This window comes from Sitophilus oryzae, unplaced genomic scaffold (genome assembly GCF_002938485.1).
Source record: "Sitophilus oryzae breed Bouriz unplaced genomic scaffold, Soryzae_2.0 scaffold_944_pilon_pilon, whole genome shotgun sequence".
NCBI lineage: Eukaryota > Metazoa > Arthropoda > Insecta > Coleoptera > Curculionidae > Sitophilus > Sitophilus oryzae.
The window spans coordinates 594,472-666,560 of record NW_022147577.1 but is presented as its reverse complement, the minus strand read 5'-3'; the positions used below and the strand labels follow the sequence as shown (position 1 = coordinate 666,560).

Genomic DNA, 72,089 nt, shown 5'->3' with positions numbered 1-72,089 from the left:
TAATTTTTTCCTTTCAAGCCTTCCCAAATACCCACGATTTTTTCTGCATATTTGTCATGTCATTTTTCATAAACTCTTTACACTAACGTTTGTTATTTTGTTTGTGTTGCATATCAAATGACGTTTTTAAATGTAATAATTATTTGAATATTATTTTTGTCATATACGGAGTGTTGAAACACCTACTCCACTGGTAATATTTTACTACATTTTTTTTATCATTTGTCAAATTTTTAACTAGACTAGGCAGTGGCGAATCAAACTGTACGAGACAAAGTGCGTGCATGTTAATTTTACAAACAAAAAAGATCAACATATTCCTATTAGCATAAACAATACCCAAGTCCCATATGCTAATACGGCGAAATATTTAGGAACGAATTGGATGCAAAGCTGCCTTGGAAAAGCCACATCAAAAAGAAAAACGAAGAACTAAAAATTAAATTTAAAAAAGTGTACTGGCTTCTTGGGCCAAATTCAACGTTATCAATACATAATAAGATTACTACTTTACCAACAGGTTCTCAAACTTGTATGGACATATGGCATACAATTGTGGGGTTGTGCTAGTAAAAGTAATCAAGAAATTATTCAGCGATTCCAAAACAAAGTACTAAGGAGCATTGTCAACGCCCCCTGGTATTTCCGAAACAGTGATCTCCACAGGGACTTGGAAGTGGACACAGTTACCCAAACTATTACCTCATTCGCCAAGAGACAGGAAGAACGACTTCACCACCATATCAACTAACCTTGGAACTAGTTAATATGTGTTAGGGGAAAGGCAAATAGTGCTTGTGTACGCGATAGTAACAGCGACAACCAAAAAGTAAAGAGGCAACAAAGCAATGAGATTTTTGAATGTCCGGAGTGCGGTAGGCAGATAACATCACGTATCGGGCTTTTCAGCCACAGAAAAGCTCATGAAAGAAAACGCCTTGCGTGACCATCTTCTTTATGTGTGTCGAATACCCGTCAGCGAGTAACGGCTGTATGTATCTCACCGGACACTTTACGACATCGTCTGTTGAAATAGAAGGAGTTTTGCTTGCCGTCGGTGAGAACCAGCCCCTGACAGCCCACCTGATGAAGGGTAGGCCCAGAAACCGGTTGTGTGAGTGGAGCTTGGTTCCCCCCTTTACGACAAGCAAAACAATTTTCTTTTTACTTTTTATTTTTATATTTTTTCTCTACTTTCGATTTTTCGAAATTAGAAAAAATACACAGCTAAAGACAAGAAAATATTATTTATTAGTAATATGGAGACATGATATGACACTGTTTAAGTGCTAAACATGTCTGCATACAATAAGATTGGCATATACAGAGTGTCCCATTTCAGTTACAAATGTGCGTTAAGTCACTTGTTAGTAAAAACAGAACATAGCGGTTATTTGAAAATGTTGAAATTGAAAATGTTCAATTCATGATTTTACCAATGCTTATTCAAGATCATGTTTTTTACACAAGTTTTATTTTTTATCTCAAAAACTATTCGAGATAGGTATAGGTTAGTATAATAGAAAAATTATGAAAATCTAAAGTAGTTTCCAAAAATGTAATAATATATCGGGTGTTCCAGTTAAAGTAATATGCTACCATTTTTCAAATAATGCGGCAAAATTGTAAAGCTAAAAATATTTTAAATAGATTTTTTTTTTTTTTTTGTAAAAAAAACAAATTTTCAAAAAAAATCTATCACCGGTTCTCTAAAAACTATATATAACGTATAACGTACCATCCTGGAATCACCCTGTATAACTATATCTTAGTATTTAATAGAATGTTTTTTCATACTTAGGGCCTATCCAGTGTACACTGTGGGAGACTCCACCACCTTATATCCCATAACGAACGCCGGACAACCTCAAGGGCAGTACTACGCGACAGCAACGCCAACCAATGCCGCTCCCAACTCGACCACCGCTGTGACCGGTACGACCGTGGGCTATACCGCCGCCACTGGACAGTACGTCGTGCAACATACGGTTGATCCTGAAGCTCTGATACCCTCTACTAGAATAGGTGCACAAACTGGTAGTGCGGTAAGTATGTCAGGATATGTTGTTGAAATATAATGTATTTTGTGCTCGTCTAAAGTATAGTTATTTGAAGAGCAAAATATGGAAATGGTCTAATATGTGATATTTTTTCAAATTTTATTGAATTTGTTATGATTTAAGGTTAAATATTTTTTAATGAGGAATTAGAAAATATTAATAAACTTACAAATTATTTGAGATATTGACTTATTTTAAATATTTTTTTGTTTATTTTAACGCTCAGTTAAAAAGAAACATAAAGGTACTTTTTACATATTTTGTTCTTCAATTGTTTGTGTAAACTATGTATGTAATGCTTATATAAAAGTTGACATAATCATAAAATCTTTCATTATACAAAAAAAAAATTGTATAAAACTATTAAACCTCATGTGGAGATTCAACATCTAGTATATAATATCTTATTTTATTCTGAGTTAAAAATATCTTATAAATTCTCTTTGGGAAAGAACAGTTTATAGTAGAATATTTTAGACAGGTTTTGTTTTTTCAAACTACTTAAATTTTTGTTTTAAATTTTTGAGGTTTGGACTCGAAAGACAGATATTACTGTTAATTGTTTTTTTTTCAAATATTTTTATTCTTACATTTTTTAGTTGTTTAATTTTTTTTTAATATCGTATTTATCTAATATTAAATTTGCATGTGCCATTAAATATATACCGTATGATCGAAAAAAAAACGGCGTCAGCGATGGCTATGAAATGAAGATCTGTGTCATTTTATATGTAAATTCATATGAGAAATGTCGATTTCCGTTCGTCATTTCCCAGCCAACTGGACGCCTTTTTGCCTATCATATGGTACATAGTGTGCAAAATTCTTGGATACCTACGTATACATTGGCATGTTAAAATTAACCGCTTTCCTTGCTCTGATTACTAACTTGGGTGTACAGGAATATGTCGCTACTACCGCGGGACAGTCCACGGGTCAGGTGGTAGCCGTAAGTTCCAACGGTGAAGAAGTAGGATCTCCATTGGGGCATGCTACTAGAGTATCTCCTGCTACTGTAAGTGTTTGTTTAGAGGTGTGTATCCATATGATAAGACTGCAACACTATTTTATTCACGTACACATAAAACCGGTTTGTTACATTTTCTAGCGATTGACAGATTACGATAATTCTGCACGCACCATTATCTAGTAGATAGACTCTATGTGGAAGTATTTATTTATAATACTAAGGGCTGGCAAAGGTTAGTCTTGGGTCGAGATTTCCGTATGTAAGAAGAGTACAATGCGTTTATAATGTACTGAACAAAGGGAGAACAGTAAACACGTTGCCAAACGTATGAAATAAACCGAGAAACTGTGCACATTGCTAAGATACGTGGAAGGGGATATAGCAGATTTTGTCGCAGTCGATCGATTTACTCAATCAGTACCTCTGTCAGTACTTAAAGTTCCAGGAAAAGGTGTACATTATGCATTCAGCTTCACGATTTAATTACATTAGATAAAAAAGTTACACGATTGCTAAAAATTGCTACATACTAAAAGTAAATGGATGGGTTGTTTAAAATTTTTCAATTGAAAAAATCAACCTTATCGAATTTTTCTTATTTAAACATATTGTAAAAGATCCGATCTTCAAAATAAAATTTTTTTCAATGTCTAAAGTGGTTCTTAAGTTATGGCGTGTTAAATTATCGCGATTACTGACGTTTTATCGTTATAAAAAAATGGACACTCTAACTATATCCTTACAATTCCATTTTAGATGCTCAGAAAGATATCTAATGATTTTATCTAGTTATCTTTTCGAAAAAAAAGTCGTTTAAAAATAAGCGGTTTGCGATCGTGATTTTATTTTACTTGATAGGGAGGGACGTACCGGGAACGCCGCATCAGCACACCGTCGCATTTCTCTCACTCCAGCTTAATAAGATCCCTATGCGATTTACTTCCACATATGTGAATGCCGACCCAATAGTAACAGTTGCCAGCACGGTATGTTTCCTACTTTTTTGATTCCTGAAATTAACTTTTTAGTTTTGTCTTAAATTCAATAAAAAGAATTATTTATTTCCTGACATTGTCATTGTCTAAAGTGTCAACGTTTTGACACTTTAGTTTTGTATAACGAGTTTTTGGTTTAAATAAGGTGTTGTGATACTTAAAAAGTTTACTAGACCTTGCAGTCGAACATTGTTCTTTTTAGAACCTCTTATAGTGCGAAGTAGTACAAGATAGCAAAATAAAAACACTAAATCGCCACAATACACCAAAACACTTTTACTTTTACACTGGGCGCGCGTTTCACTAACCATGTTAGCATCATCAGCAGATGATTATAAACTAAAGTACAATCTACAAGTTGAGCGTTTATATACTCGCTCATTGGGCACCGAGTGGGCGTGGCAAAATCTAGCCAACCGAGTCAGAGCCAACTGAGCGTAACAGTTAGATTTCCGCCACTAGAGTAGTAGGAACAAAGAACTTGAAGGAATTAGACCGTTGACTCTGTTCATACTATCTTTTATATTACATTTATTAATTCTGATGCTTTCTATGCATCTAATTGCCTGTGATTTGAGACTTGTTTATTAATTTTAAATTATTAACATCTATACAATGTTCTTCGTCAACAATATGTTCGGCAACGCAAGATTATCCGGTCTACCATATCTTATCTGAGCTAAATGTTCTTTAAATCTAGTTAATATTGATCTTCTAGTTTGCCCAACATATTTCTGATTACACTCTGGAAGCAGGGGCCTCTCCTTTTCAGTGGGTGTTTTTCATCTTTTTTGATTACCTAATTGCTTGTATTTATACACAGCATACAAGTTTATAATGGACATTCTTAAAAATTCCCTTTTGTGACCACGGATAACTCTCATCAAAACGTATCGAAAGTATTATTTATTATCTTCCACTTGAAAAGTCGAATTTTGGAATGTAGCTGAGTGTAATGGATATTCTACTTCACTATTTGATAAATTAATTAGAAAACGTAGGTATAGGTTATTGATTTCTGAAAATTCGACTTTTCAAGTGGAGAAAGATACGTCTAAATATTTTTCGATACCGTTTGATAGAGAGTTATCCCGTGGTCTAAAAGGAATTTTTAAGAATGTCAATTATAAACTTGCTTATAGTGCTAATAATAAATTACAACAATTATTAGGTATCCAAAGGATAAAACACTCCACTGGAAAGGTCGGTATTTATGAAATTTCTTGTACTGATTGTAACATTTAGCTCAGATAAGATATGGTAGACCGGATAAATCTTGCGTTGCCGAACATATTGTTGATAAAGAACATTGTATAGATGTTAATAATTTAAAATTAATTAAACAAGTCTCAAATTACAGGTAATTAGATGCATATGAAAGTATCAGAACTAATAAATGTAAAGATAGTATGAACAGAGTCAACGGTCCAATTCCCTTCAAGTTCTTTGTTCCTACCACTCTAGTGGCGGAAATCTAACTGTTACGCCTCAGTGGGCTCTGACTGCTTGGCTAGTTTCTGCCACGCCCACTCGGCGCCCACTGAGCGGGAAAGTATATGCAAAATGCCCAACTTGAGATTACTTAGTTTATAATCATCTGCTGATGATGCTAATTATGGTTAGCGAAAACGCGCTGTCCAGTGTAAAAGTAAAAAGTTTTTTTTTTTTTTTTTAAGATTTAGTGTTTTTATTTTGCTGTGTAACACCAAAGGTTCCAACCCTCAACTGTAATGGTACAAGATAGCTTAATAGCTGTAAAAACTCATTCGCAACTTTATTGAGAATATATTTTGAACGGAAAAGCGGTAGTTTATGTCCTTTAAATGTTGTTATGAAGCGAGCTTTGTTAATGTAAATAATAACTGTTTCTATATTTGGGCAATTCCATGATTACTCACGGGATATTTAGAATAACAACAAATTTTAAGAAATTGTATTGTGTCCCTCATATGGGCTAGGTAAAGCTTTAGGTTATTATTTTCACAGACAATGATTTGAAATTATTTCTGCCAGAATACATGAACAAAAATATTGAAATTTTTTTTTTTTTTTATTAATAAAAACTATATTACCACGGACATAAAACAATTTGGATTTTTCAAATTTTGTTTTAAAAGTTTTTTTATAAAAACGTACCTATACAAAATAAAAATACATTAAGTGGAATTAGGAACTTATGCTGAATTAAATTAATTTGCTATAGGTGTATTACAAGATACAGATATATTTGGGATATAAATAATTTGTTGATTACTCACGGGACTTGTTTCGGGAAATTTTAAGTTTTGGCCTAATACCTCAATTAAAGTCGCAAATGTTAGCATGATACCTGCACACACATACGTCATGGGGCATTATATGTACTTGATATAGGCGTAGTCAAAACATTTATTAAAATATACCAGCTATCTTAAGAAAAAATATGTGGCCACGGCACTGTTTGGACCCATGGTAACAATTCTGTCTCGGGTCTTATTTGTCCTTGTATTCTTTAGTCATTGATTTCATATGAACTTTAGGTATCTATTGTACTTATCCATACAAAATTAAATATTCTTCCGATATTTTAAACTTTTGTATACCAAACGATCGAAAAACGGTGCTGGTGAATTGTCTTGGAAATAAAGATCGCTGTCATTTTATATGGGGAATATGACCTATCAATTATTGCCAAGTCAAGTCGGGGCCATTTTTATTTTGATCATACGGCATGGTCGATAAAAACGACGTGTCAAAGACGGCTGGGGAATAACACCATGATAATTTTGTGTCAATTTCTATAAATGTTATTTTACTAAAATTTGATATAAAAACTTGACAAAATTAACATTACTTAACTATAAAACGATTAAAGAGGATGGAACGTTTCCAGACACAAATAAATTTCCAAAATATATTTTTTCCCGAATTTTAAACTACACCAATTAAAAAATCATTTTTACTCAATAAAGTAAATTACATCCTTAAGGCCAACTGGCAGTAAGCGCCATTAGAAAGAAGAAAAGTACGGGCCAAGTAAATGACGCCCAGGGCTTCTGACCTCGGCAAAATTTTCATCGATTGTCACTACCCAGCCAGCCTTTGACGCCGTTTTTTTTCTTATCGTATGGTATGAGATAACTCGCACAATGGATACACACCTTTAAAATTCATTACTGTTATTAACCGCATATGTTTGTTTAAATTAATATATCTTCATTTGTGGTGGAGGGTGTTTCGAATTGTTTAGTTAACTTGGTTTCTTGTAATGGTTTTTGTTTATTTCAACAAAGTGCTACCTTAGTTTTTTTCCTTTTTTAGTAGCATCTAAGAATGCACCCCAAGTTTTGAAAAATGTTGATTTTTTAAAATATTGATCTCGTTTACAGAAATTTTACTCTTACAAATATTTTTGTAGAAATATTGGTGTTTTTTGTTTATGCTGACAACAGTTAATTATTGATCAAAATACATTTATTAATATGAGCACTTTTTTTATTAGTTCTTGAAGGATTTTGATTAACAATTTTAAGAAATTTCTTAAATTTGATCCATATTAAAAATCGAACATTTTTTCATCCTATCCCCAAGACCTATAAGTTTCTAATTTGTACATTTTTAATAACCATTATTTCAGGTGCAATGGCTGTTGGAGAACTACGAGACTGCAGAAGGGGTTTCTTTGCCGAGGTCAACTTTATACGCGCATTATTTAAGACACTGCTCCGAAAATAAGCTGGAACCTGTAAATGCTGCTTCTTTCGGCAAGTTGATAAGATCGGTATTTCTAGGATTGAGAACGCGCCGATTAGGAACCAGGTAAATTAAAGAAGAACATTATAGTCTGTCCAACGGGAGGATTCCTAACAGTGACAGTTGTGTGTTGTGTTTGTCATTTTTATTCGCAAGCAAATTGAATTTTCTGTCATTTTATGGATGTCGTCTGTTGTCTGTCCAACGACAAGATCCTTGACAGTGATAGATGTGTCTGTCATTTTAATTTCAAAGTAGTTTATTTTATTTTACAAAGAAATAAGTCGGTACAACTGGAACGCATATCAGGAAATTAGTATATTTAAAATTTGACTGATAAGTGAATTCACTTCACAATATTGTGAAAAAAACTGTATAAAACCGGAAAAAATTAATTGAGTTATTTTATTTAAAAAAAAAAGCGGTATGTGTTAACCAGAACAAAACACTACAAACAAAAAAAATATATTTCTTACTTTCAAGCTTTAAGAAACTTCCTGCATTTATTATTATATTTATCAATATATCTTATGTACAAATATTAAATTTGTAATATTCCAGGAATAAATAAAACAACAACAACTATAACAAACTATTTTAATAATAACTCTACCAAATTTTATACCTTAAAGGTTGATTAATTAACTTTAAATCTTAATTTTTAAACCAGTACCTTCTGACGTTATTTTTCTGCAGTGCTAAAATCCATTATTTACCTATCGTGCCATGTCGATATTTTACAGCTATTCCAGAAGTATATGTTTAATGATCCTTGTGTAGCATATACGAGATGCATTTATCTGATACAAACTTTATTGATGGTAACTTTATTGGTGTAGACTTTCTGCCTGGGCAGCGAGTACTAACTATAAACTGTACTGGGTCTGCAGTTAATTTTCACACGACTTTTCCTCCACTTGACTTAAAAAGACACAAACACACGTAATAACACGAATCAAAATGAAAAATCTTCCAAAACGCAGATATTTGACATGTTGACACAAAAATTATAACCTAGAATTTGGCAAAACTTTGACAAGCCTCAAAAATCTGAAGGCGAGTTCATACGCATCGGCGTCCGCTTGTCGTTCATCGTTCCGTCAAACCAATAAAATTTGAAATATGATCTGTCATTTTGAAATAAACCAATAAAACTGGTTAAAAACAACAAGAGACAACGTATGACGGATTTATATTTAAACCATCCATAGTTAACGTAAAATTATATAATATTAGAAACTTTTTTTAGTAAAATAAATATTAAGTGGGACGTCATCTGTTTTTTTTTTTTTTTTTTTTTTTTTTTTTTGATTTGTATTTGTAAAATAAATACATTAGTATATATAGTTATTTCTCTCCTACATTCTTGGTGGTTGATTGGACACATGTCTTTGTGACTTTTAGAACCTGCCTCCACTGATTGGTTTCCATAGGTAGCTACTGAATATTTCTATATTAACGACTTACAATTTCTTATCTAGAGGGAACTCAAAGTATCACTATTATGGTATCAGAGTGAAACCAGGATCGTCTCTTGTGAACGTCGAAGACTCTTCCAGTCGGGTGGTGCTGACTTCGAACTCCTCCGGGAAGGCGCAAGGCACGGTACGACCATTCAAACGTAATTCGGAGTCATCGGAGCACCAAACATCGAACGGGGCTCTTTTACAGCACGCAGCGTACCTAGGTGACGGTAGCAACGCCATACCCGTTTTTCCTGACATGCATTTCACCGAACAGTTACCTGGAGATTGCGGATATGAAGATGTGGATACTCTGAAGTAAGTTTAACGTAATTTCTATAAACAAAACAGTATTCAAAATCGACCAACGTTATGACAAGCGCTATTTTCTAACACTAGTTATGAAAGTAGAACTGTTCTATTAGTTGCGTAGAGTTTTTTCAAGTTTAACAGTTTAGAAACCAAGGCGCAACAATTTTCAGTCTTCTGTATTAAAGATTGTTTGTTTAAAGACTTGAATTGAAATACTCAACAGTCAAAATTAAAAAAATATGTATAAAGGTGCCTCATGATAAATAAAATTTGTGCAAATCTTCAAATTGATGTGTGTTCGTCTATACATTTAGTTAGTGCTATTTTCTGAATGATTTATCTAAAGCGGCCCATACATTATCAAACAAATTGCACAACAAAGCGATGCGCTACGTTGCGTTGTACAACTGATTCAGCGGTCCATACATTATCAAACAAGTTGCGCAACAAAGCGATGCGCAACGTTCCTTTGCACAAATGCATCACCCATGCACTTAGTAAAATTTTGATCAAACTTTTTATTAAAAGTTGTGCATTGTTTGAGAAACAATCGTGTCCTCAATTGCCATTGCGTCAATTATTTTCGTATATACCCTAATGATGTCAATGATACCAAAAAACGAAAAAGAAAACAAAGAATTTGGATGAAAGAACTAAAATATTGCACAACAAAGCGCAACACACACATACACTACACAACGCGCTGTTGCACAAAAGAATTCAAACATTTTTGAAACTTATCAAACAATTGCGCAACGCATCAAACGTTACCATACATTGGCAACTCGTTGCGCAACAGCCTGTGTTGCGCAATTTGTTTGATAATGTATGGGCCGCTTAAGATATAATATAAACACATATACAGGGTGGTTCGAATTGTATTCGGAAAACTTTGCTAGCATATTCAACCTATAAAAATAAGTAAAAACTTCGTATAAATGTATGTCCTAAAATACTTCGTTTCGGAGACACAGGGTGTAGGGATTTCATTTTTATTTCGATTTTTTCCAAATAATTTCTAAACTAATGTAAATATTTGAATGAAAATTGGTGTCTGGGTATTTTTAGACATGAAAAATTTGATTTCAACGTCAATATGACTCCTACTTGTAGGGGGGGCCACCTACATATATCTTCTAACTAGTTTGAAGAGTAATAACCTTAAGTAAGTACCTGGATAAAACTACTGAGTGGAAAAATATACATTTCCATCGTTTTTTACGTAAAAAAGGCCTCTTGGTAAAAATCGCTGCGACTAATCGTGTTCAAGATATTTGGAATGTAAATTATCAATACACGTAATGTTATTTTTATGTGCAGAATATGCTGCGGAAGTTTGCCGGATACAATCGGACCACTCTGTATATATTTTGTTGTGAAGAACTGGAAAATGATGACGAATTATTAATATTTCTGCTGCCATAAGTATAATTATGAGAAAAAAAAACTAATATGGAAATAAGCAAAACCAAAACGAAACAGATTTTACACAAACCAATTTGCGCAAATTAATTGAGAATCTAAATCCTTATACTTAAACACAATACAAAATGTTTTCACAAAACATTTGTGTACCTATTATATAAAATAACTATGGAAGGAGTCTAAAACTATTTTAATATTTATAGATTAGAGAGGGTAGCTACGCCATAGCAACGTTGTTTTGTTAATTTTCTTTGGCTTTTTTATTGACAGCTTTTGATACCAGAAGTCAGGCCAGTCAATAAATATGTATTTGCAGTCTTGCCCATTTTGTTGATATTCTCTCTTTTCTCAGTCTTCTCATTTAATGTTGTAGAAATCTACTGAAGAAATACACAAAATTTTTCCTAATGGGTTACATAAAAATCTGTTGGCTAAATTAAGTTCTCTTTTCTTAGATCGATTTATAGGGAACATTTGGAAGCCTTTCTTGATGCCATACTTAGCTTAGAGTTCAACACTGTCGAGTCGTTATGGCGGGAATTTTGGCGGTCGCAGTACAATAATAATACGGACGAATGTGAGGAAGAGAAGTACTTATCAAAGTAAATGATCAGTTTTATAAAGTACGCTATTTTTTCTAATAATATTTATTTTCTAGGTCAAAATTATTTTCCCTATGTTCTTTGGAACCAGTGCAGCAATTCATAAAGCAAGTAGATCTGGTTTTCTATCAGAATTTAATTCAAGTTTTAGTTCCCGACGTTTTGAAACCGATTCCTGCCACGTTGACTCAATCCATAAGAAATTTTGCTAAAAGTAAGTTTACAGTTTTTTGTAATACCATTATGCAAAGAAAATAATTTTTAAAATAAAAAATTATATATATAAATCCGGGTTCGTAGCGTCCTACCCTTTCCGGTTGCCAGCCTTTCCTATTTTCTTAATCCCCTGGATGAAGATTCCTCTCCGGCATAGCTTTATGTACTCCTCCAATCCATGTTGCTTTTGGTCTTTCCTTTTTTCTACTTTCTCATGATATCCATTCATCCTCGCTCATTCTTTCTACATGCCCATACCATACCAGCTGTTTTCTCTCTATTTCATCTATTATCGTTTGCTGGAAATGCATACTTTCCCTTATCTTTTTGTTCGGTATTCTTTCCATTCTTAATATCCCCGCAGATCTTCGCCAGAAGTTCATCTCGAGTATTAATAGCCGTTGTTCCATTCTATTAGTGAGCTGCCATGTTTCAGATACAAAGAAAAAATATTTTCTATGTGAAATGGTATTGAAAAGGTGTATGACAACGTTTCTGTATTTTTGAATTAGGTATAATTCATCTAAAGTAAACGCCACGAATGTTTGGGAGTGATTCATCGGTCGCTACCATGTGAACTAATCTGTTCAAGGTCACATAAAACTTAATTCCAGTGCCGTGGTGTTTCAAGTCATATAATAGTCAATATATAATCTGTTGTAATTTGTTGTTTTAGCTGTCAAAGTCTTGTCAAAACATATATTTGGTTATAAATATAAACTGGAATGCCCCATTGGTCGCACTGCAAGCACACCAATGGACTGACGCACAAAAACGAATAAATCAAAGAAACACGATATAGTATCGTCTTTGTCATTCACGCTAACATTTTAGAATAAGTAGGAGGAGCGCAGGTGGATGATTAGACCGGGCCTTTAAAAACCTACGTCTGCGGTAAAAATTTACGTTTTTAATGTAAAAATGATAGCGCGCGTGTCGATTCTAACTTCATCAAGCGAGGAATCACTCCCAAACATTCGTGGCGTATACTATAGATCATTATTCATTATTAATTGCAGCAGAAGCATGGTGTATACATATAATAATGTTTAGATTATATTATGCATTTTGTATCCATTTATTTACTTTATTATTACCTATTACTTTATTATTAAAAACTGAATATAAATAACTTTGTACAGATTTGGAAAGTTGGCTGACCAGCGCGATGGCAGGTGCTCCATCTATGATGCTTCAAATCAAGCTATCTGCTGTGTCGGCGTTTAGTTCTAGTCTTCGCCGTTATACGTCGCTGAATCATTTGGCGCAGGCAGCGCGGGCGGTACTACACAATGGAAACCAAATCGGACAAATGTTGGCGGATTTAAACAGGGTAGATTTCCACAGTGTTAGGGAGCAAGCTTCTTGGGTAAGGAATACCAAAAGTTTTTATATCTCTCCTTGTCGGCAAAAGCAAAAAGAAAAAGAAAAATGGAAAACTATTTAAAATTATCATTGATAGACTTTTCTAAAATAATTAAATAAATAAATAAATGTATTTATTGTCAAAAATGTTTACAATTTGTAGACAAAGGTAAAGTAAACAAACAAACAAACTAACTAAAGAGAATACAAAACAAGTATACAAATTACATTGTCAGTCTTATTGTTTAAAATAAACATATATACATGTTTACAATGCCAAAGAATAAAAAAATAAAAATAAGATTCAAAAATATTTAGTAAGTTTATAGTAAATATCAATGACCTCTAAATAACTTTATTTCGATATCATTGGTAAATATAGTAACAGCAAACATTAGACCAGTCTTTACAACATCAAATTCGATTATCAAAATATAAGTCATTTACGGCGTAGAAAGCCGTGTCTAGTAAATAAGATTTCAATGCTTTGCGAAATGAAGAAAATGATGTTATGGATTTGATTTCAAATGGCAGGTGATTGTGCATTTTTTTCGAGTTGTATAATATTGAACTTTTAACTAACTCTGAGCGTGGGGTAGGTAGATAAAGATCTTGCTCCGCGTTCCTGAGTGGATAACTGTGAAATGGCCTTTCTTGAGAAGCTGATACATGCTTACGTATTAGGCAAACTGATTCAAATTTAAATAAGGAAGGAAGAGTTAATATTTTTAATTTTTCAAAAAAGTCCTGGCAATGAGTTCTGTTGTTTAGTCCCAGTGAATATCAAACAATTCTCTTCTGGAGCTTGAAAATACGGTCAAATTGAGTCGCACAACACGTACCCCAGAATGGAAGGGCATATCTGAGGTGCGACTCAAAAAGTGCATAATAAACAGTTCTAGCCACTGACAAGTTAAGCTCCTTAGAAACATCTTAATGCAAAACAGGCAGAGCTCAATTTGCCCCTGTTTTTTACCATACGGTATTTTTTATGTCTCTTTGTTATAGGTTTGCCAGTGTGACAACGAAATAGTATCGCGATTTGAAAACGACTTTAAGCTGACCTTGCAGCAGCAAAATTCACTGGAACAGTGGGCGTCTTGGCTAAAAAACGTAGTTAAGAGCGCTCTGAAGCCGTACGAGGGCAGACCCAGTTTTTCCAAGGCAGCTAGACAGTTTCTTTTAAAATGGAGTTTCTATAGGTAAATATTTATGTGATTGTAAAGGAAATCGGTAAGAAATATTTTTTTCCAGTTCAATGGTGATAAGAGATTTAACTCTTCGATCTGCCGCAAGCTTTGGATCGTTTCATTTAATTCGTCTACTTTATGATGAGTATATGTTTTATTTGATCGAACATCAGGTTGCTGAGGCTACTGGAGTAGTTCCAATTGCTGTCATTTTGGAAGGAATTGTAAGTAGTAAGGCTAGTGCATTTAATAAATAAACAAGAGACAGAAGCTATTTATTATTATACTATTTTATAGTCATCATTAAAGAAGGAAGCGATGTAATTGAATATTTTTTCCGTTTTGTTTGTCTTTTTCCTTGAGAATTTTGAATATTTTTGAAGCTTCTCTGTGTTAATTTTTTATAACTTCTTGTTTATTTTATAATTATTGATTTTATGCAAAGCGTATAAATAAGGAAAACATTATAACTTGATTTAGACTGAAATGAGCGTGAATCTTAGGAAAATGCTTCAAAAATACCTACATTTGTATTCTTGCATTTTACATTTTTTTTATTTATATTCAAAGTCTACAGTTTTCTTTAATATAAATAGATACTGTTAAATCCATTTTACAGTTGCCCAAGTCCCTTTGATCCAATTACAACTATGCATTATAACCTGCCTTCGCTTCTAGATTTTTTATGGATTCTATCAACGAATTATTTTTTTCTTATAGAAACAAGATATAATGCAAAACAGTTTATGCATTTATGGAAACAACGATTCTGTATATAATGGTGGAAAATTAGGATGCGTCAGTCCCACAGAACATTTAACAAAACGACAGAAAATCAGCTAGCCTGGACAGGTGTTGTAGGTAGTAACGAGTTTAGTCTTTGGGTCCCAGTAGGAATATTTTTATAATACTAAAGAGATTATTGGAATTGTTGTTATACGTAAAGCATACCATTTTTTCTTTAAAATGAGAATATAAGTCGGTAATTTATGTGCACTTTTCTATGTAGTTGCTTTTTATCAATTTTTCAAAGTTACTTTTGTGGTATTGTTGAAATACTCACAAATTGCCTTTTCTGTTATCAGATGTTTTTTTTCTCTTAAAAGGGGAGAAAACCTGTATTAAAACTGAATAATATTAACTTATTAGATCTTTTTGATTCTTGTACGAATTCTTTTTTTTACATAAGAGCACTTTCATTGAAACATTATTTTAATTTTACAGGTGTAACAGTCAATTTTATTATTATGAACTGTGTGTGACTCATTCTCTATAAAATAAAGTTGTATTTATTGAGTATAAAATCTTTAAAGCGTCACATTCTTGGCGCCCAACGTGGAGCCAGCTGAAATCGTGAGAAGTTTGAGTCCCACGTTGGGCGCTAAGAATGCGGCGCTTTTAAAATTTGATATTTGATATTCAATAAATGCAATTTAAGTTTTATAGATACATAATGAGATACACAGAGTTCGTAACGAGGAAGTTGACTGTTACACAGAAGGTTATTCTACTGTAGTCTGTCTAACTCAAGAATGTATGATAGTGGCTTTATAGAAAGTTATAGAGTGAATTTTTGTAAGGAATCGATTTAAAGAGATATAAGTATATTGTTAAATATTCATTTATGAATTTACAGTAGGTCAAAACCTTTTATATAGTCTGTACCACGATAGTTCAACGATACGTTATCATTATTTATTTTATATCCGTTTTAGAGTGTGTCCGAGATTATTTCATATTGTTTAGAAAATTTAAAAAACAAGTATGTTCCGATATTAGTAATTGAGCGCGTTGAGATTTATTTATTTATTATTAATTTCAAGTAGGAATTTTTGGTTGTTTCAAGTTGTTATTTCAATTTCAACAACCGGATTAAAATTTGGTTTGACAGTGTAGTCGATTTTTAATTTTGACACTGATATCCGTCAACAGGATCATAACCACAAACGTGAGATGACAGCTACTTGAAACAATGTGCAGTGATTTACGCAAGGTCGTAATGACCTTTACACTCAATTTCATTTCGTTTTCACCTCTAAGAGAAAATACGACGATATAATATGACGTAACGTTGAGCTATGATTGTACAGACTCTATCCAGTTTTACCATACAAGACCAAAATACATTTTTTAACATTTAATTTTAATTTTAAAATTATTAGGTAGCATTTATGAACTCATATCGTGTAATGATTAAGTTTTAATCACCTGTTAATGATATTCTTACATTGTTGGGCATACGTGCGTCTGGTCCTTATATAGTCTGTCCGACGAGAGGATCCATGACAGTGATAGTTGTATCTGTCATTTTAAATCACAGATAAATTGGATTTTCTGTCATTTTTTGGATGTCGTCTGTCGAAATATTCTCCGACTCATTGGACAGACTATACTTTGACATAATATACGGGAATGTATCATATTTTAATAATATTATTACGATTATGCATGAATAATTACTTAATCTTTTTATTAGCATGTATTTAAAATAATGTTTTAACGTTGAATCGTCATTTTATTAATTTTTTTTATTAATTTTAATGAGATATATTTTGATAGCAATATTTTATTAAAATAAATTATAATTTATTTTAATTTTAATTATAAATATTTTATATTAATTTATTGATCTCGTGTCCCGTTTGTTAATCTGCCTAACGACAATTTGAATAATCCTTTAGGTCTTTTTACTTTAGTACCAAAATCCTACTGGCCCATAGTAATATTTTACGTTTTATTATATTTTTGTTATAACTTTTGTTTGATTTTGTTGTTGTTTTGTTAACCGTTGCTTTATTTATTGCACTGATTTGTAATTTTATTATTTATTTCAATAAATACTGACTGTTGGATTGTATGCCGATTAATTTATATAAAATCTAGTGTTGACTGGTGTAATATTTTATTTCTGTAACTATTTTGTACTTGTGTTGAACGAATTGAAACACAATTGATAGAATATGGATGGTTTTTCGGCAATCGGCAATGTATGTAGATATAGAAGATTAAAATGTTTTTATCCCTTTTCATATTACTTATGTGTGCAATACCATTAAATTCTTTTTTAATTTGGATATAACAACAGTACTTTTTTAAAAAATAATTAAAATTATTGCATTATTGCAAATATTTGCAAACACAGTATTTATTTCTTGCAAATACAATATATTTGATTTTGGAAAGTTTTACAATATGGAAACTACCTTTGAAGAAAGTTTATATGGACTTTCTTCAGCATATTCAATAACAAAAAAAAATCGTGATTTCGATCCCAGGTACACGTTTATGAGTTTTTTTTCAGTTAAAAAATATATCTTGATAATATGGCAACAAAGGTGGATTAAATTTAGAGGAACGAAAACACATAAAAAATCCAGTGAATCTCAAAATTTAAGATTTTTTTTTAATTTTCAAAGTAAATTAACTTGGTTATTTTGAATTTATTTGAAAAACGGTAAGAGAAAATATGTTTTTTATCGATATCTACCGGTCCTGAAAATATACAACACACCCTATATCCTGTATAGGCTATAATAGTGGGATTAAGTGACAAAATATCGAAACATGTTAAATTAATGTTTATTTACAAGATTCTCAAAATTTATGCAATTTCTTTTTAATTTTCAAAAAAACTTGGTTATTTTGGACTTATTGGAAAAACGGCATTGAATTTTGATTTTTTTAAGAAAGTACTGTTGGTTATATTTGTCTTATTTGTGGATAATTTTGAAAATGTTTTCTGGGCCACCTCTCGTGCAATGCATGATCCGAAAAGTGCCGCAAAATAAATTTAATAGATAGGTATTTGCAATATTTTATTACATTTTTTAAATATCATAAACCCCCGGCACAAAATTCCGACACCCTAAAATTTCGATGTTTCATAACTTTTGACATTGTAAACCGTATTGTATTTTTATGATTATGGCATTAGTTTGTAGATAAATTTGTTGGCATTATTTTTTATTATTTTGATGTCTTATACAGGGTGTTTCAAAAAACATGCGCCATCTTTTGTGGGGAGTTGCCTTACGTAAAAATAAAATTTATTTTTCATATCAACATAGGTCCGATTCTGCTTTGTTTCGTAGCTACAGGGTGTTAAAAGTCTTTTTTTTTTATTTATTATAATTTTCTTCTAAGTACTTTTAGTGATTCGAATGAAATTTTGGGGTTAAAAATCAAGGTAAAAATTACTATAAGTGCTACATATTTTATTGCTAAAAATGCGTCAATAAATTCATCAGGGACGGGCATATGGATTATCACGAATATTTTTCAAAAAAAAACATGTGCGCCACTGACTTTTTTCATTTAATATCAAAATTATGTAGGCCGTTTAATACCAATTTGTCGACATTTTGGATACGGACATTTTGTCGAATTCGGCCTCCTTGATGAGATAAACAATTTTATTAATCACAATAATTAATAAAATTAAAATTAAAATAAAATGAATAAATTATATATTTTACCTAATTTATTATTAAATATTATTATTATTATTAGTTATTATTACTATTAGTCCAACCTACGGCAATGTCAAATAAAAAATTATGATCTTTAAGATAATTACAAAAAACCTAATTTTAAAGTTTTAATTTCCTGTAATTCTAAAACTATGCATTTCCATACCCATGTATATTGAAACTTTTTTTTTATATTTTTTGGTGAGGAATCAATGAGTACTTATTTAAAACTTTCGCAAATTAGTGATATTATTTTTTTTTTAAAGGTTGCTACTTTGCCATCCAACGGTCCAAGTCTAAACTTGGGCCTTGGTCATTAATAAAATTACGTTTATCTTATCAAGGAGGCCGAAATCAAGAGACAACTTTTAATTGGCATTAAACTGCTTACACTATTACCCCAACAAGATAAAAAAAGTCAGTGGCGTACATGCTTTTTTTAGAAAAATATTCCAGTGATAACCCATATGCACGTCCCTGGTGAATATGTCGACACATTTTTAGCTTTAAAATATGTCGCATTTATAGTAACTTTTAATCTCAAAATTTCATTTGAAAAGCTAAAAGTAGTACTTGGAAAAAAATATAATAAATCGAAAAAATATTAACACTTTAATACTCTGTAGCTACGAAACAAAGCAGAATCGGACTTATGATGATATGAAAAATAAATATAATTTTTACGTGAGGAATCTACCCACGAGAGATGGCACATGTTTTTTGAAACAACCTGTATATTTCGGTTAGGTGGGTTTATACCGGGGTAAATCAAAACTTCGTTTTTGCAGTATATTCTAAACACCTTATGGAAAAAATGAGACGTGCATTTTGGATAAAAAAACCAATCTTAGATGTATTCCTAACCTTTCATTTTTTGAATTATCTTGTATTTGTTGAAAATGGAGCTCCCAATGGTCACCGTTATATTGAGGATGTTCTCCAAGAAGTTGTCGTTCCATTTGCTCCTTTTATTGGAAATCAGTTTATACTGATGCATGATAATGCCAGGCCCCACATTGCGCGGGGTAACGAGTTAGAAGTACCTTAACGAGAACCTGGATGAGGTTGGACTACGAACAATGGCCTCCTTGTACTCCCGACCTCAATCTAATCGAACATTTTTGTGCGATGAAATTAAAAGAGCTGTCCGTCGTCGTCCTATTCTACCACAAACTTTACAAGAGCTATGACTAGCATTTTAGCACCAATCATGGAGGAATCTCCGTTAATTTTAACCTGAGCTCTTGTAAATGGTTTTCTTGTCTATAGCTTGATATTCATCAAGATATAGATCAAGAAAGAATAACTACCCTTATTCGTTCGATACGACGAAGACCTCGGGCTGTTATTGTTGCAAGAGGTGGACATACACGCTATCAAAATTACGATAAAATTATTGTTTTTGTCTATAAAAAATCTCTGAAATCAATACTTTACTTAAAAATGTGTAGCTCATAAAAGAATAGGGATAGTGGGATAATTCAAAAAATGAAATGTTAGGAATACATCTAAGATTACAGGAAAGTGTTTTTTATCCAAAATATGCAAAAAACAACGTTTTGATTGACCCCGGTATAAACCCACCTAACCGAAGAATATAAACCATTAAAATAATAAGAAATCATGCCAATACATTTGTCTACACACTAATAATCATAAAAATCCGATTACAAAATAAAAAGTTATGAAACATCAAATTTAGTCAAATTTTAGGGTGGCGGAATTTTGTGCCGGGTAGTATAGTATATTAACTATTTTCTTAAATAGTGCCATATGTTTTGCTGAACCCATAACAGCATACAGATTGTTGTAACTTGTATTATTTAAATTTAAATGTTGCACGATTAAAATGTTGCACCCACGCATACAGTATATTACGTTGATTGTGATACGTTTATTTTTATTTTCCTACTACGACAACGTCCGCCTAATCAGATCCGTTATTATTATTTGCACTATGGAATTGTCAAATACCTCATGACGTAATTACGGAATAAATCTATCACAATCGATGAACCGGGCGAAGCGGTGTATTTAATATTGTACATATGTTATTGCTCAAAAGTATAATCCATCCACCAGTAAATTTAACTGAATGTAATGGTAATTAAGCCAGACAGATTTACCAGGGTACATAATATTCCTCTTGGCAGTACAAGTAGGTGTTTATATTAAAGTGTTAAAATGTAAGTATCGCTCTCATCGCAAGCGCTAATAGTAAGAAATGGTATTCACAAATTATTTGGATAAGAAATAGGTGTTTAGTAAATTCAGGGATAACGGATTGCACTCTGTAATCAATGGCAATGGGAAATAATGAAGCAAGGTGGTGATATGACAAGCATAAGAGCTCGGACTCACTGACGATCAGGTCGCAACGACCTGGCCGTCGCACTAAGGGGTATTTAACCCAAAAAGTTGGCCAATATTCAAAAATCTAAATTCAAGATATCAACCAACCGATATCAGGAATTATTTGTATAAACATGAATATATTCGAGGGTGGGTGGTAGGGGTCAGTATCCCCCCGAGTTACAATCCGCGCCAATCACAAATTGTTCTTCGAATAGATGGGGTGTGTATCGCTGTGCTTTTACAAAATTTACTTAACAATAATTATCTTAGTTTTTCTTACTAATCGCGATCTTTTATTGATCTTATATTAGTTTGGAGTATAATATGGAGTATTCCTCTTTAGTATAACTGTTATTTTGTAGTTAGAACAATATTAAGCTGCTAGTTCAATAATAGACATATTATTTCATTTATAACAGAATGTTTATGTAAACTTTCAGTATGTAATCGAACCTTATCAAGTATATCAATCTGGCTGGTTTTGTAGCTTAAGTATTCCTTTAGAAGACCTTGATAAGAAATTTTGCTAATTTTTGCGAGTTTGGCAGTTACAATTTTTTTAATCGAATAAAAATGTAGTGTTTTTTCACTTTCAACACCCTGTATCTTAGAAACAATGGATTTCTGGATCTATGTTTATGGGAACTTTTCTCCATAAAATGACCTGAGGAATCACTCCCTCGGGTATTGACATGTTAATGTCAATACTTTTATTATTATATTAGTTTGGAGTATAATATGGAGTATTAATCTTTAGTATAACTGTTATTTTGTAGTTAAAACAATATTAATCTGCTAGTTCAATAATAGACATATTATTTCATTTATAACAGAATGTTTATGTAAACTTTCAGTATGTAATCGAACCTTATCAAATATATCAATCTGGCTGGTTTTGTAGCTTAAGTATTCCTTTAGAAGACCTTGTTAAGAAATTTTGCTAATTTTTGCGAGTTTGGCAGTTACAATTTTTTTTAATCGAATAAAAATGTAGTGTTTTTCACTTTCAACACCCTGTATCTTAGAAATAATGGATTTTTGAATCTATGTTTATGGGAACTTTTCTCCATAAAATGACCTGAGGAATCACTCCCTCGAGTATTGACATGTTATTGTCAATACTCGAGGGAGTCTCGACTTAATCTTGTCAATAAAAAAAACGCTAGGTATGTATTAAAATTTGAAGCAATTTCTTTATTTTCTCACGTTTTAAACAGGCGGAAGAATGCAAAAAAAATAAAAATATTATTGGCCAGGTTTTGAGGTAAAATATCCCATAGTGCGTCGGCTGGCCGGATGTATTGCGTTTATAGCTGCGGCCAGATGAACGACCAATTTCAACAGAGCTGTGAGATGAACGATTTTTTACGTTTTACCAATTAGAAAATATTGTTTCAGAAAGAATTAAGTTTCAGAAATGTTAAAATATCCAAGTTAACTAAAAAGCGAAGTTGCTATTCATTAGCTTATTAAATGTTCTAATATTAAATAATGCATTTAAAATATTCTTGGATTTTTCGTTAATAAATACTGGTGTGGTAAATGGAGTAAGTAAAATCTCCAACCCCGACTACACGATAACGTCGTTATTTCCATGTTTTTCAAATCCGCGATGCCTGCTATTCCATCAGTCGTTTCATAACAGAATATTCTACATCCTACGTCTATGTAATTAATATGTGTAGAGTGAGACATGTAACTCGTGAGATTTTCAGCATTATATCAATAAAGGACAAAAACAATATTGTTCCTAAAGATGCCTCCAGACTTGAGCATTTTAGCCCGACCGAATCGAGCACGCACGAACACGCAGAACGAATAGGCCGAACAAAAAGCATTGTGTACTCGCCACTGACAAAAAGGGAGATATTCTGTTTCTTTTTTCCACTGATATGGACTTCTACTGATGGCTCTTATCGACTTTAGAAGTGAACATATTAGGGCCATCGTAAAAAAAAGGTCGTCAGACACTGGCTCTAAATATAAGCAGGTAGAAAGTTTAGCTTCCAGTTATTTCAATGTTTATATATTTTTTTTCAATATAAATTCCTCATTTTATTGTTACTGAGAATCCACAACAGCAATTACTTCTCTTTTTATGAACGTTTAAGTTACTTTTACTCTTAATTTTTTTTTAAAAATAATGTACCTAGTAGAAATATAGTCTAATTAACCCTGTTTGAAAAACGTTAAATTAAATATAATATTTAAAATATAGTTCTCCTCCTTGTACATGACTACAATACAACTAAAAAAACTAATTTAAAAAAAAACAAGTGGTTGTAGAAAAACTTTAAATATATGATTTTTTTTTATTTTTTAACATCAAAACTCAAAGGTATAATAACAAGTAATCATACCAACCATAAATAGAGTAGGTATGTCATATAAAAATGTTTTGAATTTTTACTAGAATCGACCCTTGATAAAAAAAGGGACTAGATTTAAGTTTACCTTTGATCCAGTCTGTATACTATTTCTATGGATTTTCTACACGTGTGCAAAAACTACACTAAAACGTATATCTTATAGAAAATAAAATATTGTGCGTTGAATTTGAGGGATTTCATCTCAAAAATTATTAATTTGGAAGAAAACCGGCAACAAGCGGCAGAAAATAATAATATTTTAGTGCAGTCTACTGGTCGCAACGACCAACGGACGGCCAAAACGTTAGTGTGCGCAGTATCATTTGATTTAATGGTTTTAGAGGTAACAGCGGCCTGGCCGGTGTGACCTGGTCGTCAGTGTGTTCAAGCTCTAACAGTTAATTATGATTATATGACCGATACAAAATATAACAACAATGTAACCATCTTATAAACTAATCGGAGAGTTGACAGTTGTTAAAAATGCTTCTAGAGACGTTACAAAGAGTGCTTTAGAAGTACATTTTGACCGTGTCAACTAGGCTTTAGAGGGAAAGACCGTTACAAGTCCGCGGACTTTATCTTTTGATCGTTTTCCAGACCAATATAATCTGACAGATCGAGTCTACGGATTTGGCCTGTCACAGGCTTGGTTCGCCACACGAAGGTTTTATCCGTAGATCAAGTCCTCAGACCAAATCCCCAGGCCAGATTTTCTGGTGTATGGGGGCTATTAAATTTTATATTATTACAGACTTATGTAAAGACTGTTCAGCCATTGTTCACTGTTACGTCATCATTATTTGTCAAATATGAGTTTTAGGGTGTGTCTGAGATCAATTAATAAAGCTTAGAAAATTTTCTCGTTCCGACATTATTGATTGAGCGAGTTCCGTTTTTTCGACATTTATTCATTTTCCTTGAACTCTTCATCAGTTGCGATCTTTTCATCCCAACTCTTTGACTGTCGAAATTCCTATTTCTAAAGCATCAGCAAGCCGCACATTGTCATTAATCGATCTCCATCATAAAATTATAACCAAATCAAATGACAATGACAATTACTCTTTGAATAAAAAGCAGTTACTAAGAAGAATATGCAGTAATTTACGCAATGCCATAATAACGTCAATCTCTTTCATTTTGGTTGGCAAGTGAGGGTGCATCCACTATCTAGAAACGGCGTTGAAATTATAAATTTCTTTTGAATCGATTTGCAGCAACTCTATTAGTTGAAAATTCATCTGTCAGAAATTTTATCTGTCAAATTCATCTGTCAAAAATTTCAGCCAATAGAATTACTGGAAATCTATTCAAAATTCGTTAATTATATTTAAAATGCCCGTTTTGGATGCATCCTGAGTGTATAACAATAAATGACGGACGTTGAACAATCGCTCAAACATTCTATAGTCTAGTGTTTTTGATTAGCGCAGGTCACATGATCACTAATAAACATTATGTCATTTGATCGTATTTCTGGTTTTCAGTAATCACATTGTAGTACAGCTAGCAACGTCGGATAAACAAGTATTTTAAGACGTCTGGCTCTTTGAAATATCTTGTACTATGTTCTGTGATTGCTGTATTTGGTTCGTCTGCACTGTTTTGAACGTATAGTAGTATTCAAATTAAGTAAAATTAGAAGAAGATCCTATATTTTATTAGGTGTAATATTGATAATAATTGTTTTAATAATTGCTTTATTGGGGCTATTTTATTCCCCAGTACCGAATATTAATCGAACATAGCATAGCGCAGTGCGTAGAGTTTCCGACCACGAACCGATGATTCAGAGTTCGAATCCGGGTCAGGGCAAAGACTTTTTTATTTTAAGTTTATATTCTAATAGTAAAGTATTAAATATATTTTTTTTTAATTACCAGAATTATTTAATACTTTACAATCAGAATATAAACGAAAATAAAATAAAAAAGTCTTTGACCTGACCCGGATTCTAACTCACCGGAATGAATCATTGGTTCGTGGTCGGAAACTCTACGCACTGCGCTATGGAGACATGTTCGATTTATATTCAATACTAGAATTTATAGGACTAAATTAATAAAAAAATATAGGATCTTCTTTCGATGCGCAGTAGTGAACGCAACGGGTATCGGCAGCCAGACGGGCCTCATGCTGTTCCAGAGAGCATAGTAAAAGATATATCAAAGAGCCAGACGTCTTAAAATATTTTCTCGAAAACGTTGTTAGCTCTTACACTATTGTAACTGACTACAGCATGATATAGTATCTGTTATCTCCACATCTCCGTTTTGAAATTATGAATTTCTTTTGAAAGTGTCCAATTTGCATCATCATGTTTCTATTTCATTACTGTAAATATAATTAATTGCTTCTTTTTTATTCTTCCAAAAAATATTGTATTGAATGTAGGTAAATGTATCCAAAATATTTGTGAATTATATATAAAATGCCTTTTTTAGCTTATCAAAAATGTGTAAACAAGAAATCATTAAGAAACAAATACTCAAATCTACAACAGGCGTGCCGTTATTAGATTGTATAAAAAACGATAGATATATAGACATGCAAATATTAAATTCTTTCTAGTGCATAATGGTACAGCTACATATAAACCTATTTTACAAAGTATTTTAAGGTAAATAAGATATAAAATATGCTTGTAATAAGTGTGATTGCTGTATTTGAATAAGATGCACTGTTTTATATTTATAGTAGTATTCAAATTAATGTAAAATTAGAAGAGATATGTGTATTTTTGTAGGTGTAATATCGATAATAATTGTTTTAATAATTGCTTTATTGGGGCTATTTTATTTTAACAGCAAACACCGAAAAATATTTTAATATTAATTGCACTTCATTCAAAAGTTTGATCTCAAGGGGTATAGAATTTGGTTGATGTTTCTAAGACTTTTTTTTGTAATGACCTGGTTAATAAATACTAGTCTTGTTCTTTATTTTTTCTTAATTCAAAAATACTTATTAATCTCTGCATTGAATTTTCCCTTTCCTAAAATTCCCCTATAGGTTGTACGAAATATGTTTACAGAATCGGACTGCTGGTTTTCTTAAAATATTAGCTTTGTTCGGGTTCTTGTTATTACCGATTCTGAACCGTCCTAGAACTCTGCAGCGCATGCGCAAATGAAATAATGTCTTAATATTTCCTTCTGCGCATACGCATCACAGTTCTAGGGCGGTTCTTATTACCGATTCTGAACTTCTGATTATTTTTCTTATTACCGATTCTGAACCGTCCTAGAACTGTGATACGCATGCGCAGAAGGAAATACGGAGAAATTGTTTCATTAGCGCATGTGCGGCAGAGTTCTAGGACAGTTCAGAATTGGTAATAATAAGAACGCGAACAAAGCTATATATTATGTGCGTGTGGCGTAATATTTCTATTGTACGCAGTCTAGGCTAGCTTTTTATTATTAAATGCCCAGTCCCGATTCTGTAATCATATTTCCTGTCTAAAGATTCATCAATCGTATACAAATAGCATAGGCTAGACAAGAAATTTCTTGCTACGGAGCTTACAGAATCCAGAATCCCACTGCAGTTTCCCAAGGACATACCCAGTTGACATGCAAGATCTCATCATGCATCAATCATGATTAATTTGTAGTTAGCATTGGAAAATTATCAGTACAGTTATTGCCCTTGTTTATATATTAACTAGTTATTCAGCGTGATTTAGCTCTGGGAGTTCACTGATATATGGCTACAAGAATTGCATCGCGGGTATTTCAAATATTTGAGTTTCTAATTAAGTGGGACAAAAAATATATTTTTTTAAGCTGTTGCTTATATTAAAAATTATATACCGGGTGTTTTTCAAAAGTGGTTCTCCCGTATATCTTTTTTATTTTTGAAGTGAAAAATTCAAAGCCGTCACACACGAGCTAGCTAGGCGACACGCGAGACAAAAAATGGTAAGGACGCGAGCTGGGAGTAAAATACAGGGTGTTTCAAAAAACATGTGCCATCTCTCGTGGGGAGATTCCTCACGTAAAAATAAGATTTATTTTTTATATCAACATAGGTCCGATTCTGCTTTGTTTCGTTGCTACAGGGTGTTAAAAGTCTTAATAATATTTCGATTTATTATAATTTTCTTCCAAGTACTTTTAGTGATTCTAATGAAATTTTGAGGGTGAAAATTACTATAAGTGCTACATATTTTAATGCTAAAAAAGTGTCAATAAATTCATCAGGGACGTGCATATGGGTTATAACTGGAATATTTTTCAAAAAAAACGTGCACCACTGATTTTTCTTCTTCTGATATCCAAATTGCGATGGCCTTTTAATGCCAATTAAAAGTTATCTCTTGATATTTTGTCGACTTCGGCCTCCTTGATGAGATAAACGCAATTTTATTAATCACAGTTAATAAAATTAAAATAAAATTAATAAATTATATATTTTACCTAATTTATTAAATATTATTTCTATTAGTTATTATTACTGTTACTCTAACCGACAGCAATTTCAAATAAAAAATGATGGCATTTAAGATAATTACAAAAAACTTAATTTTAAAATGTTTTAACATCCTGTAACTCTAAAACTATGCATGTCCATACCCATGTTTATAGGAACTTTTTTTCAATAATAAGTTTTAATACATTTTTTATACAGCATTTATTAAATATAGTTACACTTCCATTATCTTCTGTGCCTTCTCTTTCTGTAATTATCACTGTCACTTTCACTGGAAGAGTATTTTTTTCTTTTTTCATGAGACCTTGAATCCTTCCTATGTGATTTACTTGACTCTTTATTACTTCTTGATTTCTCTTTGTAATGTCTATCTTCATCTCTTTCTCTTCTGCTGTCTTTTTTATGTTTATCCTTATTTTCCCTATAACTGTACTCTCTATGACTATATTTTTCTGACGACCTATTCCTTTTTTTCTCCGAGTCTTTCTGATATTCTCTATCATGTTCTCTCCTTGAATAATGTTTTTCTTCCTTATTATATTTTTTAGTATTTGAATTATTCTTGTGTGATTCTCTAGTCCTTTCACTAAAATCTAATCCGCTTTTTGCACTTTTTTCATCCAAATATTTTACACCTCTGCCCTTTCCTAGCCATTTAATTTTGGAAACACTTTGACTGAAATCAACATGAATTCTTCTATCATCGATAAGTACGTTGTCCATTTTAAAATATGCATCTTCGCATGACTTCTGCTCTTCAAATTCAATAAAAGCATACTGTAATGAATCACCAGATTTGCGATCTCTTATTACCTCACATGATTTAATTTTGCCAAACCGACTAAAAATAATTTCCAGATCATCATCTGTGGTAACAGGATTCAATTTGCACACAAAAAGAACATTTTCTGGAGGGGCCACATCAGCATCTGGAATGTCTCCAATCATTTCTAAAATTGTTGCTCGAGCTTTAGCTTCCCTTTCTGCCTGGAGCTCAGCAACTTCTCTAGCAGATTTTCCTAAAAACAGAAGAAAAGCTATAAGTAAACTATTTGCTAATTAAATTTAATCAAAATACCCAAAGTCTCGTCAACATCTTCATCAGGAGCAATTCTTCCACCAGCTAATCTCTCTGCACTTGGAGAAGGTGACCTGGATGGTATTGTAATCTTTTCTGGATCAGGATATGGATCATCTAGAATTACGGTATGAGTAATTCTCACATCCTTGTAAGGCCTGTCATCTTTATCACAAATAATTTCATTTATGTCCTCTAACACGTTCATGCCTTCAACAACTTCACCAAATACACAGTGATGACCATCTAGATATGTAAGGTCTTCACCTAGAGTTATAAAGAATTGTGAGCCAATCATATTATCTTCTCCTCCAACAAATGATATTAAGCCAGGGTGGGTATGCCTTATTCTCGGTTCATTTTCCATTTCAAAGTATCTAAAAATTTAAAAATGAAATAAAAAATGAAATAAAAATGAAATTTAAACAGAACATATTTAACATTAATATAGCAATAGAATTTAGTACTAAAAACTGTTACCTTTTCGAGGGTCCATCAATTACACCAAAAATTGACTCTCCACCTTTACGCGTTCCTGTAGGGTCACCAGTTTGTGCAATAAAACTTCTACTGATAGTATGGAACAGGTTAAAATTATAATATTTTGTTTTACATAATTTTAGAAAATTAAAACAGGCTTTTGGTCTACTATTAAGAAACAAATCTACTGTAATATCACCAAGAGTTGTCTCTATTACAACAGACATAGCTAATTTTTAAAAGTGGATATTACATGAAGAGCGGTACCTATTTATTTGTTACTTTAAAAGTGAACGGCCTTTCTTTTGATACACTAAGAAACTCATGAAACTGCATAAATATAGCTGCTCTATTTGCAATTTCTAATATGTTTGATTTATGTATAAATTAAATAAATAAAAAAGGCAGAAGTGGGGTTAAATAACAAATCCGTCTTAAACGTCAAAGCTGTCAAAGTGATTATATATGATCAGAGTATATGATCAGATATGATGGATGGTTACAAGGGATGGTTAGGGTAAAGGTTAGGGCAGAGAATGGTTAGGGTAAATCAAAGGATATGGAGTATTTTTGGTAAAAAACTTGTGTAAACCAAGGCCATAAGGGGTATTTTGCTCGTTTAAAAAGAAAAGAAGACATGCCCGTCTTGACATTAACCTAACTTACTAACTTCTTTCAGCAGACTTTTGACATTTTTCTTTTCAAAATTGTAAAAAATAATAAGTAAATACGAAAAATTAGGTAAGGGTATCAAACATTTCCTAAATGTAAGTGTACCTTAAAAATTATTTGCAAAAATTGCATGGTTTGGTATACAAAGTGTAGTTATATAATGTTTATGTTTTATAAAGCTTGGATCTCATAATTTTTTTATAGTTATAACAACGTGAAATTACAATCATCTTATATAATTTCAGTACACTTTAAAATGGGTAATACCGTATCAGCAGCAGAGATAGCTGCCGCTCAGATAATTCATCCAAATGAACCTATCGAGAAACATTCTTTTGTGCAATATAGTGCTGAACAACATAACACTGCAGACATCCCAGAAGAATGCCCCATGCATAAAAAACACCAACCTGCTGCTTCAGAATGTCCAGTGCAGCATGACAACAACAATGATATAAATCCTTTAAATATGGTATACTATGACTTATTGATCTAGTTGTAATTAATAATTCACTACCAATTAATAGATGACTCCAGCAAATCAGAATCCGTCACCGGGCCAGCCTTTTTCACTATCAAAGGAAAGACAACTATCTACTATACCTAAGGCTATTGTTAAAGAAGGTGAAAGTCCATACTGGATGTATCCAAGTGCACAGGTACAGTCTCAATATTCTTTAGAATTTATAATATTTATGCAAAATACATGCTTAATTAGATGTTTTGGAATGCCATGTTGAGGAAGGGTTGGAGATGGAAAGATGAAGATGTGTCAGAAAAAGATATGAATGATATAATAAAAATTCACAATGCTAATAACGAACAAGCCTGGCAAGAAGTATTAAAATGGGAAGCTTTACATGCTAATGAATGTACGGACCCTAGGTAATGCTTATTTAGTATAAAATTATTGTCTGTTTCATTTAAAAAGAAAATATATGCATAAGAGTATTTTTATTTAGAAAACATGCAGGGTTGTATTCGGGAAACTTTGGCAATATATTCTGATGCAATGGACTTTCTTAAATCAAACTACAGTTTCAGATCTTTTTAAATATAACTTTAAAATCTGTAATAAACTCACAGGCAAAAAAAAACCAGCCTCTAAAAACTAGTCCCAATTTCAAAGTTGAATTTCTCACGAATCACTCATTAGATTTTGATGATTTCTTTTTAAATTGTAAATTAATTCCTTCTTAACGGATGCTACATCACAAATTTTTATTCCGAATTTATTTTGAGCATATACAGGGCACAACAATAAGACAAAGTTTTTTGCCCGAACTTTGTAACACCCTGTAGGATGCAGCAGCTGTAGTAGCTATTGCTAAATTGAATCACATTGTAGCCTCATCTTTTGTGAGCATTTTGTTTTTGTAAATTACAACATTATCTCTGTTTGTATTGGAGATACGCTACTTTAAAACGAACGTCTCGGAAAAATGCTTCGCAGGCAAAACTGCGATTCATCCGTGAAGAGGACTGGAGTCCATTGCTCAATATCCCAATTCACATGTAAACGCGCAAACTGAAGACGGTCTCGGAAAAATGTTTCGCAGGCAGAAAGTTTTATGTATAAATAATTCAGGCGACGACATAGGCGAAAACGGATTTAGTAATATTTGCAATTAGACAACAACGGTTGCCAAATTAAAAAATGCCATTATCTGTGACGGATGTTGCTTGTTGCTACCCTGGGTATACCTCGAACAACAGTCCAAGATGCCTGGAATCGGTATATGGAAACGGGAAATTTCACCAGGCGAGTGGGTTCTGGAAGAAAATGGAAGACAAATGCAATTGACGATCGCTTTATTGTCTTGAATACTTCACGAAATCGTAGAATTACAGCGTTTCAGAATCAACATCTGCTACAAGCCGTGCGTAGAACTCAAGTCAGTGAGAGAACAATCCGACGAAAACTAAAAGAAAATAGCTTGTCTGCAAGGAGGCCTGCCGCAGGACCCCAGATACTTCCAAGACATCGTCGAGCACGTCTTCAGTTTGCGCGTTTACATGTGAATTGGGATATTGAGCAATGGACTACAGTCCTCTTCACGGATGAATCGCAGTTTTGCCTGCGAAGCATTTTTCCGAGCCGTTCGTTTTAAAGTAGCGTATCTCCAATACAAACAGAGATAATGTTGTAATTTACAAAAACAAAATGCTCACAAAAGATGAGGCTACAATGTGATTCGATTTAGCAATAGCTACTACAGCTGCTGCATCCTACAGGGTGTTACAAAGTTCGGGCAAAAAACTTTGTCTTATTGTTGTGCTCTGTATATGCTCAAAATAAATTCCGAATAAAAATTTCTGCCGTAGCATCCGTTAAGAAGGAATTAATTTACAATTTAAAAAAAAATCATCAAAATCTAATGAGTGATTCGCGAGAAATCCAACTTTGAAATTGGGACTAGTTTTTAGTGACCGGTTTTTTTTGCCGGTGAGTGTATATAAAATTTCTTCAGGTTAAAGAGCTTTGGTGGAAAAGCTTCTGATTACAGTCCAAGGGCTAGAATAAGACAGCTTTTGGGATATGAGTTACCTTTTGACAGACATGACTGGATAGTAGATAGATGTGGCAAAGAAGTCAGATATGTAATTGATTATTACGATGGTGGCAAGGTTGATAGCAAATTTAATTTTGCTCTATTGGATGTTAGACCTGCAATGGACAGGTAAACATTATTTCAGCTTTTCTATATAGTTTAAGCACATATTATAGAGATTATAAACTTATCGTCACAAGCATTGTTTTTCGTGGTTCCAATTTTCGGAGTCGCGCACTAGTTAGGTTACTAGTTTGCGCATAGAGCACGCCCACTTATGGCCTCTAAAATTGTGCACAGCGCCTGACCGGCCCAGATATTACGCTGTTTAAACGCGAGTTTATTTTTGGGCACATGAAATTTTACTTGTTTGCTCATCGTCATAAAAACAATTATCGTACCACGAATTAGTATAATATATAGTATACCTAATCTGTGGTTTAAGTAAACATTTGTTTTAGCTTCGAAAATGTTTGGGATAGAATGAAAGTGGCTTGGTGGAGATGGTTTTACCTCGAAAATAAGAAGCTCCGACGTTTTTGGGTATATGAAATGATCCACATTATAGATTATTGTATTTATTATGTTAATAAATGTCTGTTTGTTAGTGATATAAATTTGAAAAGAAGTTTATTTTTATAGTTAACTATTTTCTATGGAGGGTAGAGATAAGGAGCATCATCCCACTTGGTACTTTGTTTGAAAAAATGGTCAGCTATAATAGGATAGTATACCTAGATGTTCAAGAAATGGCTAGGGTAGCATTATTAAGCAATAAGAGTTCAAACTGAACTTAGCAGTTATAACAAGTGAAGCTAGTCAAAGGAGAGTGGCATCACAGATTAGACAGATTATAAACTTTATTTTTTCTTTATCGTTTTTCGTGGTTCCAATTTTCGGAATCGGGCACTAGTTAGGTTACTAGTTTGCGCGCATAGCACGCCCACTTATGGCCTCTAAAATTGTGCACAGCGCCTGACCGGCACAGTTATTAGAGAGATATCGGAAAACCGAATAGCGTCATGCAGTATTTACGCGTACCTTATCATGGTTACGATATGCGCGAGTAATGGCGCGAGTCAGTTTTTAACGCAACACCCGCTAATAACGTTACCGCCTGACGTAATTTGCGGATCAATTACACCAAGCGCTATTTCTAAATAACGTTTAAAATTAACATTGCTTAAATGGGCATTTTAATGCGTATTTAAGCAATGTTAATTTTAAACGTAATTTAGTGCGGGTATTTGACAACCGGGGCCGGCCGGCGAGATCTATTATTTTAGGTTATGTTTGAATTGTTTTGAATTATTACTTTAGTTTTATTAGGTAATTTGATATTTAAGTAGCTGGGATTAGTTTTAATTAAATAAATATGGCCCAAAATATGGATTCCACCTCTTCCAATATTAAAGAACCTATAAAGAGGCTTAGGTTTACAGCAGATGACGACTTAGCCCTTCTAAGGGAATTTGTTACTTGTTGCCCTAAACCCACTGGCAGACGTTGAACAATAAAGCACTGGAAATAAGCACTTTAGCCCTTTAGTTTTAAAATAACTAGTAAACAAAACAATTTCAAAGTTTTAAATTCAAAGTTAGGTTAAGTTTAAATAGTGGACGCGACGCGAACAGAATTCTTTCCGATCCGATAACTATAAATGAAGAGAGTTAATACCACCTCACGAAAAGGAACACCTGGCCTTATTAACGTCCATGCACGCTATTCGGTTTAGCGATATCTCTCTATTACGCTGTTTATTGTTATTTTACGCGAGTTTATTTTTGCGCACAGGAAATATAACTCGTTTGCACATCGTCATAAAAAACAATTTTCTTTCGTACCACAAATTAGGGATAAGATTTTTATCTGTATACATATAGTATACCTAATCTGTGGTGGCATCACAAACGCCATTAAAAATACTTATTTTTCTCTTTAATTATTTCCCGCTTTAACATTTCTTAGCGCTTTCTTTCAAGTGTAGAACTTTTGCTACAGAAGCGCTTACTAATTGTACTTTCTTTGATGGCCACTTTTCTATACACAAAGATAATTCTTACTCTACGCTTCATACTGTTTTCTGTATCCCTTTGGAAATATTTCAAAAGTAGATGTAATGATATTTAAACTTGCAGCATAAATAACGTAAGGCTAGTCCGACTGAGTCATATTCTTGAATTGCCATATCTGAGTATTTTATTTTATAATATACAGGGTGAGATTCATGGCCATGGCACGTTAGAAGTTTATGGAGAACTAGTGATAGGATTTTTTTGAAAATTTGGATTTTTGCATAAAGGGACCTGCTCCATCTGTCTAAATTATTTTCAGCATTACAGTGTTGCCGCTTCGTACTAAAAAGTGGTAGCATCTTTATTATTTTAAATGGAACACCCTGTATATTATTATATTTTTCGAAACTACTTTCATATCTCAAAATTTTTCTATTATACTAACCTATACCAATCTCTAATAGTTCTCGAGATAAAAAATAAAACATGCGTAAAATTGATAGAAACTTGATCTAGAATAAGCATTGGTTAAATCATAAATCAAAATTCGAAAGCTGAAATTTGGTTTTTAGGTTAAGGAAAGTCGACATGTTCGATCTGTCTAAATCAACCGATTTGATATCAAATCTACATATATAAAATGCTAATGTTTATCTGTGTCGTCTCTACTGAAGTAAAGACTTACTCTAGAAAGTTGCTTTTTTTACTGAAAGATAGCTAATTACAAAAAAATAAAAAGTATTTTTTTTCCTGACATCGTGAGTAGGGAGATAAAAAATATTTTTTTTATCTATTTTCGTTTGTTATAAAACACTTCAAATCAATGTTATTTTAAATTGAAGCCTAGAATGTGGAATATAGAATGTTTAGGAGGTGCGTTAATCACCGGAAACAGCGAACAGATTTATTGTATATTCCCCTTTCTTGAGTTATAACGGGTTATAACTCATCATACAGTCTCAGGGCTTTGACAAAAGCCAGTCTCTGAGACGGCTTCGCAGAGGCCAGCTCTCCTTCTTCGACATCAGCCTTACCAAAGTATATGGCACGAACGGTTGTCTCGGCGCACTCAGGTGTTAATTGAGGAGACAGTGTCCTGTTGACAGTTGTCCCCATGAGAATCTGAAAATTGTTCTTACTTAAATCAAGGAAAATCTTTGATTTTTCTCGGTCGTAAGGAGGATCTTTTTGGAATGTCTTAGACCGTTGGAGGATTCCATTCCAGGTTACGGATGGAGTCCTCCAGGTTCTTCAGTTCCGCTTTAAGATGGTATCCGCTTGGAAAACAGAACGGTTCTAGTCCAGTTAGTGGAGTGTTCGCTTCTTTTCTAGCCAGATCGTTTGCTTTTTCATTGCCTTCTATCCTTTTGTGAGCGGGAGAGCACCCAGAGTAGGAGGACTTTCTTTGCCTAATTTAAAATGCAATTGCCTAATTTAAAAATTTAATAATTTTAAATTAGGCAAAAATAAATTTTGCCTAATTTAAAAGGCATTGGACAGGCTTGAGTGCGGATGAATTACTCCATGTAGTGCAAGATCGAGAGCGATACATAGATATTGTTAACATGGCAGTCGTCAACGTTCACTAGGAACATATGACACTTGAAGAAGAAGATACAGTAGAAACTCGATTATTTGGGCTAGCCGGGACCAAGCCTTCGCCGGATAATCGAAAACACGGATAATTCAAAGACCTTATTTTTATTAACTTTCTTTGACTAATTTAAAATGCAATTGCCGAATTTAAAAATTTAATAATTTTTAAATTAGGCAAAAATAAATTTTGCCTATTTTAAAAGGCATTGGACAGGCTTGAGTGCGGATGAATTACTCCATGTAGTGCAAGATCGAGAGCGATACATAGATATTGTTAACATGGCAGTCGTCAACGTTCACTAGGAACATATGACACTTGAAGAAGAAGATACAGTAGAACCTCGATTATTTGGGCTAGCCGGGACCAAGCCTTCGCCGGATAATCGAAAACACGGATAATTCAAAGACCTTATTTTTATTAACTTTCTTTGACTATTTTAAAATGCAATTGCCGAATTTAAAAATTAATAATTTTTAAATTAGGCAAAAATAAATTTTGTCTATTTTAAAAGGCATTGGACAGGCTTGAGTGCGGATGAATTACTCCATGTAGTGCAGGATCGAGAGCGATACATAGATATTGTTAACATGGCAGTCGTCAACGTTCACTAGGAATATGACACTTGAAGAAGAAGATATGTACTAACATTATATCTTTAGGCTCTTAAAACTTGATAATGACTAAAATTACAAGCAATTGAATTTGATAATCGGGAGGAAGTTGGGAAGCTCTAAAAAGCTATTCAACGGCTCCGAAAAATATTACTTACTAGTATGTCCGTGTAACACATTTCCCAGAATTTTTATAAATATTTAGATTTTTTTAGTATTCATTTTTAGTGTATATTTTCTTACATATTAGGGAAAATGATTAGGAAAAATAAAACAAATATATTTAGTTTCAACCTTTTTATTGTAAAATGACCAAGAATAACTCTAAAACTTTCAGAATCAATATATAGTTGATATAGATATAATATGTATTCGAGTACATGATATAGACATTTTTCAACTAAATAAATATATTATTTATATCTTACACGTACAAATCAGCAATTTGTTTTATTCATTTTTTACTTAAATATTAAATTATACCAACTGAACTGGCCATTCGTTTTAATACTGATCTTGGCACCCGAGTTTGATGGAATCAAAAAGCCAATTTAGTTCTTTTTTCTTTTTCTTTATTTTTTTTGAATGCAAATTATATTAGAAAACCTATGTATATGATTGCCCTAAGCTTAGTTCTTGTAGTGTAACATGTAACAACCTTTAGAGTAAAATTGAATTAATTAATTGTTTATAAGCATTTTTATTTCGAACTAAAAAATGATCTTTTATTGTTTACGTTAATATATTTTTTCAAATTTTTGATACGATTTTTTTCTAATGATTGACTTTCTACAAGAACTTCATTATGTATATTGAAACTATTCAAGTTTCTTACATACAGTTTTAGCTAAAAATGTGAGCAGACAATACCTTTAAAATACAACCTGAATTCCAATAGTTATTCAGATAATTGAATACATAGGTATCACAATTTCACCGCTTGTTACTGCAATACATTAATAAAAAGTGGTGTAAGTAACTATTATAAAGTTCCACTTAAAATGTGATGTGAATGTGATGAAAATATGACAGCTTTTGTAACTAAAATTAGGTTTCACATTAGAGATCATCCTCTGCAGCCTCAAGGGCCTATTGTTGAACCACCCGAACAATTGCAAATTAGTATAAAAGCTTTTATAATTTTAGCATATCATTATTTACAAAAAAAGCTTTTGCAAAGATGTATAATGTGTAATGATAAAGGAACGTCGTGTAGTACATATTTTTACAATGTGAAGCCCATTAACAGTAGGTATTGTTAAATTTCTGTGCTAGCTGGGATCTAAACTATAAAATCATCTTTCCAAAAATACATACTGAACTGTCAAATATTGTTATCAACTTTTGATCTGTATTGCAGTAATCTGTATGCTACAACGTCGTATTCTATTATTGATCATATGCTACTAAAATCTATTTGATTGTTTTTTAGGTAATTCAGGTAAAGGGTTGCTCTTGATATATTGTGATACCTTGATTGTATCGAGGTTTAAGAGGTACTTATAATTCTGAAAGCAACGAGAAATATTTATATTTTTGATAATTTCATACTAACATTATATCGTTAGCCTCTTAAAACTTGATAGTGACTAAAATTACAAGCAATTGAATTTAATAATCGAGAGGAAGTTGGGAAGCCCTAAAAAGAGCTATTCAACGGCTCCGAAAATATTACTTCTCTAAAAGAAACATGTCAACGGTGCAAAAAGATTAAATTCATATGTTGTTGATTAATTCAAATTGTGCCCATAGTTTAAGCTAATCTCATCCTACGTAATATTATCTATCCTAAAGATTATCTAAATTATTACTTTTAAGTTTTAAGAGTATAATGGGAATATAGATAGATATACATATATGCGTGTGTGGATATAAGTTATTTGTTATGTTTGTGATTTGTTTTAAATAGATTTTTATCAGTGATTTGTTATAACTTGATCCCACGGTCAGGCACGGTGGCCGATAGCGTTTTTTTTAAATACTTTTTTTAATATTCTTATAACATACGCGTGTGCCAGTTCACGCTCTTAATTATCAATCACAAATCTTTGATGCTTCTGAAAATAGATTTTGAAATTTGCAATTGTTGATGCAGTTTGCAACTTTCCATTTTTTTACACCAGTTGGCCAGTGATATTTTGAGCAATTTTATTTAAATTTAACAATATTATATCTTTTGAAAACAATTCATCTTTATATATTTTATTTAAATGTCATATTTTTTTCGTTTGAGCAACCTTAATTCATATAGATATTGAGCTGTAAATAACTGCCCGAGTCTCGATTTTGACACGATAATGACTTAATTAGACTTAAGTCGTTAAAAAGATTTAAGTCTTTTTATAAAAGGCTTAAGTCAGATTTTAATATATTTTTATGATAAATTTTTAACAGCAACATTTTCTTAGTAATTCTCAATACCACTAGCAAAAAAATGTTCAAGTAAAAGTCTTAATACTTAAATCTTTTGAACTTTATGTTGAATTTGAGTTAAGACAAATCATTTGGATTTTAAAAATGACTCAAGACTTAAAGTCTTTTTAAAACTGCTTGTTGCAGCTCTGATAGGGGGATAGGTATATTGTTTATAATTTGCTCAGAGATGGCTACAGAATTTCTCAAATGAAGATTGACAAATAATTCTAATGGGAAATTATATTAGAAACTGTGCAATTCTCAACGTCTAAATTTAATCATATTCAATTAAAACAAAAATTGTTTATTATCTATTTCTATCCAATATAGTGAGATGACTAATTCTGTGCAGCTTTTGGTAAGTAAATATCTGTAAAAATTGCTAACACACATTTTAGTTTTCCGCTAACGTAATTCAATATATAGTCTGTGAAGCAAATAACTTTGAATTTGACAGTTCCCGCGGGCTTTTCTAGTGTTAATTTTATTAGGTTAGCAACTTGCGACCCTGCTGACGCAATGCCGTCTCTAATGTAGATAGTTTTAGTGTTAAGAATAATAATTTAAAAAAATATGTGGTCATCTTTTGACAAGTTTATATTAGTTTATTAATTGTAGTAAACATTATGGGTAAATGAAAACTTAATCAGCGTTTTTCCCGAACCTAAATCCCAAGAAAATCAAAAATTTTAGAATAATTTTACATATAAAATGATAGCAATCTTTATTTCATAGCCATCGCTGACGCCTTTTTTCTATGATATTGTATTATTTGCAAATATAATATTGCGAACATTGATACTTGCAAAATATACATATAAATTTTGTGAATGCAAATAGTAATACATCACTATTAATAGATATTGAATGTTTTTTGTTAAATTAGATCGATTTTCAAACCCCAAAATTTAAAATATATTTTACATTTTATCCATTATCTGATGTACCTATTCATTATTTGTATATTGTAAAACATTTGCTGCATTTGTGTGGTTCATAGTTTATTTGCCAAAGTATTTATTACTATAAATAGGTATATGTATTGTATTTATTAACTGTATATTATGTATATTTCATGTAAACTATATCATTTTTAAAATACAATGTTTACGAATGAACATGTATCATGAATACATGTTTTCCATGTATTCTACAACATATTTATTAATCCGTAGTATCTAACCGTGACGTCATCAATCTCGCTCCGAGGCTGTTCTGTTAGAAACGGCATTGGTCTGATCACGGTCTGATATTTAGAAATGTGAAAAGCTGATGACATTTTGCTTTTGGCAATTATGACATTTTGTGTTGATTTTTGCAAGAAGATGAAGAACTGTCACTTGTTTTATTATTTTCCTTTTCTATTTCACGAAAGTAAAAAGAGTTACCTATCTGATTCGTTCAGGCATTCAGTTTAAAGAATATCAGTAACTTTTTTGACAGAGGGATTTTATATTTCCCATGTTGGTAAAAAATAACGGTCAAAATTCAAAGTTATTCACATTTTATAGAGTATACTTAAAAATCTCATATAGCCGTATTTCAGACAGGTATGGTTGTATAGGCATACTTGAGGCAAGAATGGCTGTATAGCAATTATAATTAGTGTTTCGAGAATTATTTTAGCTGTTATTGTCTTTCATTCCATGCGAAACTGTCGAAAGTGTTAGACGATTTAATTATCGATGCTGTAGAGGATGTCATCTTTTGATATTGTAAAAATATTCTTTTAGCGGAGCAGTTGTATAGACTTATAATTTAATTTATTACACTTAGAAGTACCTGTAACTTCTTGAACAATTTGATTTGAATTTATTAATACTTAAATTTGAGCAATGCAAGTTAAATTTGAAATATTACTTATTGAGACTCCCTATTAAATTTCTCAGGCATAAATGAAAAGGGAATCTTTCAAAAACTCTCTTTAAAATCATGTAAATAAAAGGTCTCAAAATATCTATCTAGCAACTGGAAATTACTTTAACTAATGTGAGTTAACAACGGTATATAAAATATAAATTTGTTAACATCAACAACTGACCGTTCACAGCATGTAACATAGTCGTGAAACAAAGCTAAATCTAATTTAAAATCATCAGTAAGAATGTAAGAAAAGTTGATTTTTAAAAGGTGCAATTAAAAACAGCGTTACATGCCTCGATCTACCCTGTATAATCTAACCAACAAAACAAATATCAACAGAACAATATGTTTTATAGGAAAAGTTGCAAAACGACACTTTTGGACATGCAGAGTAAAGGTGATGCAGCAGAGCGAGAATAGTTTGAGTTGAATCAGAGGTCGTTTAACCTGTCCTATTTCAGGTAGTTCAGGTATTCAAATGTATATATCTCATTTATCAAAAATATACATTTCAAATTCGGTTTTGGTTGTCTCTTGGTTAATTATTATGATTTAATTAGTTTATATTGACAAACGTGTATAATTGCAATTTCTCGTCTCACCAACAATTATTTGCTTTGCTATTACAATAATTTGACAAGCGACATTTTGAGCCACTTATGTCTCACGCTTTTTCTCCCTAAACCATGGACTCATTTTAATGTACTATACTCTTAGCTAAGTTGTAAGGAGAGCTTTAATCCTGCGATTTTGACTAAAGCTTTGACTGTAACAAAGTATCTACCTCAGAAGACCAAAGGTATCCAAATGTCAAAACAAGGAAAAGTTACGAGATGAACTATACATAGACATGACATAGACTAATCAAGACTTTATTTAAAGTTATATCAAAATAGGATCTATTATAATTAAACTATTATAATTTTAAGATAAATATCGTTATATACAGGGTGTTTCAAAAAACATGTGTCATTTCTCGTGAGGAGATTCCTTACGTAAAAATAAGATTTATTTTTCATATAACCCAGGTCCGATTCTGTTTTGTTTTGTAGCTACAGGGAGTTAAAGTTTATTTTTTTTAGAAATTAGAATGAAATTTTAAGTGCAAAAGTTACTATAAGTGCTAAATATTTTAATGATAAAATAGAGTCGACATATTCACCAGGGACGTGTATATGGATTATTACTAGAATATTTTCTAAAAAAACATGTGCGCTATTGAGTTATATCTTGTTAGCAAAATTGTGTAGATTGTTTAACGACCAATTTGCCTTAATCCAAGTCTAATAGCAACCACATAAAAGTTTTTAATGTCATTAACTTGAAAAAATGTCCAATAAGTACTAATTGATTATCAAAAAAATATGAAAAAAAGTTCCTATAAAAATGGGTAATTAACTTAACCTTTTGTAATTAACTTAATAACCTTTAAAAAATTTCATGTCATTAACTGGCTAAAATGTTAAATAAGAATTCGTTGATTTCTCATAAAAAATATGAAAAAAAGTTTTTATAAACATAGGTGCCGAAAGGTATAGTTTTAAAGTTACACTGGGGGGGGGGATGTTAAAATTTAAAAAACAGGTCTTTTGTAATTATCTTCAGTATCATTATTTTTTTCAACATCATTATTAAATAAATAATTTATTATTTTATCGTGATTAAAATTGAATGGCTAATCTCATGAAGAAGATCGAAACTGACAAAATATCAAGACAGAATTATTATTAATCAACATTAAACAGCCTACACAATTTTGCTAACAAGAGAAAAAAGTCAGTGGCACACATGTTTTTTTTTAGAAAAATATTCCAGTGATAACCCATATGCACGTCCCTGGTGAATCTGTCGACACTTTTATAGCATTAAAACATTAAAATATGTAGTACTTATAGTAACTTTTACCCTCAAAGTTTCAAAACAAAGCAGAATCTCACCTATGTTGATATGAAAAATAAATCTTATTTTTACGTAAGGAATCTCCTCATGAGAAATGACACATGCTTTTTGAAACACCCTGTATATAACGATGTTTATGTTAAAATTAAAAGTTTCAATTTTTATACTTTAACAAAAAACATTATTAAATTTAATATATTATAATTTAATATATATATATATATATATATATATATATATATATATATATATATATATATATATATATATATATATATATATATATATATATATATATATATATATATATATATTTTAATATTCAAATTAAAATTGTATGTATTTTTTGACCAATTACTAGTCTATAATTAAATTAAATACAACATAGAACTGGACATAGTACAGTAAACTGAGGCCCCACGTTTAAATCTCATATTAGGGCAAATTTTGATAGCAAACTTCTTGTTGGTATATCAAAACATGAGACAGTTGTTTACATTCTTAAACGCTAAAACACTTGTAACAAAACGTCTATTTTCAGAAGAACCAACTGAACACAGTCAGGAAAGCGAAGCAAAATAAAACAACGAAAAAAAAACAAATAAAATACTCGAAAAATATAGTTTAATGTAACTACAAATCAAGTAAAATAACTAGAAAGAATAAATGCATACATAAGATAAGAATAATATAAGAATTAATAGTAAACCTGAGAGGCATTTCTTAAACATACAAAAATGAAGCAAAAAAACTATAATAAAAATAGAACTAAGAGTAATTAAATTACGAAACTAAAACGACAAGGTCCAAATACTTTTGTTTAATACATATTGTGCGTACTCAAAAGTGTGGCCAAAGTTAAAAAAATATATCTTTCAAGAACATACAGTCACACAGTTATTATATTGTAGATATTGACTTCGAATTTGGCAAATGCTTGCGTGCGTGATATGTCGTTCGACAATAGAAAATTTTGATTATACAAAAAACAGCAGGAAGTCGAGAGCTGACAGAAATCGGAGACGAGACAAGAGCAACGGAAATTGAACGAGAGAACTTCCGAAAAAACTTTTCTCCTTTTTTCTGTGTGAAAATGAAAGGTTAAATATTCGAGTTTTCGCTATGGAAAAGAAAATAAATGAACCATATACATCGACAATACCGACGATTTTCAGAGAAATAAGAGCAAAATATAAAGAATGTTTATGAAACATTTTTATACTTAATTCTATCAAATATTTTTCTGATCAAAATATTATGATCTAACCCAAATTACTTTGCTTTAAAAACTCAACAGTTTCATATACTGGACTTTGGAGTACACTTAAATTGTTTGCTTTTTTTAATAAGTTAGGTTGGTAACGTGCTGGTATACCTGACTTGATAGCAGGATGCCATTATGCCAAATATAAAAGTGTACCGTCCTAATAAAATTGCATTTAAAAAACCTTCGAGATTTTTTTAGACAACGACAATAAAAGCTTATTTCAATTTTTTCTATTAGATATTCTGAACTGCCCTAGAACTGAGAGTACGCATGCCCAGAATGATGCGCTGTAGAGCTCTAGGGTGGTTCAGAATGGGTAATATGAAAAACCCGAACAAAGCTATAGTAAAAATATATTTTGGTTGCTGTACCTAAAATTTATATCGTGGTTTTTAAATTTCCTTCTTCTAAAAATGTGTTGCAATGGAGGAAAATGTGATACTTTATACCCATCTGGCCATCGAAACTGCGTGGTCTGGATTTTAACGTGTAAGACAGTGACGTAGACAGCTGATGGAAAATCGAATGTATCAAAAAGAGATAAAAGTTAGGTTGATATATTTCTTTTATTATTTTAGGCGTTTATGAAAAATGTTGCATCTAGGGTTGGAACTTAATTTTTTACAAATAGTTACTCATTTTGCTACAGCTGTAATAGATTATATTTAGCTTATTATCTTCATTTCAACAGTATACAAGAAAGTTTTTCAAATAGTTTATTTTTTTTTATACACACAACTTTTCCTACAAACGTAAAAACCGGCAATACTGTATTATTATATTCGCTTTTTATTTTGTCTCTCTGTCTATTAACTGGTCATTTATATTTATCTCTGTCGCATGCATTAAAATACAAACCACACAGATGAAGTGCCCAGCATGGTATATCTAGGGATCTTAGTACTAGAACTACTTTGTAGCAAGAGCCACTTAAGCAAATTTATAGACATTTAATGAAAAAAGGCTGACGAAAGATCATTGAAGCTCAGTTCTGAATTAATTTGAAATTCTTTCTTCAACTTTGTAACATAAACAATTCTAAAAATAGTGAAAAATAAGGAATATAAAATATCCTATGTGGGTTAAATTACCTTCATAAGACAAAACAACTTTAGAAACTAGTAATTTAAAATGAAATGGTAAAGACGCCAATACACTGCAACTAAATAAGTAATGCTGTTATAAATTTGTTTAAAATATTACAGGCGATACGTGATTATTCTTCTATGGTAAAGGCTCTTTGTTTTCTGTGTGTAAATTGAAAAGTGATATAAAAGTGGCGTTCTATATGAGATTCAATTTATTGAGTCAAAAAAGTATCGAGACCAAATTATATTCCATTACATTTCTGTTATCAACGAAGTTCTTCAAGAATAACTAATATAATGTACACCATACACTCCTAGTATATTAGAAACTTTTGTATTAAAGTAATTTAGGTGAGATTTTGATATTTCAGCTCAAATAATATCTAAGCAGAATTTTGTAAAAGCATTTTATGATTGAGCCTTTATAAAATCCATAAAAAACATTCATTCATTGCAGTGTTAGTTTTCATTCCTTATACTAGCAAATGATTTTCTAGGTTAATGAAACTGTACATTTTGATTACATTATAAATTAATTGCATCGCTGTACAGGGTGGACCATTTTGGTTGTTTCTATAGAGTATCTAGGAAACCGTAAGAAATATTCAAATTTTGATACTACAGTCTCGGGTTCTTTTTTGAACAAATCACAATGCCGCAAACGGATCGTGGCTATCTTGATCGGTTTCGAAGCTACAGGGGGATTCTAAAATTTTGTACTTTTTGAAGATGTTCGATAGTTTGTTTATTTCAGCAACTAGGCAAAAATGAATTAAACATTCTAAAGGCACTTTTCTGTTTAGAATTCAGTGGCGCAGTCAGACATTTTTCGAAAAAAAATATTTTTTTAGATATTAACTATACTTTTGTTTTTTTTAATACAACCCCCTGTATATTTTTAAATTTCCTGATTCAGTTTGCCATGGGCTTCTCGAAAACATATAACACTATATATTTATTTCCACTATTAACTTTTAAATTCCAATTTATTTAAAGATATCGACTTTTCTCATGTATTAGCAATTAAATAAATTCAAAAAATACGAAGCAAATAAAAAATAAGTGTGACAGAAACAAAAAAAACATATTTTAATACAAACTCAACAGGTTACTTCAATCGGTCTTCTCAGTTAATATAAAAAATAAAAACACAAAGACTACATTAAATGTTCAAACTGCTGCCCATTATTATCTAGACGGAGTCGGCACCGTCTCTGCACGCCGCGCATCTAACAACATTTCGAATGTGTATGTAGGTTATACTTTGCAAAGCCACAACAAAACTATTTTGTAACTCTTCTAATGTTCTATTTGCATTTCGACAAATTTCGTTTTTCAGAAAGCCCCAGAGAAAGAAGTCTAAGAGACTGACATCAGGTGACTTAGGTGGCTAGGATTAAACTATTTTGTGACCTTTTAAAAATGGCTGGGTTTGGTTGCTCGCGCTCAAAATACCGCTCAAAATATAAATCAGCTGCCATTTGCTTATGTTTGTTAGACTCAATATAACATTCTAACATATTATATTTCTTAAAATTTTCAAATTTACTCGTTTTTTTATTATTTAAAATACACACACTTCAATCTGTTGAAATGAAATGCCACGCATCTATCAAAGGTATGTGCCGATCACCATGACAACCGTTTACTTGGTTACTCGGCGCGGCCTACTATACTAACTGGATATTTTAAGAAAAATTTGAAATGTTGAGGTTAATAGTGAAAATAAATATAGAGTGTTATATATTTTCGAAAAGCCCATGCCAAGCTGAATCAGGAAATTTATAAATATACAGGGGGTTCTATTTAAAAAAAAAACAGAAGTATAGTTAATATCTAAAAAAATATTTTTTTCGAAAAAAGTCTGACTACGCCACTGCATTCTACACAGAAAAGTGCCTTTAGAATGCATAATTCATTTTTGCGTAGTTGTTGAAATAAACAAACTATCGAACATCTTCAAAAAGTACAAAATTTGTAGTTACCCCCTGTAGCTTCGAAACCGATCAAGATAGCCACGATCCGTTTGCGGCATTGTGATTTTTTCAAAGAAAGAACCCGAAACTGTAGTATCAAAATTTGAATATTTCTTACGGTTTTCTAGATACCCTATAGAAACAACCAAAATGGTCCACCCCCTATACAGGGTGGGTCAAATTCGACGCTTTTAAATGGAAACACCCTTTTCTATAGGAGATAGACAAAAACTAATATCGGTGTCTGGAGCTCAATTTTTGTCAAAAACATGATGGTGAAAACCGCATATCGATATCTGTTACCGTTTCGGAGTTACGGGGTGTTTTTCAAAAATATGCATTTTTAACAAATCGCTGTAACTTTTTTACTATGGAAAATTTTGTATTTTTATGAAAACATTTCCAAAGCACCTTTTTACGTAGAATTGTGAGCATCAGTTAAAACGAAACTAATATTTACTATGAGAGCTGCAGAATTTTATAACCATTAAAAATATATTTAACCAACATCAACACATTTAAACTATATCTAATAATAATAAAAATAAATAGCAAATCAAGACATGAGGTTTTGCTACAGGTGTTTGACATATCGAACGTCTTCTGTTATGGACAGACGGGGCAGTTTTTGAACATTTCTCGCGGAAATCATTAACTCAGTGGGGGTGAAAGATACCCTCGCATAACTGCTAAGTATTTCTAATTCTTGTCTAGATTTTTATTATAAGTGGCAAGTCTTCCGCAAATATATCCATAGGATTAGATCCATGGCCATTAAGTAAGGCGACCTCGACAGCCAACCGATGGGATCTTTGTTAGCTATTCAATTATTCTTGAAATTGGCTGCAAAAATTTGCTGATAACTTCAGCGTTCAGAGGCGGTGCGTCGTCTTGCTGGAAAAATATGTTTTCGAGTTCCATTAAGGGCATATCATCAATAAGGGGTCCAAAGCCTACTAGTTAAAAGTGGCGAACTTTTAAAATTCTGTATTTCTAAGGGGATTATAACAAAACATCAAGTGTGCTATATTTTTGGAAAGGTAATTTTAAATTCTTTTCAGTTAATTAAAAATATAGAGGGTGTCCCAAATAAAAAATCAATTTTTCTGTTGATAACTCTTAAATTATTAATTTTAAAAAAATTATGCTTAAACCATTAAATTCTACGTAAAAAGGTGCTTTGGGAATGTTTTCATAGAAATACAAAATTTTCCATAGCAAAAAAGTTACAGTGGTTTGTTAAAAATGCACATTTTTGAAAAACACCCCGTAACTCCGAAACGGTAACAGATATTGATGTGCGGTTTTCACCATCATGTTTTTGATGAAAATTGAGCTCCAGACACTGATATTAGTTTTCGTCATCTCCTATAGAAAAGGGTGTTTCCATTTAAAAGCGTCGAATTTGACCCACCCTGTACATGTTTAAATAGATTTATATATAATTATTATTATTTTAGTAATTTGTATGTAAAATTCAAATATATCCAACGACATCTTTGAACTATGAACGAATGTTTTTTGGCCAACTGGGTTCATTTATTCTCTAATCAACAGTGTCCGCTTCCATTGTTTCTTTGTACATGCAAATTTCGGTCACGCTTTCATTTTCATTCATTAGTTTTACAATTTACAAAAATTATGAATTTATGATTGTCAAAGTGTACATAGACATATAGAGAAATCTCATTTAGATTGATAGATTCAGGCAAGCATGTTCGAGAGATTGAGAGAGAGAGAGAGGGAGGAAACCAAAGCGGAACTACACTTAACGCATTAGTAATTGAGATTCACCTCTAGGTCCGAGATTGTTCTAAACACGATTGCCTGTATCGAGAAAATACGAATCTTTCTCTAGGAGAACCGCGATTCATATCTCTAGGGTACGGCTACACCCTGTGGTTACCCTAAGCTAGAGTCACTGGCTAAACACTACCAAATATGCTAAAAAAACTCCGCGACATATAACAATACTTACTAGCCATAATGTACTAAAATTAGGTTCCTTCATGCAAACCTTTTTAATTTTTTTTAGTCACGTCAGGTCTGGTTTTATTTTGATCTAAATACTGACCTGATTCGAAAGGCGCCAGAAAACGGCGTTTTCCAGAAAAATAATACAGGTTGTTTTTAAAATAAGTGCGAGTATTTGAAGTGGTGGTAGATTTTTGGAGAAAAGAAACGTATTTTCTTATTACTAACTTTGAAAATTTTACTTTTAACCCTCAGATTATTAGAAGACTGCCACATAAACAAAAAAGAATACAGATAATTTGATCGAAAATACTTGCAACAATTATTAGAATTTATTCTATCTATTTAGTTCAAAGTAGCTGTAAAAATGTATTATTGTTAACAAAACAGTGTTAACAAAATGTCACTCATAGGATTAAAATTAATATATTGTATATATAATTTATTGTGTAGAAAATAAACATTGCTGTGAATTTATAAACATACAAATTGTAGACAGTGTGTATCGTAGGAGGTGGCAACATTGCACATCGTCGATACACCATCAAAACTATTATGTCTCTTAAAAACTTCCTGAAAAATGTCAAGAAAAGCGTATTTTTTTAAACAATTTCTTTACAAAAAACCCTCATAGGTGTGATTCTGGAGCCTGCCAGAAAGATATACATTCAGATTCAAAAAAAAATATAACGGAAAAATGTTTGATCAAGTTTAAAATGTTATATTTTGTATTTTTAGAACTATTTCCTTGTTTTATTTAGCAAACAGTATATAAATATATCAATTTTAATTCGCAAATCCAGTTTATTATAAACTTTAGTATGTAACTTATTATACAGTTAATCGAAGGGTTGTTTTTCACTCTAAAACACCCTGTGTAATAATTTCGTGAGCAAATTTTCCTAAAACATTATTTTTCGGTCAGAACCACGTCTCCTGAATATGTATTTTGTTTTTTGACTCATGCCTGCAATGTTTTCAATTATCGTTACTTTTTGATGTTATCCTTCATAATGATGAGGTGGCTTTGGTGATTGTTGTGTCCGATTGAATATTGTTCACAAGACGGTCAATATGTTTGCGCAATAACATTGCCCAAAAATATTGTTAGGTATCTCCAAACAGAACAATGAATTTGTTCAATAACTAGTTTCGATTTCCACTTTGGTTAACATGGATAAGAAAAAAACAAGCTGCTATTGCTATTGTTTTGGCCACTTGTGTAAGAAAGAAACAAAAGTGTCGAAGTAAATGGATGAAAGATTGGTATAATAAAAGAGGCCATATTCTTTGCTTTTTGTACTCCATAAAGCTGGCAAAGAATTGTACATTTCGATGACTTATAAAATAAATCGTCTTTCTTCCTCTTTTACTTTTGATCCCATATTTGCTGACAAACCACTGATCTAAATATTCTAAGTAGAGAGTGGCGAGACAAACACGCAGAGAAAACAAAAATATACTGAACTATTGTGCAATATTATCCACACACGATACAAAATAATCACTATTGCAAAATAAAAATCAAACTCTTTTTGATTGACACAATATATTGTGCAACCTTTCAGTGTAAACCCTAAACGGTCAATATTATTGCACAATATGAAATATTGCGCAATAATATTAACCGTTTGTGGGCCGCTTTAGTGTCGAATATTGTGCAAAAGTCATTGATCTTGTTGAAGATGACCGAAATCATGAATATTCGCTTGGTTCTTGAAGAATGGGACAAAATAACACAATATATTTGGAGTCTCATGAACAGTATAAACAGAGGTCTACAGACAATTATAGAAAGTATTAGAGTATTTTTTACAAAGTTTTTTTTTGTTTGTACACTTAATTATTCAATTATTTTTTTTAAATATCCTTAGTTCTGTTTGTGTTACTAATATTTATTAAAACCAAGTCTGTATCGTAACTTTTTAACGTTTTTTAAATTTTAATATAGAGTTCTAAAAAATGTCGATATGACATTGCAATAGTCGCCTCATCATATTAAAAAATTACATCATAAAAGTAATGATAGTTGAAAAAATTACAAATTGTTGGTGGCTAGTTCATTTCGCTCATAACAATTAACCAAGGCATGTGTTGACATGAATCAAAAAACAAAATGCTCAGGAGACATGGCTCTGATCGAAAAACAATGTTTTAGGAAAAGTTATTCACAAAATTCTTGCACAGGGCCACAGTGGAGTATTAGCATGAAAAAGGTGATCGAAATTCGAAAAAGCAAATGTGTTTGGTTTGGTTTGGATCCCAAAAAAAGATAAATGATAAGTTAAATCATGTCTGCAATGAATGGCATTGCTATGGGCGTGTTTAGTTGCGTTCATTTGTTTCAACGAAATGTCAAAGTTGTTACTTCTCACAGATAAGAGGTAAATGGCTAAATTTAATGTTTAAAATTATAAATTGTTGTTCTTGTGCTCCTTTTACGTTTATATTATTGTTTTGATTGAAAATGGCTCAGCAAGCTGCAGGTGTGTATTCTACAAAAACATATTATTTATTTTGATATTCTCTATACTAACGATTTTTTTTGCAACTAAAAGTTAGGCGTTCAGAAAATTTGATTAAATTTGTGACATTTTTATAATACTTAGAGATTTAGTTGCGCATTTCGAACAATTCAGAATATTGCCTATATACGTTTTACTTAGTAAACATTGGGCTTTCATACAGTAAAATAAAATACTGCGACTTTTTGCGACTTTGCTGATAAAATGAGAAAAACATTCTCGGTTTCCTCTAATTTGCAAATCAGTGATATACTAATGCGAGGTGTAAACCGCGATGGCATTGTTGTGTACAAAGCGATCGCATTAGTGCCATTAGCAGTATAGCACAATTTGGCATTAGTAGCGGCTTTAGTGGTATGGGCATTGGTCGCGGATCAGTCGTAGCATTAGTAGTATTAGTTGCGATATTACTACTGGCATTAGTGGCATTGACCGTAGAAACACCGGAACAGTGATTTTTCTTTCCTTTTTTTAGAATCGACGAATTATCCTTTATTTTGTTCCTATTATTTCCTCTTTAATTTAAAATGGCAATGATTTATATAAGGTCTACATAAAAAAAATTCGATCAACTATCGGTGTCAAATACTCCACTGTGCGGGCGTTTTAAAGTTAGGGTTAAAACCACCCTTCCATTAACCCTGTATAATAAGCCAAACAATAAAGTTAAAAAAACTGAGTTTATGAATTAAAGTTGATAGATTTATATACAGTTTGTTACATAATTCATGAAAATAGGGGTAAAAGTTAAAGAAATATAACACTTTAAATTTGACAAAGAAATTCCGTTGCGTTTTTTTGGATCTATAGTCTGTGAAACAAATAACTTTGAATTTGGCAGTTCCCGCGGGCTTTTCTAGTGTATATTTTATTAGGTTAGCAACTTGCGGCCATGCTGACGCAATGTCGTCTCTAATAGAACAGCCTCGGAGCGAGATTTATGACGTCACGCTAGTTAGATACTACGGATTAATAAATATGTTGTAGAATAGATGGAAAACATAATTATTCCTCGTATTTTCGGTCTGTATTTTAAAAATGATTTAGTTTACATGAAATATACATAATATACAGTTAATAACTTTTTTAATAATATTAAATAATATTAATTTATTATTATTTATTGTTTTTGTTTATTTTTTAAAATTATTATTCTTAACACTAAACTATCTACATTGACTATGGATGAAATCGTACTCCATCCTAACCTAAATCCCAAGAAAATCAAAAATTTTAGAATAATTTTACATATAAAATGACAGCGATCTTTATTTTATAGCCATCGCTGATGCCTTTTTTCTATGATATTTTATTATTTGCAAATATAATTTTTCGAACATTGATACTTGCAAAATATATCTACATATAAATTTGGTGAGTGCAAATAATAATACATCACTATTAGTAGATATTGAACGTTTTTTGTTAAATTAGATCGGTTTCAAACCCCAAAATTTAAAATATATTTTACATTTTACCCATTATCTTATGTACCTATTCATTATTTGTATATTGTAAAACATTTGGTGCATTTGATGGTTTATAGTTTATTTGCCAAAGTATTTATTAATATAAATAGGTATATATATATTGTATTTATTAACTGTATATTATGTATATTTCATGTAAACTATATCATTTTTAAAATACAAACCAAAAATACGAGGAATAATTATGTTCTCTATGTATTTTATAACATACTTATTAATCCTTAGTATCTAACTAGCGTGACGTCATAAATCTCGTTCCGAGGCTGTTATATTAGAGACGGCATTGGTTTGATATTTAGAAATGTCAAAAGCTGATGACATTTTACTTTTGGCAATTAAGACATTTCGTGTTGTTTTTTGCAAGAAGAGGAAGAACTGTCACTTGTTTTATTATTTTCCTTTTCTATTTCACGAAAGTAAAAAGAGTTACCTATCTGATTCGTTCAGGCACTCAATTTAAAGAATATCAGTAACTTTTTTGACAGAGGGATTTTATATTTGCCATGTTGGTAAAAAATAACGGTCAAAATTCAAAGTTATTCATTTTATAGACTATACCACTTAAAATTGTTGCACTTTGCACTTATTTATGTAACACCCTGTATAATGAATTTGATTTAGTTCTCAGGTGAACTTTTTTTCTGGAAAACTCCATTTCCGGCATTAAATTACATAATTTTTTCAAACCGACCCGACGTGACCGGCAAATATTAATTAATCTCTAATAATAATATTATTTTAGCGTATTGCACATGAAATAACCTACATTACATGTCTCCTATAATAACATGTGTTAAACATCTCTATAATATAAACTTACAAAAAAAATAACATCGCGGCAATTTTCAACCACCTCACAACGCTAATCCTAAAAAATTCCATGTCTGTTAAACAGTTGCTTATTTTGAATTAAAGCGAGTCTAATACTGGCTAAGAAAGAGAATAATATATCGTAAAAGTAGAAAAATATGCGATGCATCCGAAAAATAAAACGTTGTTGTCAAAAATCGTAAGAAAATAGAAACTAACATTACTATAACTTAATGTTTAGCAAACTTTGTTCGCTACTATTCTAGAAATACTTAGGTCGTATATACTGTTGATTGTGTCGATTCAAAGATCTAAAAGAATTAAAAAAGAAACTAACAGAACGAAGCTTAACCTGCCAAAAACAGTCTATATAAATAACATAAAAATGTACGTTATTTGTCATAATTATAATAATAAATAAGCGCTGTTTTGTAACTTTATCAATTAGCTACCATTCGGACTCTGATAATGGAATGAATACTGGTGTAATTGGGCGTTTTAGGCCATTATATACTCGATTTCGAGAACGAGACTCTTAGATGGTTCGATTCGGACAGTTGGTAGTTGTGCATCTTTATTAAAGCTATCACCGCCTCTTCCATGCTGGGCAGTTGAATTAGTGCCATCTTCTTGTCCTTCCTACAAAAAGAAGAAAACACTTTTTAAAATTCTCTATATTTGATTTTAATCATTGTTGACAAATAAAGACTTCGAATATCTCACTCGATTACATTTTAAAGACCCTAGAAATTAGTTTTTATATTTAACTAGCGTGTACCATCAGCGACTTCGTTCGCGTCGAATTAATCATTGTAAAGGTGATTGATTTGACATTGAAAGGTGAAGCAAAGCAAGAATTTCCATTAACATATAAACTGGATAAAGTTTTCTCACATTTATGTCAGCATGAGAAAAAACAATATGGCGATATTATTATATAACTTGGTAATATTTGAGGGCTAGTTTCATCTCGTTGGAATTTGACTTTCGAAAAATCCGTTTGCCAAAAATAAGCTTTTTACGTCAAGCAGTTTAAGCAGAATCGTGGTTAATCAATTACCCAACTTTTTGGAACACCCTGTATGATTTTTTAAAAAATTTCAAAATACGTAAAAAAACCAAATAAATTATGCTTGTCCAAGCGTTTTCCCGAAAGACTAACCGTTTTTTAAATAACAAATATTGTAATATTCGAGGGGCGTTTTCACCCCCTTGGAATTTGAGATTCGAGAAATCCCTCCTTATCGAACCTCTACACCCCACAGTTAATCCGTTTGCCAAAAATCAGCTTTAAACGTCAAGCAGTTTAAGCAGAATCGTGATTACTCAATGGTCATATTTTATAAAACACCCTGTATAAATTTTTAAAAAATTTTAAAATATGTAAAACAACAAAACAAAATATACGTGTTTAAGAGTTTTTTCCGAAAAAATCACCGGTTTCTAAATAAAAAATACTCTAATATTTGAAGGGTGGTTTCACTTCCTTAGAATTCGAGTTTCGAAAAATCCCTTCTTATCGAACCTCTACACCCTAGAGTAATCTGTTTTCCAAAAATCAGCTTTTTACGTCAAGCGCTTTAAGCAGGTCGATTAATTAATGACCAGATTTTTCGAAACACCCTGTATACATTTTTAAAAAATCTTAAAATATATAAAAAAAACAAAATAAAATATACGTGTTTAAGCGTTTTTTCGGAAACTTGACCGTTTTTTAAATAAAAAATATTGTAATATTTGAGGGGTGGTTTCACCCTCTTGGAACTGGAATTTCGAAAAATCCCTTCTTATTGAACCTCTACACCCTAGAATCAACCTGTATGCCAAAATTGAGCTTCTTTCGTTGAGTGGTTTGAGCAGGATCGTGATTAATCAGTATGTCAGTCACTTAAGGATTTTATATATTAGTAGAGATTTTTTCTTCCTTTCGATTTAGTATTCAGGTCAGGAGGAGATATGAATCCTTTATTGAATTTAATACTTCTGTTTCTTAAGTAAAGATATGATCACGTAATGACCAGAGATGAGCAAAACTGCGATTCTTCAATCGCAGTTGAAACTGTTGCTGCGATTTTTAAATTGCTGCCACTGTAATCTGCGATTGCTATTTTAATAATTAGTGTACTAGTTATATATAAATGTAATTTAAATATTGTACTAGGTATATAATAAGGACTGGCAAAGGTTAGTCTTGGATCGAGATTTCCGTATGTAAGAAGAGTATAAGGCGTTTATAATGTACTGAACAAAGAGAGAACAGTAAACACGTTGCCAAACGTATGAAATAAACCGAGAAACTGTGCGCCTTGCTAAGAGACGTGGAAGGGATATTATAGCACTTATAGCAGATTTGTCGCAGTTAACCGGTCGACCCAATCAGTACCTCTGTCAGTACTTAAAGTTCTAAGGAAAGGTGCACATCATGCGTTCAGCTCACAATTTAATTACGTCTCGTGATACTTTATTTGTTTATTTATCAACGCGTCGTTGTAATTTTCCCTATAGCTTGAAAATTTTTAAGTGCAAGTTAGAAACACTTTTTGGTAAAAATAAGTGGTATTGAGTTGGTGTTCGACAGTGGTCGCGCTATTAGCACTCTAAATTCAAAAACTGATATCTCGAAATCTATTAGAAATAATTGATTGTAGTTTCTTCGAAAACTTTCTTAACATTTGTGCTATTTTCTTCGCAGACAGTCTGTTAAAACCTTTATAAATAAAAAGTCACACGATTGCTGAAAATTGCTATTCACTAAAAGTATGGGTTGTTTAAAATTTTTGAATGAAAAAAAAAACAACCTTATCGAATTTTTCTTATTTAAACATATTGTAAAAGGTCCGATCTTCAAAATAAAAAAAAGTTTCAATATCTAAAGTGGTTCTTAAGTTATGGCGTGTTATGGGTTAAAAAGTTGAGTTTTTAAATTATCGTGGCTACTGATGTTTTCTCGTTATAAAAAAAATGGACACCCTAACGATATCCTTATAATTCCGTTTCAGATACTTAGAAATATACCTAATGATTTTATCTATATAGTTATCTTTTCGAAGAAAATGTCTTTTAAAAATAAGTGGTAGGGAAAGGCGTACCGGCAACGCCGCAGCAGCACACCGTCGCATTTCCCTCAGTCCGACTTAATAAGATCCCTATGCGATTTACTTCCACACATGTAAATACCGACCCAAAAGCACAGAATATCTAGCTACGCAACAGAAGCCTCGTTACATGTAGGTCTCAAAAAATCAGATATTTTGATGCGGTAGTTTCACTACTACATAACAGAGGGCGATAAATTTAAAAGAAAATAGTTCTCTAGAAACGAAATTTAAAAGAATTTTACGCAGTGTTGCCATTGTGTAATTTATATTGTAATACTTCCTGATAAAGCCTACCTTCAAATTTGCTACATAATTTAAACATATTAAAATAGATTAGAGCTCTTTTTTCAAACGTTTAAGTATTTAACTTGCCATGTTAGTTGGAGTTAAATCTTACGAGCTGAATTAAAATCACTTCCTGACGTTTGATTCTAACTGAATCCTAAATTTTGATTGTAATTCGGCGACAATATAATAAGTATTGTTCTACTATTATGACTTCCTGACGTTCGTTTGTGTTCATACCGTATGATCGGGAAAAAACGGCGTTAGCGATGGCTATGAAATGAAAATCACTGTCATTTTATGTGTAAATTTATATGGGAAATGTCATCGATCGTCTTTTCCCAGCCAACTGGATGCCGTTTTTTTCGATATCATACGGTATTTGATATATACTTGCGTATTTTTCATGACATTGCAATATTATGGTACCATGAAGCATATCAAGTGATACCGTAATATAGTACCATATTACGATACATAGCGTTCGATTGGGCTTAAACTTGGTATATTACGTATCTTCAGTGACATTGTAATATTATGGTACCATGAAACATATCAAGAGGCACCATAATAGTACCATATACGATACCATTTCCTGGCGTTTGATTGGGCTTAACTTGGTATAGTAAGTATCTTCGGTGACATTGTAATATGATGGTACTATGATGCATCTACTATGATGCATATATAAAGTGGTACCTTAATATAGTACCATATTACGATACCACTTCCTGACGTTCGATTGGGCTCATATTTGATTATACTTGCGTATTTTTGATGACATTGCAATATTATGGTACCATGAAGCATATCAAGGGGTACCATAATGTAGTACCATATTACGATACCATTTCCTGGCGTTCGATTGGGCCCAAATTTGATATACTTGTGTTTCTTTATAAAGATTTGTTTAGTTAATATAATTTTAATTTATTTTCCGAATTTTAATTTATTGTACGATGTCGTGACAGCAACTTTTATGCCGAACTAATATATTATTAATTGTACCTGTGTCACTTTTGAAAATCTACCTAGGTCTATATAAATAACGTAGCAAACAGAAAAACATTGTTATTATAGTATTTTTTTACTCAATTAACATTTTTTGTACTGCATTTTAATAAATGATTTCCATTATTATTAAACGTATATTTCATTACTAACGTTTCAGCATTAATAAATATCACTATCAATCGCCCTGTATATTATTAATTTTAAAGGTAATTAAAGTTATTTTTTTAGTTAACATAATAAAGTAGTGTATATTAAAAATGTATTTTGAGAGCATATGTTTTCTAATAATATACTTAAAATTAAAGCTATTTTAAAAGCCAAACGAATAATTAATATAAGTGTATCTGACAAGAAACGAAGAATAGAAAGAAATTATTCTACACCAGAAAAAGAATGGGATGCCAATTAAAGTTTGTTTGAATCTGGCAACTGTGCATATTTAGCCGAGCTTTAAGGCCGTTGACGCGCCGTCGATCTACGTCTATCCAAAACCAAAGTTGAAAATTTCCAATTATATTCTGATTATGACATTGTCGCGCCATCTAGTATTTTATTTGTGCAATTTTAGCTCTTTCATTTCGAGTATTTTTCTGTTGCGTAGCTAGATATTCTGTGCCAAAAGTAACAGTTGCCAGCACGGTATATAATTATCTGCGTGATTAATCAGTATGTCAGTCACTTAAGGATTTTATATATTAGTAGAGATTTTTTCTTCCTTTCGATTTAGTATTCAGGTCAGGAGGAGATATGAATCCTTTATTGAATTTAATACTTCTGTTTCTTAAGTAAAGATATGATCACGTAATGATCAGAGATGAGCAAAACTGCGATTCTTCATTCGCAGTTGAAACTGTTGCTGCGATTTTTAAATTGCTGCCACTGTAATCTGCGATTGCTATTTTAATAATTAGTGTACTAGTTATATATAAATGTAATTTAAATATTGTACTAGGTATATAATAAGGGCTGGCAAAGGTTAGTCTTGGGTCGAGATTTCCGTATGTAAGAAGAGTATAAGGCGTTTATAATGTACTGAATAAAGAGAGAACAGTAAACACGTTGCCAAACGTATGAAATAAACCGAGAAACTGTGCGCATTGCTAAGAGACGTGGAAGGGATATTATAGCACTTATAGCAGATTTGTCGCAGTTAACCGGTCGACCTAATCAGTACCTCTGTCAGTACTTAAAGTTCTAAGGAAAGGTGCACATCATGCGTTCAGCTCACGATTTAATTACGTCTCGTGATACTTTATTTGTTTATTTATCAACGAGCCGTTGTAATTTTCCCTATAGCTTGAAAATTTTTAAGTGCAAGTTAGAAACACTTTTTGGTCAAAGTAAGTGGAATTGAGTTGGTGTTCGACAGTGGTCGCGCTATTAGCACTCTAAATTCAAAAATTGATATCTCGAAATCTATTAGAAATAATTGATTGTAGTTTCTTCAAAAACTTTCTTAACGTTTGTGCTATTTTCTTCGCAGACAGTCTGTGAAAACCTATATATAAAAAGTCACACGACTGCTGAAAATTGCTATTCACTAAAAGTATGGGTTGTTTAAAATTTTTGAATGTCATACAGTCCGACTTAATAAGATCCCTATGCAATTTACTTCCACACATGTAAATACCGACCCAAAAGTAACAGTTGCCAGCACGGTATATAATTATCTGCGTATGTATCAATAACTTGAAAGTTAAAGAAATGGTTTATGTATACATCTTTTATTGTCGTTCACAGCAATGATGAATAATCAGTTGTTTAGTTTTTATTTTTTTAACATCTGCGATACATATTGTAGGTTAGTAAAACTGTATATATGCTGCAACTGCTACAACTATACATACCTACCCTTTCTACGGTTCCCAATTATCTACTTCTTCCGTATTCTTTAAGAAACTAAAATAATTATATTTTTAAGGCAACATATTGCAACAGGTTTTTTTTTAAATTTCGAAAACCGTTTGAGTTAAAAAGCTCTAAATTTAGGTGATTTATTTTGATTCGACACCAAATCGATCCCCTGTCAAAAAAGCCGTGGGGCAGATTTCCCATATTAATCCAGCTATACCCTTTTTGAGATGGAGCTATACAAAATCCATATAAGTCGATCCTTTTCGTTCAACAGGTTTGAACTACACAAGCGTCAGAAGTGCTTCTTGATTGGTTGATTTATTTCATACTAACTAATAGTAGTTTTCTAAGTTTCTATCTACCACGCAAATCAATTTAGCGTCTGACTATTCGCGCCTTTACTTATAAATTTAAATTTAATCTCTGACATCTTTACACAAAAACAAGAAACGGATAGATATGATGAATATCTAAAATAACAGGTTCAAATAATGCCATTACCAATAAAAAAATATATATATTATACGTTATTAATATTTATAGTTTAAAATAGTGCGCGGGCAGGTGACAGCGTTCAGCGATGAAGTAGACGAATCAGATCGTTCTATTTGGTGCGTGCGCACGAAAATCGTGTTGAACCAAAAGGATAGACTTATGCAAGATTGATATTCCTATTTCTTTTCTTTGGCTTCACTTTCCACTCATTGTATAAATGCGGTACTAGCAATATATTCTTATATTTACCATAATCGTAAGTAAATATATGTATTTAATACTTACGGGAAGAATTTAAAAGCTTTGACAGTAAAACCGTTATCTGTAAAAGCCTTCTTGATATCTTCTTCGTTAACAGTTGCTGGAATGTTACTCAAGTGCAATGTGGCAGACGGCGGGTAAATGTTTTGATAGTTCTTGGATCCAGGTTTCTTGAACCTGAAAATTAAAAAAAAAACATTATTTTTCTCCTCTTACACATTAAACATATATATATATTTGGATCCTTTAAGTACCATTCTCGAAATTTTATATTTTTTAGATCTTTCTATATTCAAAATGAAATTAAGAATTTAGAACTCAATGTTCATATATATAACAATATCGAATTAAGAGAATGGACTGAAACTTATAAGATGAAATAAGATAAATGTTTTTTAGTGTTTACAATTTTAATAAAAATTAATCTATTGCAGCTGGACACTAATTTTATTCGATGAATTTGTAATTATTAAAATGTCTTCAGCAAAAATCTAAAATTGTGTTTGCAATCCTGCCTCTCTATATTGCTTTACGAATATATCTGATACTGACCTGTGGAGAGGACTCTGACTATAGTCCTTGGTGAGACCAGCATCAGGTTGACCTTCCTTGGGCATTTGTACTGTTTGATGTTTGCTCAACATTACGCGAATGTGCTTGCCGAAAACTTTCAGTTTGTCCATGTGTGTTATAGCTAAAAGACAAATCAGATAATTAAATATAATACAAAGACAATTAAATATAATACAAAAGGGAGTAAAATCAATTTAATATACAGGGTTGTTCACCACATACGACACGGAGTATTGTATCTAAATGATTAGATTTTTACAAATTGTAAGTTTTGGGTTCGTTGAAGGACTATTAGAGCTACAATTTAAAAATATTTTTACAAGATACAGAGTGTCCCAAATATGTAAAAAATATTATAGTTGTATTTTTTTAAATGGAACACCCTATATATTATTCAATTTTTAGATTCTACGAATGAAATAAAGGTAAATTTGATTAAGGTTTATCACACTTAAACCTTACCGTTTTTGAAATATTTTCAATTTTGTGAAATTGCAGTAAAAAATTTAAGGCTTCATTTCTCCAAGGGTATCAAAGTTTTTAATACTACATATTTACTGAAGATTATTTATTGATCAGATATTGTGTTGCGATAATAAAATTATACTTTCTTATACAGAGTGTCCAAAATTTATGTTAAATAATGACCAGCTTTAAACGGTGTAACTTGTTTAATTTAAATGGAACACCCTGTATATTTTACTTAATTCATATGCACTATTTAATTGTCTATCAAATTATATTATACCGTTTTTTACCTATCTCTTCAAGTTTTCGTAGAAAATGCCTTTTGTTATAATTTAGACCTCATTTATATTGACCTCTTATATTGACCTCTTATATTGACCTCTATATTGACCTTTATATTGACCTCTTATATTTTAGACGTCATTACCCATGGAATATTGACATTTTAGATTATTTTTAAAGATGTAACAAATTTTCAAAGAGTACAGATACTAATATTGTCGATATAGTTCGATTATTTCATTAAAAAATTTAAAAAAAATGTTTAAATATTATTTGTTAAAAAGGACCAATTAATATGTTCCTAGTATTCAGACTACATTAATTGACTGTTTACGTTGATTAATAATTGCTCCAAATACTAAAAAACTGAATTTTTTATGTGTATTAGACAGTATAAATTTTATTTTAATTTTTGACGAATGCTTATTTTTATAACAGAGACGTTCATTTTCGTAACTTATTATTATATTGATTTCTGAGTCCAATCCACATTTATTTAGAATAATATATTAATTAAAATAGTATGTAATTAACTAATTTTTGGGAGGAAATTATATTTAATAGGTATACTCTTTTACAAAGATTTAAATAGTTTTCTGTTTGTAACAAATGGGCTTGCAATATTATTATCTTTGAATAGTATTTTGTACATATATTACTTTAAAAAGATCTAAAATGTCAATATTCCATGGGTATAGTGATAAATGAGGTCTAAATTATAAAAAATGCTTTTTCTTCGAAAACTTGAAGAGATAGGTAAAAAATGGTATAGTACATATCATATAGATAGACAATTAAATAGTGCATATGAATTAAGTAAAATATACAGGGTGTTCCATTTAAATTAAACAAGTTACAGCCGTTTAAAGCTGGTCATTATTTAACATAAATTTTTGGACACTCTGTATAAGAAAGTATAATTTTTATTATCGCAACACAATATCTGATCAATAAATAATCTTCAGTAAATATGTAGTGTTAAAAACTTTGATACCCTTGGAGAAATGAAGCCTTAAATTTTTTACTGCAATTTCACAAAATTGAAAATATTTCAAAAACGGTAAAGTTTAAGTGTGATAAACCTTAATCAAATTTACCTTTATTTTAATCGTAGAATCTAAAAATAGAATAATATACAGGGTATTACATTTAAGAAAATAAAACTATAATATTTTTTACTTATTTGCGACACTCTGTATCTTTTAAAATTATTTTTAAATTGTAGCTCTAATGGTCTTTCAACGAACCCAAAACTTACAATTTGTAAAAATCTAACCGTTTAGCTACAATACTTTGTGTCGTATGTGGTGAACAACCCTGTATACTTTACTATTCAAAACTTGATTTGTTCCCGCATTTTTTCATCTGAATATACTATCTTAAAGTATACTATCTAAGTTGTCAATGTCATATTTGCAGAGCCTGATTTTTGTTACAACAAAATCATCTAGATGAATTGACTGAAGCCACACATGCTTAATTATCAGAATAATTATTAATTACATTTTATTTGATTTCACGTAATAGTATTAATCACATGCTTTTAAATAAATTGTAATTTCAAGTATACTCGTACAAGGTGGCCCAAACTGTATTCCGGAAACTTTGGCAGCATATTCTGCAGATAAAAACAAGTAAAAAAGTTCGTATAAATGTATGTGCTAAAATGCTTAGTTTCGGAGATACAGTGTGTAGAAGTTTCATTTTTATTTGGATTTTCTCCAAATAATTTCTGAACTAACGACGTTTATTAACATGAAAAATTTGATTTTGATGTCCATATGACTCCTATTTGTAGAGGGCGCCACCTATATTTTTTAACTGGTTTGAAGAGTAATAACTTTGCGTTCGTACCTGTATAGAACTATTGAGTAAAAAATATACATTTATGACGTTTTCATGTAAAAAAGATCTCTTGGTAAAAACCGCTACGAGTTAATGGTTCTCGAGATATTTGGAATCGAAATTATCAATACCTGTCATCATTGACATAAATTAAACATGTCCACTAAATAGTTATAAGATTGAAATCTTAAATTTGAAATGGTTTTGTGCCCAAAGTTTAACAGAAACTGTTTTATAATCATTTTTTCGAAGAAAAATTTATGATTAATTTAAAAAAATAAAATGTTCCCAAATTTATCATTTCAGTCAAATAACTATATACTCATGTTTATTTTTTCCTCAATGTATTGACTATTTCCATTCTAAATATCTTGAGAACGAAGTTATTATAATTGAAAATATTCTGAATTGAACGCCTTCGTTGATGACGTCAACAGATTTGTACGTCAGAGCTATTTGGCCTTGAATTAAGTTGGCCTTGATTTTATACAGTCAAAACTCGAAAATCGACATTTTGCTGATTGTCCAATCATTTATAATATTTTTTTATATACCTAAGATCGATTATCATATTTCTGTAATATAATAAATACCTACCTAAATGCGCCTGGTGAGGCTCAGCCAGTTGAACAAGTGCCGAATCTTTCTTGTTGTACAATATTTTCACTCGTTGTACATCTCCGTAAACGCCTAAAACCACACATTCTTATATAAGTTAATCAACTTTTTATAACAGTTTATGCGGAGCGATGGTGATGTCAAAATGTAAAATGGTAAAAAATGTGTAAAATAAAAGAGAAAAAATACTCAAAAATACAATAATAATATCTAATCAGTTAAAAACGGACGACGTTCTATATTCGAAAGAGAAAGAAAATCTGCAGACTCGAAAAAAAGAAATTAATACTAATAAATGATACAATAAAATAACATTAACGGAAATATCTTAAACACAAACATCATGCACAGCACAAAAATAGGAACACAAAAAGGCTACTCGACTGAATTGAGGAAAAAATAGATATACATTTTGAAAATTAATTGAATGACAAATGAGTCTAAGCGGTAAGCTTAATAAAAAAAGAAAAGTTCTAAATAAAAAACGATTGTATATATAAAACAAAAACAAATACAAACATAATGAAAAAGTACAAAATGATGTTAGAACAAATTCAATTTGCTTCTTTCTGACATATTCAATTTACTTTTACAAACAATGCTTTTAAAAACTTTCAAAAAGAAGTAAATGAATTTTATTTTCGATTCTTGTTATTTCAACGTTGTTATAATAGGTCGTTTTTTTTTAAATGTACTGTTTCAGATAAACTCTGCGTTATATATTTTTAATTATTTGATTTAATTTAACTTTTCTCGTTAGTTTTTGCTTTGATTGGGTTGGGAAGCAAGACCCTTTTTTTAAATAATGCTAACACATTATTTACAAGATGTCTTCTTCCTCTCAGATATCAGTCATATTTAACACTTAAGAAAAATATGGTAAAAAACAGGTTAGGTTAGGTTGCTGGGGTTTGGGATCCTGTTTGATCCCTCAGTCGGAGGCCTTGGGCCCATTGCGATACCCCTGTATTGTACCAAACCTTCATTTAATTGTTTCTTTGCGTTAAAGCACTTCCAGCTCTTTGCAAACTTCCCGATGTTGCTCCACCATTCTAGAGATTTGTTGGCCATCCATTGTTTTATAGTTATCCTGTGTTGATAAATTTAAATAAGTATACACATTTTCGGCTTTCTAGCCATTCAAAGCAAAAACTAATGACAGAGTAAATATGTTACTTAAATCAATTAATAATAAAATCATATATGATAAGGAGTGTAAAACCTTTTTTTGTTGATAGTTTAAAATTATTATTAATATAATTTTAACACTGTATTAATAAAAAAAATGTCTATACCTATGTGGCGGATTCATCTCTCCAAAAAAAAAAATCCTTTATGGGTATTTCGCCACTGCACTGCAAGAAAATTTACAAAATAAAATAGTTATTTTTTGTAAACACTTTAGCGTTAAACCTAAACGGACACTGCTTGTCAGAAGTTATGTTTACAGTTATACAAATTTGCTTAACCAAGAAAAAAATTAACGTTACGGAAAGTTTATCTCTTTCCGTCGTTGGAAGCAAAACAAAATACAAAGAATAAAGAAAAAAACTATTTAAAATATTTAAATTCAACTATTCGAGAACACTTATGTATGATTATTTTTAAATTTTACGTATGTTATGTTTATTTATGTTATATTCTTTAAAATCTCAAAGAAGCGATTGCCATACATTACTGAAATCTACAGATGCATGAACAATACATTTATTTGTATTAGATTGAATTAAAAAAGTCTCTTTTATTTTTCTTTTAGAGGCTATCGCTTATTCTGGGACACAGGGCACAGAATAAATTTTAATAACGCCAAAATTATAATGAAAGAAGCGATAGTCTCTAAAAGAAAAATAAAAGAGGCTTTTTTAATTCAATCTAATAAAAATAAATGTATTGCTCATGCATCTGTAGATGTTAGTAATGTATGGTAATCGCTTCTTTGATTTTAAAGAACATAACATAAATAAACATAACATACGTAAAATTTAAAAATAATTATATAGAAAGTTGGGCCTTTTTGGTTTTACCTTATTAAGTAATTGTTATCAGGTAGTAATTGTTAATTTTGAAGTTTAACTTATATAGTGTCATTTTAACAGAACGTCAACGGTTTCTTGTTGAGGTATCTATTTTAAAAAAGTAAAGTGTTCTCGAATAGTTGAATTTAAATATTTTAAATAGTTTTTTTCTTTATTCTTTGTATTTTTTTTGCTTCCGACGACGGAAAGAGATAAACTTTCCGAAACGTTAAGCATTTTTTTCTTTGTTAGGCAAATTTGGAGAACTGTAAACATAAATTCTGACAAGCAGTGTCCAGTGTGTGTTTAGGTTTAACGCAGAAGTGTTTACAAAAAATAATTATTTTATTTCGTAGATTTTCTTGCAGTGCAGTGACGAAATACCCATAAAGGATTTTTTTTGGAGAGACTGTATTAATATTTTTAATGTTTTGGTAAGAATACTGAAATAACAAAATTCGAAATTTTGTAAAAATGAATACGATATAATTAAGTGTGAAAACATACCAAATAGTGTAAAGAGAGCGTCAGGCGTGACCATCTACGATAGAAAAAGATGACAGGAGGATGTGACGTGGCACAGAGAGGTAGGCGGTTTAATGCCGCCGGAAGGGGCAGCAAATATAAAAAAGAAAAACAGCATATTAGAATTGTCAGTTTTTACTTTGTACCTAATCTATCTAAAAATGGGGTTTCCTTTTACGCTGCTATTCAAAAATCGCCTGTTCTCGAAGTTTTACGTTTATTTTGGGTCGAATTATTTCTAGCAATTATTATCACAAGGCCATCAAAGTGGGTGAGCGTCAAATTCAACTGGTTGAATACAATTTGGAATCGATTTAATCCCAAATCGATTAAAAAGAGATTAAAAAGAGCTATTGCAGTTTTCTCAAATATTCAAAAGAAAAATTCGTTAAGATTAATATAATAAAGATACATATTTTTTCCATAGCAACTGTTAAAATTGTCTTATATCTATCAAAAATCGTAGATAAAATAGTACTTTAACCCCAAGGATAGATAAATGATTCTTTAACAGCGAGGATAGGTTAAAAACTTTATTTCTTCTCGCACGTCTTTTAATTGCTTCCATTTTTGAAAATTTTTTTTGAAAAAAAAAAGTTATTCGGGATTTAAATGGAAGTAGTTTGGATATGGCGTTCGACACGAAAGAGAATTAAAAAATATTGACTCAAAACTGACAACTAAAGAGACAGCTTTATTTATTTGTCAAATTACATAGAAAAAAACGCCGACCCAGCACAATATTTCTTCTACTCGTAATAAATTCCTTGAAATAATAATTCCTGAATATTTTTTAAAACGTAACTCGCTATGGAAAAAATTGTTTTATACACGACGATAAAATTTCATTATCATCTCCCGAAATTAATCTTTTAGGACGACGATAAAATACCATTTTATCGTCTTGTATAAAAAATAACTTTTAATTTTCTATGTTACCCATTAAACGATTAGTTTATTTCTCTAGAATTTATATCCAATTTCATGTTTACAAGTTGGTGTATAACATTTTTGCCAACTTATTTGTTTTTTAATACAATTTACTTCCATCATTAAACACGTATAAGATTTGTCTGTTTTTTCTAATGACAAATTTACATTTCTGTGAGTTAGATGCAAAGTGGATAAATCTTGAATGAAATTGTGTGAGGATTATTGTGAATTTGAAAAATTAACTTCAAAAATAGTTACTTGTGTAGCATTTGATAGTTCAAAGAGTGAAATTATGTACGGAACAAATAAGTAATTATAGAGGGTGTTTCAAAAAACACTAGCCATCTCTCGTGGGGGGCTTCCTCTCGTAAAAATTAGATTCATATCAACATATATGTTTTGTTTTGTAGCTGCAAGGGATTCAAATATTCTTCATTTTTTTTTATTTATTATAATTTTCTCCACAAGAGATAGAACATGTTTTTTGAAACACCCTGTATAGGAACAAGTAGAAATTAACTAATTCAGAAATTCTTTTCGTGTTAACTATATTTATATTCTAGAGCATTTATAACTACATGTCATGGATAATATCAATTTTGTAAGTTTTTAGCGTTTATTTAGAGTATTTATATATTTTTGATAAATTTCTGTAATTACACTAATTTGTTTATTTTTATTAGAACTATTTTTACAATGAATTGATTGACTCAAAGTTAAACAGCAATAGAGCAACTTATTCAGTGTAATACAATTTATATTTTACTAATTTAAAAAAATCTGGAATATATCATCTTAATTTAGCCTTTTATTCAATTATTTGAACGTTATTTAAAATGATTTTACAAGCAAAAACACACAAAACCGAAGACTCTTGACTAAATTTAAGACTCGTTATATTTTTAACGCAGCATCTCATTTTTTATTTGTTTTATTTAAAAACATTTACACCTGATTGAAAATCTTTAAAATTTATTACTATATTCCCTTAAGAGTAATAAAATGCGATGCATAATATAAGAGATTGTGTTGCGATTAAACAATTTATAAATTTTTAGATTTAGTTCTAATTTTCCCAAAATTAAGTTTTCCACGTTAGAATTATAAGGAACGGCGAATAATATATTACAAAATTATGCTGGAAAATGTGGATTAGTTGTCTAAATCACTGCCGCCAAAATGTTTATTATAATAAAATCTTCAATACCTAGCATCTATAATTTCTGCAAATATTACAAAACAAAATTATTGAAAACTACAAAAAATTCTAAATTACCAGAAAAAAAACGAAGAATTACCAGTTGAACCCACTATAGATGAACTTGTTTAAAATACTGACCAATTAAAGCAATATCTCTCTAAGAAAATAAACGTAAAATTCAAGTAAATATCTAACTATAAACTAGTCAAAATTTTGAAAATCTAATCTAATTAACTATGTATCTCTATTTATTGTTAAAGTGTAAAGATATGATTTGATAATTTAAGAATGATAATGTTCTATTTACATTACCTCTTGACTATTAATAACCATCCAGTACACGCTACTGTTATTAGTTTAGTCAAGATACGTAAACAGTTTAATGGGGTAGGTTTCGTGATTCAAATATGTCTAGTGTCACATTTCAAAATATTGATTTTCAAGTTAGATTGTTAAGATTACTTAAATACATTAAGCAAGTTTTTACATTGCTTCTATAGTTCAAAATTGTCAATATAATATAATCTGAAATGAAATTTGTTCAATGAAGTTGAAAAAGAGTTTGTATATGTTGAGGCAGATGCCGAATTCGGCCAATGTCCGAAATAATTAGACATATATGGCGATTTGTCCATACTAAACTTGCCAGATGTCTTTATATAACTTCTTTGTGGAGGGGGTTAATCTTTTTTTGGTATAATATAACAATAAAAGATTAACACCCTCCGCATATAAGTTGAAACCAATGCAATCAAAACTCTTCCGCGTAACTTTGTGGATATAGGTAGGTATATTTAATTATAATCGCCATATATTATGTCTAATTATTTCGGACATAGGCCGAATTCGCCATCTGCCTCCAACATATACATACTATTCAGTAATATTTAAAAAAGAAATTGATAATAACAACGGTTCTATTTAATTTTAGGTACAATTTTTTGAAATTGACAGTCTATGTGTTCAAATTTGGTTTGATATTGAAATTATGGCTAATTATGGATATTGAATTTGGCTTGATATATAGATTATTGAAATTTGGCTTCAATAGAGCAACAAGAAGATGTCAAGTTTTAACTTTTACTTTTTTCCAAAAAAAAATGTAGTACCAAATATTTACGAAAAAAATTATGTTGGAGATGAAAAATGTAATGTGACTTATACTTCAGAAACTTAATTTGCCATTTATTTTCTTTTATTACAGCTAGCTGTGATATCAACTAAGGTACGTCTTCATACTGGGCGCGTCTAAAAAGTGGCTCACCCCTATAACTTTTTTATTTTTTCAGATAAAAACGAGATTTGGTACGTTAGGTTAGGTTCTATGTATTGTTTTTGGTCACTTCCTGTGTCACCGGAAATAATACGGACACTCTGAATAGAATTTACATATCATATGTCAAATTTTGACATTTTCGCTTTAAAAAAATTGTATTTTAAATTTCATACAAATTTTTCAAACACCAATTTTCAATCAAGGAGCTTTGGAAAAATATATTTGATCGTCTAATGTTTTTCGTGTCATGTTCTGACCGGCTAAAAGATGCCCAAATCGTGGTGGCTCATTAGCATATTTGGTAAAAAATATTTTTTTACGAATAATTTGATACCACACACTTGGTATTTCGAGTAAAATTGTCGTTATGAACCGCATGTTACAATTTTAAATAAAACATATGCGAAAATGTCAAAAGTTGACTTTGATGATATGTCATTCTATTCAGAGTGTAATTTTCAAACGAATAAAATTAAAAAAATCGAGAGTGCCATTTAAAAATCAAAAGTTGTAGTAATTTCCGGTGACACAGGAAGTGACCAAAAAACAATTGAATACGTCAATCAATCCTAATTTATGTCATATACTAACATACCAAGTTTCGTTTTTTATCTGAGAAAATAAAAAAGTTATAGGGGTGAGCCACTTTCGAGACGCACCCGGTATACTTTAATGTTGGATCTTCTGAATTTAATATCATAAAAATATTCAAAAGTGAAACTTAATGAAAAGGATTCTAAATAAAAACGATTATATATAAAACCAAAAACCATTAGATTCCTCTATTAAACCAGCTATGCAGAGGTACTGTTTAGACAACATTATTTAAAAAGTTTATTTTATTTATATTCAAATTTTTTACAAAATATATTTTTTTAGGTTTAAAAAATATTGACTTTTGTTTTGTTTGAATTGTTTTGAAATTGGTTTGTTAGTTGTTGGTTTTTAAATATTCACTATTTCAAGATAAATAACGTTGGCTGTTTTTATTATTTGATTTAATTTAACTTTTCTTGTTAGTTTTTGCTTTGATTGGGTTGGGAAGCAAGACACTTTTTTAAATAATGCTAACAC

At 31.2% G+C, this 72,089-nt stretch overlaps 4 protein-coding genes across 9 annotated transcripts in view; 2 read left to right on the top strand and 2 right to left on the bottom strand.

Moving 5' to 3' along the window:
- LOC115891042 (DNA-binding protein RFX2-like) overlaps positions 1-15,287 on the top strand; it is a 49,999-nt gene extending 34,712 nt beyond the window's left edge. Inside the window, exons 7-16 of the mRNA XM_030911439.1 lie at positions 1,802-2,045; positions 2,962-3,075; positions 7,642-7,823; positions 9,239-9,538; positions 11,413-11,559; positions 11,616-11,773; positions 12,918-13,144; positions 14,149-14,342; positions 14,395-14,554; positions 15,051-15,287. Of these exons, the coding sequence (XP_030767299.1) occupies positions 1,802-2,045; positions 2,962-3,075; positions 7,642-7,823; positions 9,239-9,538; positions 11,413-11,559; positions 11,616-11,773; positions 12,918-13,144; positions 14,149-14,342; positions 14,395-14,554; positions 15,051-15,173 (1,849 nt within the window). The 3' untranslated portion in view covers positions 15,174-15,287. The remainder of the gene's footprint in view (positions 1-1,801; positions 2,046-2,961; positions 3,076-7,641; positions 7,824-9,238; positions 9,539-11,412; positions 11,560-11,615; positions 11,774-12,917; positions 13,145-14,148; positions 14,343-14,394; positions 14,555-15,050) is intronic.
- A 12,653-nt stretch (positions 15,288-27,940) lies between these two features.
- On the bottom strand, positions 27,941-29,943 carry LOC115891044 (peptidyl-prolyl cis-trans isomerase sig-7). 2 transcript variants are annotated; one of them, XM_030911441.1, is made up of 4 exons: positions 29,519-29,943; positions 29,039-29,415; positions 28,774-28,979; positions 27,941-28,710 (listed from the first exon to the last, which is right to left on the bottom strand). In XM_030911441.1, exons 1-4 carry the CDS (start codon positions 29,743-29,745, stop codon positions 28,186-28,188), a joined length of 1,335 nt encoding a protein of 444 aa, XP_030767301.1. In that variant the 5' UTR covers positions 29,746-29,943; the 3' UTR covers positions 27,941-28,185. The 2 variants fall into 2 exon arrangements, with proteins under 2 accessions (XP_030767301.1, XP_030767300.1); XM_030911440.1 differs by having other exon boundaries at positions 27,941-28,979.
- A 166-nt stretch (positions 29,944-30,109) lies between these two features.
- On the top strand, positions 30,110-33,415 carry LOC115891045 (cytochrome c-type heme lyase-like). Of its 2 annotated transcripts, none has more exons than XM_030911443.1 (6): positions 30,110-30,259; positions 30,436-30,662; positions 30,718-30,849; positions 30,909-31,075; positions 32,662-32,871; positions 33,204-33,415. In XM_030911443.1, exons 2-6 carry the CDS (start codon positions 30,447-30,449, stop codon positions 33,382-33,384), a joined length of 906 nt encoding a protein of 301 aa, XP_030767303.1. In that variant the 5' UTR covers positions 30,110-30,259; positions 30,436-30,446; the 3' UTR covers positions 33,385-33,415. The 2 variants fall into 2 exon arrangements, with proteins under 2 accessions (XP_030767303.1, XP_030767302.1); XM_030911442.1 differs by having other exon boundaries at positions 30,152-30,285.
- Positions 33,416-53,991: 20,576 nt separating this feature from the next.
- Positions 53,992-72,089, bottom strand: part of LOC115891041 (polypyrimidine tract-binding protein 2) — a 470,600-nt gene continuing 452,502 nt past the window's right edge. For 3 of the 4 annotated variants that reach the window (XM_030911438.1, XM_030911435.1, XM_030911437.1), the window contains 4 exons: positions 65,045-65,137; positions 61,832-61,973; positions 61,304-61,456; positions 53,992-54,911 (listed from right to left, as the gene is read on the bottom strand). In XM_030911438.1, coding sequence (XP_030767298.1) covers positions 54,779-54,911; positions 61,304-61,456; positions 61,832-61,973; positions 65,045-65,137 — 521 coding nt within the window. In that variant the 3' untranslated portion in view covers positions 53,992-54,778. Of the gene's footprint in view, positions 54,912-61,303; positions 61,457-61,831; positions 61,974-65,044; positions 65,138-67,587; positions 67,622-72,089 lie in introns of all 4 variants that reach the window. The other variant, XM_030911436.1, reaches the window with a different exon arrangement.

What these genes read in the sequence shown, in the direction of transcription:
- LOC115891044 (XM_030911440.1), bottom strand. Translation starts at nt 29,745, where the DNA reads ATGTCTGTTGTAATAGAGACAACTCTTGGTGATATTACAGTAGATTTG. An exon ending in ATTGATGGACCCTCGAAAAG is followed by an intron (nt 29,416 to 29,518) that starts GTAACAGTTTTT and finishes TTAAATTTTTAG; the next exon opens with ATACTTTGAAATGGAAAATG. An exon ending in AGATGTTGACGAGACTTTGG is followed by an intron (nt 28,980 to 29,038) that starts GTATTTTGATTA and finishes TTCTGTTTTTAG; the next exon opens with GAAAATCTGCTAGAGAAGTT.
- LOC115891045 (XM_030911443.1), top strand. Translation starts at nt 30,447, where the DNA reads ATGGGTAATACCGTATCAGCAGCAGAGATAGCTGCCGCTCAGATAATT. An exon ending in GGATGTATCCAAGTGCACAG is followed by an intron (nt 30,850 to 30,908) that starts GTACAGTCTCAA and finishes ATGCTTAATTAG; the next exon opens with ATGTTTTGGAATGCCATGTT. An exon ending in AATGAATGTACGGACCCTAG is followed by an intron (nt 31,076 to 32,661) that starts GTAATGCTTATT and finishes AAATTTCTTCAG; the next exon opens with GTTAAAGAGCTTTGGTGGAA.